The sequence below is a fragment of the Diadema antillarum genome, unplaced genomic scaffold (assembly GCF_040938485.1).
Source record: "Diadema antillarum isolate AM-2024a unplaced genomic scaffold, OU_Dant_1.0 scf00000023, whole genome shotgun sequence".
Lineage (NCBI taxonomy): Eukaryota > Metazoa > Echinodermata > Echinoidea > Diadematoida > Diadematidae > Diadema > Diadema antillarum.
In genome coordinates, this window is record NW_027270912.1 from 1818149 (window position 1) to 1883455 (window position 65307).

At 38.9% G+C, this 65307-nt stretch overlaps 4 protein-coding genes across 4 annotated transcripts; 3 read left to right on the forward strand and 1 right to left on the reverse strand.

The window, feature by feature from the left end:
- The first annotated feature begins 16410 nt into the window (after window positions 1–16410).
- Window positions 16411–28092, forward strand: LOC139732204 (rRNA-processing protein FCF1 homolog). The gene is made up of 5 exons (XM_071643083.1): window positions 16411–16487; window positions 23363–23592; window positions 24399–24559; window positions 25689–25783; window positions 27010–28092. The coding sequence occupies exons 1-5, from the start codon at window positions 16411–16413 to the stop codon at window positions 27056–27058; spliced, it is 612 nt and encodes a 203-aa protein (XP_071499184.1). The 3' UTR covers window positions 27059–28092.
- Window positions 28093–28899: 807 nt separating this feature from the next.
- On the reverse strand, window positions 28900–32349 carry LOC139732213 (bifunctional protein GlmU-like). Its single transcript, XM_071643095.1, has 3 exons — window positions 32185–32349; window positions 30864–30962; window positions 28900–29052 (listed from the first exon to the last, which is right to left on the reverse strand). Exons 1-3 carry the CDS (start codon window positions 32347–32349, stop codon window positions 28900–28902), a joined length of 417 nt encoding a protein of 138 aa, XP_071499196.1.
- A 1965-nt stretch (window positions 32350–34314) lies between these two features.
- Window positions 34315–39992, forward strand: LOC139731914 (protein FAM161B-like). Its single transcript, XM_071642793.1, has 5 exons — window positions 34315–35877; window positions 36232–36455; window positions 36908–37147; window positions 38257–38356; window positions 39419–39992. The coding sequence occupies exons 1-5, from the start codon at window positions 34315–34317 to the stop codon at window positions 39665–39667; spliced, it is 2376 nt and encodes a 791-aa protein (XP_071498894.1). The 3' UTR covers window positions 39668–39992.
- Window positions 39993–43934: 3942 nt separating this feature from the next.
- LOC139731924 (serine palmitoyltransferase 2-like) lies at window positions 43935–58154 on the forward strand. The gene is made up of 12 exons (XM_071642804.1): window positions 43935–44120; window positions 47133–47300; window positions 48184–48338; window positions 49121–49266; window positions 49832–49956; window positions 51128–51221; window positions 52242–52347; window positions 52777–52996; window positions 53781–53907; window positions 54631–54766; window positions 55306–55435; window positions 57590–58154. Exons 1-12 carry the CDS (start codon window positions 43980–43982, stop codon window positions 57689–57691), a joined length of 1650 nt encoding a protein of 549 aa, XP_071498905.1. The 5' UTR covers window positions 43935–43979; the 3' UTR covers window positions 57692–58154.
- The last annotated feature ends 7153 nt before the right edge of the window (window positions 58155–65307 follow it).

Below are 65307 nucleotides of genomic sequence, written 5' to 3' on the forward strand. Positions count from 1 at the left end.
CAGACTATTTCCTTTTCGTTGGGATGAGGAAGGTAAACACTGAAGAGTACTAGAACATGTAGTGTAATCATCATCGACCTTTTCTGCTAATTTGTTTTCGTGTTTTGGTTGGTTTTCTTTATTGTGCTCGTCGGAACATTCCCATCAATTTGTTTGGTTTGGATTGTTTTGATTTTGTTTTGTTTCAGTATTATTTTTTCCATGCACATAAACAAAATACACAGCGTGAGCAAAGTATACGTATATTGTAGGAATGATCGATTTCATAATAGATTGACCATCGCCACTCCATGTAAACATGCCATAATCCTCTACCGAAGAAGCAACCTTGCCTGCTATAATCATAAGTGAGATGGGAAAGCCATACCCGAGATAGCCTTCATTGCACAAACTATGCGTCTCACACCAGAAATGGTAAACTGGTGGATTAAACCGCGAGGTGAAACTTTCAGCAGCTTTCACTCAGCGGCTTTTGTCTGCTGTATTTCAGCATAGCCTCCTTTCAAATTTCACAAATGAATTTCAAGAGGATTTCTTCTCTCATGAGACGAATGTTGTGTTCAGTGCAAAATACAGAGGTAACACCGGTGCACGTTTCATTCATGGATGAGTGTGACCAGCGTAAAAAGTGGGATTGTGCTTGAAGCGGCCTAAAATTATGCTAAATTGTTGTCACTAAATTTTGTCACATACAATCGGCTGACAAGCAAAAAAAAACGTACAAAATAAAATAGATTGTGGTGCATTGTAGTGCCCAATTGTCCTTGCATTTTTTTGCTACAAATTGTGGTGCCCAATCAGCTGACAAGCAAAAAGAAAAAAACAAAGGTCCTCACATTCTATGCTCCAAACTGATCTGAGGCGCTCAATCGGCAAAACAAAACAAAAACAAGAAAAACAGGTCTTCACAACTTTTTATTGTCAATTTCGTCGATAAATCAGCTGACAAACTAACAAACCAACCCCCTCAAAAAAGAGGTACCACAGTACACAAAGCGCCTGCGATTTCCTTTCTGTAGTAATTATGATAGAATTATGCTAAGAATAAACAAATAATGCCAAGCATTATGGGCAGATGCTGGAGCATCTAAAGTTATGCCAGAAAGGAGAGTTTTATGCCAACTCTGGCAACATAGATGTGACGGGGTCCATAATAGAGCAAAGAAGTAAACACGATAAAGAACATGTTCAAATTCACGGTTCTAATCTTATTTCAACATAGCGTCATTCATGAAGCCATCTAGACCCATCGCATGACCGCCAATGGAGTTTCTCAGGCTCCAACTTCCAACTTTCGTGAGCGGTGGCAAAATCCTCGTGTAATAACTTCTTTTCCTTTCGCATATCCTTCGGGTATAAACTTCTTAATAAATATTCATATCTTCATGTGGCCTTCTTATGAGTGTTCAGGTGCCATCGTGTAATCTTCTGTACTTGCGTCGGCTGTTTGATTGGTTTTTGACCATGTTCGGGGCCAACTTTCCACGAAATTGAAAAATCCATATTTGTATTGGCATCTCATGTCAATTTTGGGACAGTGTGAAGCCAACAGGATGCATCCAAAGTGGCGCCATCCACAGAAGTCATACATGCCATGCGTCACATGGGAAAATAAGAGTTTGCTTAAAGGGGAATAAAACCCAAGTAAACAAGTGAATCAAGTTAATGTATAACAATAGTAGTAGAACACATCAGTGAAGTTAAACTATAGAGGAAAATCGGACAATCCGTTCAAAGGTTATGAATTGTAAAAGTTTCTGTACGGTAACCGCTGGATGAGAAGACTACAACATTTTTTGACGTCACCACAGGACAATGACATAAAGAAAGTATAAAGAGTTTTCCACAAAGTTTCATTTTTTATGAAAGTGACATTATGTTAAGTGTTATGATCTTCCCTTTCTTTACTTTCGTGCTTGAAAAGTGAAAGCATGTTGAATTCTCTTCATATTTTCTTCTTAATTTGTTCCTTTGGTGACGTCACTAACACTTGTAGTCGTCTCATCCAGTGATGGCAGCACCGAAACCTTAAAACTTAGCAACTTTTGAACGGATTATCCTATTTTCCTAAAACGTACATTGATGTGTTTGAAGTTTGAAGTTTTATTAGCAACAACATTTTGAACATGTACATATAAGAATCATAACACAATTGTATCTACATACATGTGTGAAAAAAAACTTATCTGTTACTCCTTTACAATAACATGATTAGATGATGATATTTGAGAGTTATGATACATGTAGCATAATTCTACAAAGTTGTTGTTGTTAACAAGGAAACCAAAAATTAGCACAAGTGCTAGTCGAGATTGGTCACCTTGATCTTCATACTAAAAGCTAAATACAAAAGAAAAATTATCACATGGTTAGTTGAAATGACTGTAATTATTTATACAATGTACATCACTCATTTTCTAACATAGAAACCTAATAATACTTGATATAGTATATCTATAAGAGTAGGAAATCTGCAAGGCATTTACGAAATGTAGATTTTTTGCTTTGTTCACGCATTTCTCGTGGCAATGTGTTCTACCGCATTCACCCGAATCCACATACTATTTGAGTTTCATTCTCTTGAATTGAATCAAAATAAATGATGCATGCACAGTCACGCCTCAGATAATCAAAGGTTAACGACAGGTTAGAAGCTTGCCTTTAAGCTTCAGACTTTCAGTGGGAATTGCCCGACGAGTAATATACTATTGCATGACATTTCTTGCCAAATTGGGTTAAAAACGCATCAAAGTCGACATCATCAAGATTCATGTATGGACACAACATGAGGGACAAAGTATAGAAATAAGGGAAAAATATAACAAACCGAATAATCCTATAATGCAACGTATTGCTTACAATCCAGATTTGATTGCCAACATTATAATTATACAGTCCCTGGCAATCACGCGGGTGTCTGCAGTCCCGACATCCCGGAAACCGTCCCCGCCTGCCCGATTTCCTTGAAGTTTTGTTTGCTCGATCGCTCTGTGAGACGGTTTTATCGCACCATGGGCGGCACGAATGACACAAACAAGCAAATCGTTCAGTCAACCAACAATCACTTTGGGTGATGAGAAACAACAACTCAATATCGCCGAGGACATTATCCACTTATCGGTCTCTTAATTAAACCGGTTATTTCCGTGATTATGCTTGTTTGGATTCCAAGATAATTGGCTCTGATGAGAAGACATTATAAACAGGTTCAAGCGACCCTCTTGAAGGGTTGTCTGTTATAAAAACCGGTGATACACCTCTTGCTCATAACAGACATCAACCCTGAGGTATAGATCAAAGCTTGATAATAGTTATGACATGGCTCGACACTAACTTGTTTGTTTGGTGGCCCGACGGGGCCACCAGAATCCTAAATTTCAAATTTTTGGTGGCCCGAGAGAAAAATTCGGTGTCCCGAAAAAAACCCCAATAAAAAACATCAAAAGTCCTTTTTTTTAAATGAGTCAAATATTTCAGATTTATGATAGTAAGAATTAGAAGTTGGACATATCTACTCATAAATAAACGTCAACAAACTTGCAACACTCACTCTCAGGCACTCATTCAGTCCTTTTCATCCATCCTTTGAACAAATTTAACTGCTAATTTCCGGCGCAAAAAGTTACGAATTTATTGACATACTTTTCAAAAAATTTTGGTGGCCCGAGGCGGGCCACCAAATTTGCCCTTTTTTGACATTTGGTGGCCCGACTTTCATTTTTGGTGGCCCCGGGCCACCGGGCCACCGTTAGTGTCGATTTCCAAAATAGAATGATCTCCAATACAGTTTATCATTTTCACATATAAGCCTACATGTATACATCGTCAGACATGCAAATTCAACCTTTACGTTCTGTGTGCATCGCATGCTAAAGAATGATGTTATGTGTGAAAAAAAAAAACAAACACCTAATTTTTGTTGATCGCTAATAGCTATAATTGCTTGCCATGGGCTCGGATGTAGAGATGATGTTATATGGCGGCCGTGATATCGGTTAAGTTATAATAGAATGGTGATATACAGATCCTTATCAAATGTTGGCTTGAGTTCTATTGCGCCTGACATATTGTCGCTCATTTTTGCGTACAATTAATAAAGCCCGAATTTACTTTTCACCCGCTCTTTATGACCGGTACCACCAACAACCGCTTGTCTGCACCGAGCTCCACTGGCTGTGCATAAATGCATTGTGATTGTTTGTGTGTGCGGTTCAGTTAGCTTCAAGCTGGTGCTAATCTGGGAATCAGTGCGATATTGGTGACACGACATTTGCTCCTGCGACAATTGCCCCGGTCTTATTTTCTCCGAGGACTTAGGGTAAGGGTTAGGGTTGTGATCGGGTTTTAGGTTTGGTTTGATGTGAGGATTAGGATGAGGGTTATGGTTATGTTTGTGGTTAGAAGATTTATGTTTGGCTTAGCGTGCAGATATTATTTTCATGGGAACGATTGTCTCAGGAGCAAATGTCGTGGAACCGCGAATACATTGTAATATGTATGACTGCCGAGGAATTCTAAGGGTATATATAATTCCAATCTCGTTAAAAAGTCAGTCTGAAAAGTAAAGCTTGATAAGCACAATAGTGAAAATTTGAGTAAGATTGCCCCTTTAAGTCGTTAGACTTCCAATTGATTTCGGAAAATATCATAATGCAAGAAGACAGATAGCTAGTACTGATTGTGCAAGCTCAAAGAGTAATTCATCAAGCTTGTATTCGCTAGGTTTGAGGCGTTTCTTCGCCTGAAACAACCGGAGCTCCTCAGACTACAGCAGACTGGCCTGGACTGGTTTATTGCGTAAGCATTATATCACATAACACAATAACAGAAGAAAGGTTACTTTTGGAGTAGTCTTTCTTGTGTGCACATGGGCAGCAGGTATTCCACTTATTTAGATTGAATTTGACTTTGACAAGAGAAAATATTTTGTATTATCTATCATAAATGGTCCTTCCGGATCACACACTGATGTATCATTTTTCGAAGACAGAATTCTAAAGATTCATGACTTATATCTGGATATTTCAACCCGGGTTGATTTAAATATAAATGAATTAATAATGTCTATCACATGTTTTTGATACCAGCTATGTTAAACACACACACACACACACACACACACACACACACACACACACACAAACAAACAAACAAACAAACAGCACACCAAATTCAGCCATAGATACACAACATGTTAATCAAATGAATTTATATAAACCATTCACCTTTGACACACACAATTTGTACAAAATCAGTTTTTGTCTCCGGCGGCCATAATTTCTTAATTTCCCTGATGATAATGTTAAATACGCACTTAGTTTCAATACCTTCAAACTGAAATTGAAGGAATCCGTCTTAAACCATTACCAAATCTCATTTGAGGTTCATCATTGTTGATACCAGTTGACATAATATACATACATTTTCCCTTTTCAGACACAAATTGTCTCTTTCTGACTAGCCCCAAGCATTTTCTGCGCTGGGAACACCGTGTACCACTTGTTTCTGCTTTGTCAAGTTCTGTAATGCACTGCATTTCCTTTGTTCTCACTGTTTTTAAGGTTTCTGTCCCACCCCCCCCCCCCACATTTACTTCTGAATGCGGCATATTCAGATGACCCTCTTTGTTCTCTTTTTTGTTTTCTTTTTGAGCAGCAATTCGGGTTGGTCACATTTTGATTTTGTTTTCATTTCTCTGAGGGGACTGCAATATACAAGCTAAGCTTTTTAGCAGTCTCCTCCATTTCCAACATCCTACTTAATTACCTACTATACCACGTTAATTAATTTTATGACTTTGCTTAAAGTTTGTTACCTTATCACATGAAAATTCACGTGCCGATGTAAATATCTGAAGAAAAAAAAACTATACAGACGATTACGTTGTGTTTATGACTGCGTATAACCTTTTGTTTGAAATGGAAAGTTGATGAAAGGAAAAGAAAATAAGTAACTATTACTTGAGCTTATACGTCATGAGGTTATGCTGCTAAAGCTAATGAACATCATGTACACGATAAATGCAGCGCAGTAAACAATGCCCCTTTCATGCCATAGGCCTATAGGACCTGCGGTTTTCAAAATCAAATGCGAAAACAATTATGCACACGAATTCATTTTCTTCATCAACGTTATCATTCTTTGTGATTCTACCCTTTTAGATAAGACATGTCCTCTTTGATATTTTATCATGATTGACATACTCTTGTGGTACTCCTTATTACGATGAATGTTTCCGCCCACGATTTATCGTAAACACGAGCTCCATCTCTGAGCTTGATACCCTGGAAATTGGAAGACGGAAGATGAGCCCAACATGGGCTCCAGTTAAGCACTCGTAGGACTATAAACAAAGGTATCTTATAGGCATTTCATCCACCCTCCAGCTGATGGGTGAGGCAGAGTCCACACCAAGCCTGACCAGAGACTACCCACTTTATAACGCACTGATCGTGTCTTAAAATACCATGAAGCAATCCGTCTAATTTCTATAACGGCACGCTTTCCAATCACAGAGCCTTTAGAGCGAGAACGGAATGTGTCTGCTCAGGTTTAGTGTTAGCAGAAGAGCATAGCGAGTTCACGCGCCATCAAACCGAACTTCGCTATATAGGCCCTACTGTTCCACTTTACTTCCCCACTATGAAAACTAAAGAGACTCCAACCCAAAGCACCATCTGATCTGGAGATTCTCCCGCCTGAAACCCCTAGCAAACGGGAGACTCAAAGTTGATGTGTGCGAAGCACGAAGTTCCTAGGGTTCTAGATGCTCTCTGGTGCTATCTAAGGCTTATTTTTTCAACATACGATAGAAATAAGTAAGAAATCCTTTAAACGGGAGACAAAGAGCCAGGGCGGGAGAAATTAAATCTCAAGCGGGAGAACGGGAGATTTTGCAAAAATGGGTTCGGCGGGAGATCTCCCGTCGAAAACGGGAGAGTTGGAGTCTCTGAAACTAATAGCGAGCTTTAGATCTACGACGCGAACGCTAGGACGACGCTAATTGGGGAGGGGAGAATGGTGTTCTGCACATGCGCGAAACAGCTGTTACCATTGTCTAACCAGGGAGATTGCGTCTAAAGCTCGCTATTGCCAAAAGCAAGACACAGAACCAAACTAAACAAATTAATGATCCATCAAAATGTCATTTTACAGATATTAACCGGTCGCGGATATCTGAATAATTCATGAAAATCATTCGTTTGCGATGCGCAAGGATCCTCAACTGAAAACGATTTGATGTCGCTGCATCATTCGCGAAATAGGTTCACATCTTACGAAGATGCATTCGTTCACGTTCAGTTGTTTTGTGTGAATTGCAATGTATGTAACATGATGAGTTTGGATATAATCACATATTACTCGCAAGTGGAGATGCAGCGGGAGGTCTACTTGTGGTTTTAAGTCTTTAGAGTGTCGAACTCCTCCACTTAATCTTTGCATTTCATTGCATGGATCTTTGTTTAAAAAAAAAAAGATGCTACTATATGGTTTTACAGTAAAGTTATTTTGACGTGTGACATTAACCATCTTGCATTTTTAACTGTTATAAGTTTACGCACATACAAAAAAAGAATGTTGTACACTACAACAAATGCGATAATGACGTATGCTTGCCTTGCTCATATATATTATGATTTAAGATGTTGCTGTAATGGCCTAGTGGGGATGCTTGTTTTTCCACAATTTTCTTTCTGCATTTCAATTTTGCATGTCAAAACTCATTGAATAATCCCTCAGGAGTTTTACTCAATCATTATCATCTTAGATGACAATAGAATTTCCAAAATTTGTAAATTATAAATGAGACTCTTAAATTATCGTGTTATAAGTAAAGATACAGCCCTCGTTTTCGCAGTAACAATGGAACCTCAGGCCGTGGTATCAAATGCATCTATATAAGATGTAATACGTTTTCCATTCGCTTTGTCCTTACCAGTCACTCAGTTTCTGCCTGTATCTATGTAATTTTCCCCTCTCGTCTCTCTCTATATGTTACTTCGTCTTCTCTTCCTTGTGTTTCATTTGATATTGGCATATCTCTCATTTACATTTTTCTTATCAATCTTTTCCCTTCTCAATTTCGTTTCCCCTCTCCTCTTTTCCTCCTATCCTCCTCCTCCTCCTTCTTCTTCCTTTTCTTTCTTAGTTTAAAGTCTTCTCTCCCCTCCCTCTCCATTTCCAATTGATCTCCCTCTCTCACCCTGTCTCCCATGCGTATAGGCCTACTCTTTTCTCTCCTTCTCAAAGCTTTATCTACCACTTTCACTGATTTCCTTCTCCTGAGCCATTCATTTTCGTTCTCAAGTATTTACTCCCTTCTTCCTCTTCTGCTCTATCCCTTCTTTTTTTAAATGAGCCTCACAATGATCACTAGATAAAATCATTGGTTGAGAATCGATAGATATTGTCAGAGGTTGTTATTAATGTTTGGTTATTCATTGTTTGCCTTCTCAGCGGCTTTATGCGTATAATGACCAGATAAGACTCTTAATTTAAATCACACGTCACGAGTTCGAATCCCGTCAAAAGCCTATTTACGCCCTTAATATTTGACAATGTGTTTTTACTTACCATATCCCCTGTTCGCTCCGGTGTAAAACATGGTATATGTGTCAAAGCTATATGTGATGTAATGATGATAATGGCAGGGCCATCCGGTAAACAACAGTGGCAACACTGGAGAGACTGCCCTGGCTTAGGAAGACCATGATTGTGATGATGATGATGATGATGATGATGATGATGATGATGATGATGATGGTGGTGGTGGTGGTGGTGGTGGTGGTTACGGTGGTGATGATGATAATGATGATGATTGTGGTGGTGGTGGTGATGATGATGATAATGAAGATGACGATGACGATGACGATGATGATGATGATGATGATAACCGACTATTTACTGTGTATAATTATGAAAAGTTTGATTTTTTACGGTCACATATAAAGAATATTTTAATGGTGCATAAGATTACAAGTAACTCAATTCCCCACTCACAAGTCAAGGTGAGGCAATGTCTTTTGTTTATAAGCCAAACAGATTTGTTAAACAAACGAAATTCAACTAACGCCGTTTACTTTGCAATTCCATGTTCATAGAATTTTGATTGGCATAATGCGCATTACACTTCTCGCTACTCAAGGAGAGTATTATAAAGTAGACGATTTAATTCCATCAGTGTTGAGGGAAGGATGCTAGGTGACACCTGACGACTAAGTTTAACCTGAAGAAGGGAAAAATGTAGTATAATATAATCAATAATTATTAGTGCATCCTGCACCGGAGGACAAGGGCAGGCAAAGTATTAGCTCGCTGGCGGCATTCCTCCGAAGCGTGAAATCATCGATATAGAATCTGAAATCGAACCGACGGTCTTTTTTTTTTTCAAGGGGGGGGGGGGGGGCGTTTTATTGGACTGAGATCATAGTGCCATCATTATTACTTCTTTTGCTTGTTTGTTTGTTTTTTACTGATTTATGGATATTCCTTCTTTGTTTCTTTAGATGGCAATGGGGTTAGTTGGCAGGAGGTATTGATATATTCCAAGAAAGCGATTCTAGGCTACGACGTGTACCGGGAACATCCATCAAGGGCGAGTTGGTGCATATTCATCCTGCAGCAATTTGTATTCGGTAGAGACATGGCTGCGCCTTGAGAGGGGAGTTCGATATCCCGAGGACGGCTAGTATTTCATAAACACATCCCGGGCTGCGTGCTTCTCAGACGACATAATCATCGGTTCTTTGCATAGTGAAATCACAAACCTATGGGGCACGTACACACTGCTTTGTAGAGTGAATTATGCGTCCTCAAAGAAAAGAAGAAACAAAGGAATCAAAGGTAGAGCAAAAGAAAACCGTCCGCAAGGCAAGAAAAAGTTCCACAGGTATAAAGGCTTAGCCACCTAAAGATCCTAAAGAAATCTGTGGATTTCAACTGTCATTCGGATCAATTAAACGTGATTGATATTCAAACGAGTAGAATGCAAGCATAATGAGCCTAGGGTGAGTGAAGGAGCAAGGCAAAGACCGGAAGTGAAATCCTTCAACCTCCGACATCCCCCTTGAGGACATTTCGGTATGATAGTCTTCCAAGGAATAAAATCGTTTCTTCTTAGCTACTTCAATAATCTCAATGTACTATTGATGGAGATCCATAGGAAACAGGCAACACGTTATTATAGTGTATGCTTCACTCTGTTTTTGCCTTTTAATCACCTTTGAGATCTACTACGAGTGAGAAACTTCAGCGAATGATTTACAGCACTTGATCGTCCCTATGCGAATCCTGCTTACAGGTATCATCCTAGTTGTGGTATATAATGGTCGAGAATTTTAGGAGCCAGCAAAGAAGCCATTTAGCCTCTCTTGAGCGCGTCTGCGAACGCAATTTATACTCGAAATATCCCGTTCCGAAGTGAATTGCTTGTTGCAAATGCCAATGGCTACTTTATACTCCAGCAAAGGGATGCACGTAGCGTCCAAATTTACGTGCTGTGTTGGCGAGGGAACATTTTTGCGATCATCGCTCTTTGGCCCGTCAAGAAGTAGAGTAACTCCCTGAATACCGACAGCTCAGACGTTTCTTTCCTCTTTTTCTCCTTCTTCTTGCACGCATATTGTTTTTTGGATAGTGATGAGCTCTGGTGGGCAAAAAGAGAAAACCAAAATACCGATCTATATAATTATGATGCAACTATCCCCACATGGTTTGTGAGTGCAGCTACTATTTATGTCATGTGAATTAAATTTTGTTTGAGATAAATTATGGTTCAAAAGTAAAGAATTAATGAAATAGAAGAACTGAAAAAGAGAAATCATGTCACATTTAAGAAAACAACTTCTTCATGAATAGGAAATTATTTTTTCTCCCCCCACTTTTTTTTTAAAGCTGTACCCTTTTAGTCTCTGTTTTGGTCATATCTTTCCTTCATTGTCAATGATGAAAATAACCACCATTAGAGGTCGGTGTTTGATGGATGTAGCCTCAGAGCCCGGAATTCCCCGATGACTTAATGACGTTTTGCCACGTCTAACTTTGGCCTCTGTTTGACACTCTGTTCGAAATTCACATGCAAATTTTCGAGAGCTTTTTATCATACAACGCCAGCTTACGCCACACGAGAGATTCGAGTGTCATTAGCTTCCTCGTCCGCTTACTGCAGATCCAGATGCCCCGTGTCCATTTGTGGGATGGTGAGACACCTAAAAAATAAAAAGTCTGGTCGGTGCATTTTAAAGCAAAAGTTATTTTAAGGATAAACCATATCGCCAAAATTTATGGCGTGTCCTGAGCTACGGTATACTGCTCGCATGATGAGTAGTAAGAAAACAGAAAGCAGAAGAGATCTTCGTATGGCTGTTGAGAAAGTTGGGTTATTCAGGGGTTTTGTTCACGAGAGGAAACGATATGGAGAGAACCTAAATACCTATGGACAGAACACAAAGAAATCATTGCTGCAGGACGGAAGAGAGCTGGTTTTTCCGCATTTTCATGATCCAATAGCTTATAGGAAATCATAACAGAGCTAAGACAATAGAACAGCAACGCTCTTTGCACTCTCATGGACTATTGCTATACACCCCCCCCCCACACACACACACACACGCATGCATAATGTATTAATTGAGATTATCTCAGATCAAAACAGCGTACCCAGTAAAAAAAAAACGAAAAAAAAAAGATGGCTGATTCTATTGAGTTACGTAATAACTATATAGACACGATATTTGACAAAGACTAATAATTGATTATTGACGCATTATCTTAGGTCCCTGCCTAACCACATATCTTTATCAAATGTACGTAAATATATCTTTTTACATTTATGAAAACCGGAAGGCCTGCTTATAAGAAAAACAACAACAACAACAACAACAACAACAACAACTTCTTGGCCACCCACTGTGTTGTAGTTGTTCTTATATTGTAGGAACCGTTCTACCATGGAGCTACTATAGCTCCATGGTTCTACGAACCTTTGTATTTTGATTTTTTTATTGAGGCCAATCTAGGCCATTTATTCTGCAAAATAAAACACCAAAACATAATATCATAATGGCGTTTAAAATAAGAGCCAGGCAGCAGTGAAAACTTCACGTGCTTGTATAAGAAAGTTAACACCTTTTAATGTACAGTTCTCAGGTGCTCTCTCCAAAGTGATATCAGGGGACCACAAGGACTATCGTTCAATAATCTCTCATTTTATTTTCCGGCTATAAAGGTAATGACTGAAGAATCGCCGTCAATAAGCTTTAAATTACTAACATATCAGTGGTTCACGCTATGGGGTTGTGGGGGCGTTTGAATGAGAATCGATCATATTCATTAAAATAGGACTTACGATGAAAAGAACGTCAAAATCCATACACAACTCACACTTCGCTGAAAACAAAACAAAAAAAAATGGCATGCGTAAGCGCATTGACGTATCATAGAGTGATACACGTTTTAGGGGGTCTGTCTTTTTCTTGGTGGCTTGTTGTTGTTCTTGTTCTTGTTCTTCTCAAGTCATGTGACACCACATCTAAACATAGGATTATTTCATATACCGTCATTTACAGACTGCATCACATCGCATGCGACTGGGAACTATGTTTGCTTGTAAGGATAACAGTAATGACAGTTCGAACATTATTGGTTATCATTAGCTTTTATTAATAATGGCATGTTCATGTTATAGCAGTGAGCGATTTTGTCGCTGTTGATGTCATTTCTTTTCCCAAAGATACCATATATCCTCGTCCCAGCAAGAAGGAGAAAATTTATTGAATTTCAGAGGACATGAATTCAATCAAAATACGTACGCTGACAAAGCCAATTTATTTGTTCGGTTTTCGTGTTTTTGTTTTGTTTTGTTTTGTTTTGTTTATCTAGTTTACACTATGCATATCATGTTCCGCGTCGTCACATACACCGATATTGATGTGCTTATCGTGTGTTGTATATCATGAGTCCTACACAGTGCATGTTTGTGCATAACATGTTCTGCCTATAGGGAAACTGGAAGGCAACAAAGGGCTGGGGCCGTGATCCCAGCCTTCATCCATATTTTGGCTTTGAAAAATAACGAATATTTCTTGACTAGAAAAAGAGAAAACACATGTAAACGGGGGGGGGGGGAGAGGAACACTTACAAACCCACTAAGACCGCAGATACATGTATTCGCTGGTTCCCACCCCTTTTCATCCCCCCTCCCCCCCCCCCCCCCCCGGCGTTGTCCCTGGATCCTACAGGGAGTAGGAAAGACGGGTCCCCAGACACTCCCCCTCATCTCCTACTTTAATTGAAAAGAGAATAAGAGTGGCATCTTTTAAAGGGATGGTATACAGTTTCGGTTGAGATGGGGCTTCAGGTTTCCAACGTATTTTAAGATATTTTTTTTTTTCGAGATAATGAGAAACCTCTTATAAGGTACGAAACAGCATATAATTCTAAGTGGAATTCGAAGTTTACTTGATGAAAATTAGTTTTCAAATGGCTGAGATTTCCAAAACAAAGCGATTCTAGTGAAAGGTGGGGTCTACCTTTTATTGGAATCGCTTTGTTTGGCTTTATTTTTGGATATCGCAGCCATTTCACAACCGATTTTTTTTTTCAATAAACTTGAATTCCTCTCAGAATTGTATGTAGAAATCACATTTCAAAACGTGATTTCTAAGTACTGAAGTATCTGGCAAAAAGTTAAAAGTTGAATCCTCATCTCAACCAATACTATACCTTCCTTTTAACGTTCCGTATCCCTCACTGTGTGCATGTCGTCCTTTAATCTTGAGTCGCGATGTGTTAGGCGGTAAGAGGAGATGGCAAACTAAAAAGATGATAAGGAGAGTGGAGAACATAGCGCTGGGAAATAGGGATTCTGTAGAATCCAACACCCCTTTGCTCGCATTTTGCAGACTGTATTTAAGAACATCACTTTCTACGCTAAAATCAGTAACTTGCCCCCCCCCCACACACACACACAAATAACACATACAGACACACACACACACACACACACACACACACACAAACACAGACACACACATACACACACACAGACACACAGACACAGACACACACTTACTTCATTTCATCTACCGATATGTGGAAAGCGATGTTCATATCATTTCTGTCTGTATTATTCATCAGCTGGAGTAAATGGAAACAATACTCCCCGAGTCATCACCATCAATGCTCGTTATCGTTGACAGTGAACCTAAAAAGGAAACTAAGATTAATATTATACATAGATTATATATATATATATATATATATATATATATATATATATATATATATATATATAATATACGGGTGTGAGTGTGTGGGGGAGAGGACAGCCGGGAGACAGACACACACACAGAGAGAGAGAGAGAGAGAGAGAGAGAGAGAGAGAGAGAGAGAGAGAGGAGAGAGGGAGAGGAAATGGAAAAGGGACACACAGTAAGTGAGAACAAAATAATTAATGTCCGTTGTTTTGTCAGAACGTTGAGTTTGGTCAACCTTCTATTTTTTACGGCCTCTTCTTGTCAATATTTTGCGTTGTGAAGGTACTGAACAGGATAAACAAGGCCGAATTCACGTGTTTCGTACCATCTGTGCATGCAGCTAATACTGAGAGATCAGACAATATTAAAGACATTCGTATCTATTCACTTTGTCTAGCGCTAGTGCGAGTGATAAGCTATTAATTCACAGCAAAGCCTTCCCCTTTCAATTCTCTGAAGCCACTCAAGGATTTTTTTCCCGCCAACATCATTTTGTGGCCATGAAATATGACGGTAGCCCGGGGTTACCTTTTGAGTTTTAATGAATATCATAACTTACCCAATGATGCATGCGTACAATTTGAATAGATGTCAGTGGACGTACTGTATTATATAAGTAGATTAGTCTGTCGTTTTTGAGAATGATATGGAATGAGAAATCCTTCTTTTTACTGAGAAAAACAACAAGAAGAGGACAAGGAGCCATTTTGTGTTGCGGGGATGATCGGGATATAATGCGCTATAATGTCAGCACCCTGTCCATTTAACGGCCAAAAGCTTCTTTATGCCCTCATTTCCACAAAGCAAGAGAAAGTGCATTGGCACCACAGCAGGGTCAAGGTGACTTTCACTGAAAAACGGTTAAAGTGGAATGGAACCCCAAATATAATCACGTGGATTGAGCAAAGTACAGAAATATCAGTCATAAGAATTGCATAAATTATTATTAGAAATTTTCTAGTTGAAGACATTGGTGAAGTTTGAGTAAAATTGGACAATCTGTTAAAAACAAAATGAATTGATAGTCTCGGTACCGCCATAAGATGGATAACAAGACTACATTAATTCGTGACGTCAGAGTAGGAAAACGATGTAAAGAAAGGTATTAAGATGATTTAACATGTGATGATTATTATCGTTTTTCTTGCATGAAGGAAGAGGGTCTGACTTACCTCTAAATGTATGTCATTAACAAATGGAAGAATGTGTATCTTTTTAAAAATTAAATTTAAGGAAATTTGTGCTACAATGTGTTGCCTTTATACTTCCTTTCCATCGTTGTCGTACTGTGGCCATGGTAACATCACGAATTTTCGTAGACCTCTTAGATATCCAAAGATGGCGGTATTACCGAAACGTTAAAAGTTCGTAAGTTTTGAACAGATTGTCCAAATTTCCTCAAACTTCCCAAGTATAGTGTGTTCTATACTGATATTTCTGCACTCACTAAATTTGCATCTATATTTGGGTGTCATTTCCTTTAAAAAGTACCATGCATTGTCCCATAAGTCTCACATTCACCTGTGCAGAATTCTTCCCTAAATTTCCCCTTATTTACAACGAAAAAGAAATGAAAGGGATGTTGTATTCTTCAAATCATTGTATTACCGGGATAACCCAGCACCGATATCTTGGGGGTAGAGTAGAAGTTATTTTCCAAGAATTACGATACTAATTTCATCTTATTTCACCAGTAGTTTAAAAAAACACAAGAATTGAGTTGTAAGCTGATGGCATCACCTCCCAATATCCACATTGCTTACGTGACTGTGAGAAGTATCAATTTTCGTGAAAAACATGACATTTGAAAATCCCGTAACATTCGTATTTCATGACCGATTTTGATGAAACTTTCAGCATTCTGTTCGTTTGAGCTTCCTGAACGTTAGCATGCGGTGTATAGGCCTATACTTGCACTTTAAAAGCAAACAGGCCAAAAACTCTGCGCCTTGTCTGAGTGTTCCGCCTCAATGATTCTCCCTATATAATGCCCTCATCATTAAATGCACGACATGGCTCCACGATGTGGAATCTAATGATCCATTATACAGCCTTCGTGATTAATGCAACGGCTGAGCCCCGCTTCGATCGGCTGTCGCTCTTGGTATGATTTGACAGTATATTGACACCCGTTTATACCTGGAGATAATAATCATGGCGGAGAGTGCAACGCAAGCTGGGACATTATTGGCAGTGGCTCTCACGGGGACCACCTCGCAGGATCAGAGTCAGTAATGTTAAATGCTTTTGAAGAGAAACACTACTTTCTGACATGACATTAATGCTGCATATAATTACTGAGCGATCGTTATGGAGTCAAGTTGGAACCTTGCGTGTCACACATATCACAATTCGTATAAATTCTTCAAATAATAAAATAAACCACAATCTATACCTGATAATAAGAATTGGGTCTTTGGGATTGATCGTTTTGTTTCTCTTGTTTCTTATATTTCTCAGAGGTAGATGTGAGTCTCTGTTCAAGGTTATAGAAAACGTCGCCATCTCAACATACTTCGCCATCATGATCCCATACCGATAATGTTTGTTCTCTAAAACTGTCATTTTAAAAGGAGCGTATAGTTTTGGTTAAGACCTAGCTTCAAGTTTCTAACATTTTTTTTGTGAGATAATGAGAAACCTCTTATGTAACACTAGTATGAAAGAGCATATAATTCCAAGAGGGATTCGGATTCAATGTTTATTTGATGAAAATTGTTTTTTTTTTTTAATGGCTGAGATACAGTATCCAAAACAGAGCAAATCAATTAAAAGGTGTGATCCACCTTTAATGAGGATCGCCTTGTTTTACTTTGTTTTTTGATATCTCAGCCCTTCCAGAACCGAATTTCATAATCTAAGATTTAAATTCCTCTTAGAATTGTATGCTATGTATCATTTCATAAGTGGCTTCTTTGTATTTTGCAGAAAGTTAAAAGCCCAATCCTCAACTCCACTAATACTATACCATCCCTGTAATAGGATATGTTGATGATGTTGCTTTGTTACGGCTGCTCTTGTTCAATCTTGTACAGAAACTGTAACTATTTTCGTTGCGTTACTGTCAAAGACGAATTACTGCTGGCTGCGCATTGATGACTGTCTGTCTGCAATCCACGTAGACCCACTGCTTTAATTCACTTCAATTCACTTCACTTTACTTCAATTTACTTCAATTCAATTCAATTCAATTCAATTCAATTCAATTCAATTCAATTCAATTCAATTCAATTCAATTCAATTCAATTCAATTCAATTCAATTTAACTCAACTCAACTCAACTCAATTCACCACAGGTGTGTGAATGAGGAATGAGGCCGGGGTACAGTGAAATCAATTTTTTGCGATTACTATTCTTTTAAAACCAGCTAGAACAACAGAAAATCAGTTCAAGACAATGTTCCCCCCAAAAATGGATGGACCCAATAAAAATCAGGGGTGTAATGTACGAGTCCCATTAAAAATAACAAATCCACATGAATGGATGAGGACTAAATTTCTAAATAGATTCGTTTCGTTAAAATTCAATTAAATTCATTTCCATCAACAAATAGTAATACATAATACAATGTATGCATTTGTCAATTCATGTTATTGTGAAATCAAAAAAAGAATACAAATCATGAAATAAAATACAAACAATATACGGAAAGCAGTAGATGACAGGTTCGAGTACCACTGGTTCCTTTTTTCCGACATGTTTGTTAATTTACAGATCAGCAGTTGCGATCTTAACAAATTTAATTTGCAGAGGGAGACAAACTGAAGAAACTCACACCTGAACCTTCACCCCTCTGAATGATATCTTTCTTTCATTTATCCTATGCCTTGTCCGCCTTGGACTACTTAACATAACAATGTCGGAATTTCGGAGCTTGGGTATTTGTTCCATGTTCATCGTGTCACTGCCGGCAACCAGGGACAGCCTGGTGGTAGTGTCGCTGCCCGGAAGGCAGTAGATGACAGGTTCGAGTCCCACTGGTTCCTTTTTTCCTACATGTTTGTTAATTTACAGATCAGCAGTTGCGATCTTAACAAATTTAATTTGTAGAGGGAGACAAACTGAAGAAACTCACACCTGAATATACGGATGATTATATATCGAGAAAACAATGCACACTTTTCAATACAAACCGAGAATAAAGAGAACGATGGAAGAGCGTGATCTATATAGAGCAAAGCTTGTAAAACGTAGATCACTCGAAGAAACGGCAATATAAAAATTACATATATTATATCAAAAATCAATCTGAACATGTTCCGTTAAAGCATTTGAATTTGATACACAGTATATAACACTAATGATGCATATCATAATATGTATTGATGTATTATTATGTTACAAGAATCTACTATGATTTTGACGTTTGTATTACCTATGTATATTGCTAGGAAATGAAAATAAAACATGAATGAATGAATGAATGAATGAATGAATGAATGAATGAATGAATGAATGAATGAATGAATGAATGAATGAATGAATGAATTTCGTGTTGTATTCGTGTGTTCGTGTTGTGAAATGAAATGAAATATGCGCTACATGCACTTGTTTTAGATGTATAAGCCCGCAACTCCAGAACACACCTTCAGGTCAGGATATATGAGACAATAGTTATGATCGCATGTGACGTATAAACGGTAACAGGTTGATACAAATCCACGGCAGAGAGAGAGAGAGAGAGAGAGAGAGGGGGGGGGGGAGGGAGCAACACTAACCCTCTGTGCGCCACGTTCAATTTCCTGTCCGTCGGTTTGTGTGTAAAATTTATGCACATTTTGACTCATTGGCGCAGAAAGGGTTAAAGGAAATGCCGACATCGAGAGAAGTAAGAAATGATCTTCTTGCTGGTTCCTCGTCTAACTTTCCATGCAGCCGGGTTACAAACATTGATTGAGCAACACTCATTGATGCACATGCAGTGTTTGAAGCATTTCTACAGAGAATGCCAACACGTGACATGATACACATTGACAACAAAGAGAGATGTGATATTGAAACAAAATTGAACGAAACACTCCATACCAATACTTTTGACCGAAGTTATCGACAGCTACAGCCACTAAATCAATATGTATTGGCTCCCTCCCCCCCCCCTTCCGAGTTACGGAATCAGTATGATAGGAGATAATGCTATGTATACCCCTAGATCCCTCGGCTATGTGATGCTGTCTGTTCCGGCTTATCGTATGACACGGAGTAGCCTCAATCTCTGAAATTAGGTTCCTGACGGAGCCTCGAAGCAGGCACGTTGATTTCGCGCTAAAACGTGCACGGTGTATTCATGCAGGCATGAGATGCGAGACACTGCATGTCAGAGGCAGTATTGCATATCAAGGGGACGAGCTTCCGTCTTAACGAATTCCGAGGATTTTCATTAAATTTAGTGAGATGTGGGTTTTATCACATCATCAGAGGCTCGGAAACAATGTCTTCTGGTCCCCCTCCACAAAGAGAAACGAGAAAAAGAGAAGAACGTTTTCAGGTTGTAAATGTAAAAGGGGAAACTCTGACTGTTAGGGGAGTGTCTCTGTGTAATCTGATTAAGGGTTGGCTATATACCGAGAACAGGGGGAATGGATTCTCAATGTTATGTTTCGCAGTTCTGCTAGACTTCATGTGCGTCATAACATTGTGATAATTTCCTTCCCTCCGCAGAGAGTGCAATATCGACTTCTATACATAGAAACTAGTTCGTGTTGGTTACACAAAGTCCCTGTCACCTCATCTGCGTGATATACGATTAATGGAGATTTTCTATTTCAGATGAAAAAAAAAACAGAGGAATTTAACAAGGCAAGATAGTTGAAATCCAAAGGCAACATGAGCTGGAGCCAAAAAGAAGCAAAAGAAGAGAAAGAAGAAGAAGAGGAGGAGGAAGGAAGAAAAAGAAGAAGAAGAAGAAGAAGAAGAGAAAAATGAAGAAGAAGAAAAAGAAGAAGTGGAAGAGGAGGCGGAGGAGGAGGAAGAAGAAGAATTAGAAACAGATTGACAACATCAAACACCTACCGGGTCAAAACGAGATTGAACGCGTACGTGTCTATACACATTTATAATCTTCGTAATCACATTCCGCAGCGTCTTCACACCAATGGAGATGAAAGGATCGGATAGAGCTTTGCAGACAAAACATGACCCTGCGACCAAGACCGCACCCATCCGCCATGAGTTCTTTCTAATCCTCAAACATCCTTCCTGTCGCTATATCCTCCCCTACCTCCGGGAAGCTACAAAATACGAAGAAAAACAACAGAAAGGATTACACGACAAAGTGCATCTTCCTAACGAACTGTTGAGGAGAAAGAATGATTACGTAACAAATAAATAAAACACAAAAACTGTAAAAGTTTACAACCTATCATGCCCGAGAGGGAGAGGGACCGGAAGGTAGCAAAGTCATCATCTTCGAAAACTGATGCTGCTTTTATTGCGTGTATTCGCTATAATACATCACAAGAAGATATTATCTTCTTGTGACCAAAACGAATGATAGGCCCTATATTATGTCTCCTTCTGGCACAACGTCTGGGAAGGCAATTTTCCAGCATGATGTAGCCACACTATCCTCCGTTAGGTCAGTAGATGAGTGGATTGAATGCGTGCTTGTAACCGTTTCACGTCCAATCTCAATGTCTCACCAGCTTTGTAAGAACTAATGTTGCCATGACTGCAGATGAGGAGATGTAAATGTATGCAAACAAGTCTTGTGAAGGCCAACTAGCTCCTCATCAGCCGGGTGATGACATTTATTGCATGTGTTTTTCATAGAAATCTTCTTTATTTTTTTGCTATGTTAACCCTTGTCTGCATGCATGCGATGGCGTTTTTTACCAGGAATGCGAGGGCGCGCTGCATTTCACGTGTCAACATATTGTGATATTAATAATACGGACTGCAGGGGGCGCTGTTTTTTTACAGCGTTAACGAACTCTATCAGTGGTTGGCTCTCACCAAGGAGGTATCACACACTTCCCTTGGTCTCATGAAACCACACATGTATACCGCCGCTTATAATGCGTTAAAACCTGTACAATAATTCGCACGTGACCTTCGCCTCATACACAGACTCGTAAAGACAATGTGCCAGCTATATAGATAAGTCGTCTACACACTCATACACACTTACCAGCCTGTACGTCTACCTCAGACGACAACCATTGTTATATACTCCCTTCGCGAAGATAATGATGATAATAGCCATAGAATTTATGATGCGACATGTTGCGTCAACTGCAAGCTGCTTAAGACATAGCGGGAGAGTATATCTACACGCAGCTGACGAAAGCTTTTAAAAAAGAGACAGAGCAGAGAGAATTAATGACTCGACGCAAACACCTTGTTGGCAAATGAGAGATTGGGGAGATATATCATCTCTCTCGCAATATATATCACTTGGACGTTCGCAGAAATCACACGTGAATCTATCACTTCACTATCATATCATAATATGATCCATCTTACATCTCCCTTGAGACATTCTTGAGGGATAAACTGTCTGCATTGATATCGCGCCGACTGCATGAATCATCGCAGACACTGACAATCAATATTCTCAGTGTCATTGTTGGTGGTATCAAAATCGTCATTGTCAACATTGTTTTCGTGAGAAAAATTATGAGGATGAAGCAAAACGATATCTCATCATGCTAATATCATATCCTAATTATTTTCATGCTATAAACTGATTGCAGATGACTGTTGAGCAATCGGGTAGTGAAAGTAGGAAAAATAAATATCTAGTACACATATTTATACAGGGCCGGCATTTATTTGACCGAAAGATCAGTCTGTATTTGGTCGTTGGGGATATGTTCCGCGGAGATTGTGTCTAGTGTCACGGACGGAGGAGAGCGATAACATAAAAAAATAAAAGACTCCTCCATACAGACGGATCTTTCTGTCCAGGCTTTTATGTGACATCAGTTTACTTAATTTCGAGATCTGCCTGGTTTTTAGTTGGCCTTTTGAGGTACTAGGTGTAAATGGTGTATTTGTTTGCATGGCTACTTTTACAAATCACAGCAGTAGACACAAGGATATTAAACTTCTGTACACCTGTGATTGTTGAAAATGAAGGTGAAAGTATGCTGCTAAGTTGTCTGAATGACGATGTGAAACATGCACAGGGCACTCTCTATTTTGACCTCTAATTCTAAATGAGATATAGTTGACTATGGTACAGACTTCTAGTTTTACAATTTGTGATTGTAGGATGTCGGTACTCTGCTCTGCTCAAGCATCATTTTTTTTTTTTGGGGGGGGGGGTTGCAATAGTTTGACAGATACCTCCATGAAGTCATTCTGATGTTACAATTGCTATTCATTTTGTACCCAAAATTACACCAATTCCACTTTATAAAGAGATGATATAGTTTTGGTTGAGATGGGACTTCAGGTTTTAATTTTTTGTGTGTTTGAGATTTGAAATCTCTTTTGAAAGAGCATGCAATCTTATGAGGAAATCAAACTTTGGATGAAAATTCGTTTTGAAATGGCTGAGATATCAAAAAAAACAGAGATGTCCTTATAAAGGGTGGGACCTACCTTTTATTCGGACCATTTTGTTTTACTATTGTTTTTTTTTTATATCTAAGCCGTTTCAAAACCGATTTTCATCAAATCATCTTTGAATTCCCTTTTTAAGTTGTATGTTCTTTAATATTGTACAAGTGGTGTGTAATTGTCTCACAAAAAGTTAAATCTAAATCCCCATCTCAACCAATATTATACCATCCTTTTGAATGACAGGCATTTAAACTTTTCTTGACTATCTTGACCATGCTTACTTACAGCATGTCTATCGAATATAATCTTGTAATCATTCTTTAGATAGCAGATCCGGATGCCAGTTTCTTAACACAAATTGATTGATGAATGATTACACATTCATATTCTTTAACAAAAGTTGAGGAGTTTCATACAATATACATATTATGATTTGATAACCAAAACCTCTGCCTTCAATGTCTTTAGATGTGGAATGACTTTGAAATAGATTTCAAGTTGTTTTAGTTTTTTTTCACATACATGTGGACTTTTATTTGCATGTTTTCCCTTGTAAACACTTTCTCTGATCAATTTTTATCGACTGTATTGTCATTACAGCAAGGACAAAGATAGAGCAAAGCCAAAGGATCAATGGAAGAAGAAGAAAGAGAATGCATCTAAAGTGACAGAGCGGGAAGTGCCCCAGTACTCTTCGGCTCTCTTCTTCAAGTATAACACTCAGCTTGGACCTCCATACTATGTCATTGTGGACACAAACTTTGTCAACTTCTCCATCAAGAATAAGATCGATTTAGTGCAAGGCATGATGGATTGCCTCTATGCAAAGTGTAAGGATCTAATCCAGTTTTGTTTCCAAGAAACCGACAATTTGTTGTGCGAGCCTGTACTGCATGCTTGCAGTTATGATGGCTTGTACCATTTCTTTTTTCATAAGGAGCCACAAATGGCAACTGACTCTTCCCTCAATTGGGTAAATGATTATTGTCATTTTTTTTTCTGCTAGGGCAAGTGCAACTTTCAGATGAATAATAACTTTGCTGTAGCAGTGATAGGGACATCTTTCTATTGAGTATTCTAAAAAATTCTGTATTTCATCTACTTTCGTTTCCTGCAGTCCAATTCTATAGGGGGTCAGTATTATTATCGTCAAGTGCATGTATGCTATATTCACATTGGCTGATATAAATCCCAGTATGATCTGTTGATTTTGTGACGAGGATGAAGAAGATTTTTGTAATTTCAAGTATGTTTTCAAAAATTTAAGAGAAAGATGAAAGTAGTAAACTTACTAACATTGATTTATGCTGAAGACCAATATTTGCACCAATATTAGATTCTCCCACACTTCCGTGGTGCTAGAAGCTCTCAGATATACATGTATACTGTAAATTTACAAACATGGGCTTGCGTTAAATTGTAATGATTATGTTGGATTTCAGGACTTCTTTCAACTTTTAAAGTTATTGTTGCTATGTGATCTTTTCATGATCAGATTTTTCTTCATGATCAATTCAGTAACAGTTTTATACAATGGGGCCTATGTTTGCTCATCAGGCATGTGCAGTGTCTGTCATCAAATGTCACAGTAATATTCACGATCATCCCATTTTTACTCTTGGTAAATGTTGCTCAGGCATACCCTGCATCACTGACTGCGTGATGGGGGAGATTGAAAAGCTGGGCAAGAAATACAACATCGCCCTCAGGACGGTAAAGGATCCCAGGATAGAGCGGCTCCCTTGCATGCACGCCGGAACGTACGCTGATGACTGCATCGTACAGAGAGTGACACAGGTGAGTGTACACTCGAGGCCGTCCAATTTTCGACATCTGGTATGGGCACGATCACATGCGCATTTGATTGCCACAAGATTTTTCACCGCCTAAAAGTGCAATTCCACCCCCCCCCCCCAAAAAAAAGTCTCTGTAGTGGACAAAATATGTTATTTTGGGTTACCGACTCCAGTTTTTTTAATCGTTCATCCTCATTTCTCCCTTTTCTATGAAACTGTGCCTCCCAACTTTGTCTTAATTTAATCACTTTTTGAATGGGTCATCAGCAGGATGGTCCAATTTTACAAATTAAGATATGATTTTAAAACTTAGAGTTTACTCTTTTGTTATGGAGAAAAGTGGAAAATAATTCTGGCCTACTTTTTGTGAGTTTTGAGCTAAGTGTTTACTTATTTTTTTCTTTGACTATGTCCATTTAAGAAGAAACTTCTTCTTTCCTACTGAGGGATTTAACTCTATTAAAGTTAACTTGCACATGGAGTTGTACTTTAAACCTCAACACATCAAGCAGAATACATCTGGACATCTGGGATAATGTATCTGTGAGTAAAGGGGCATTGTGGCAAAAGAGCAGTAGACTTGCATATTAAATTGCCATGCTGGCTCTAGGTCCATGAATGTAGTGGTTTAAGTAAATTTGTGCCAGTGAAGCTTTTAAAATTCTCATTTTGTATTTGTACATCATTGTAGAAGATGTCTCAACCCCTGTACTTGCCTAATGTCAGTTTTGCTGATGCTCTTTAACTTAGTTTGTTTATTTGTTTGTTTGTTTGTATGTTTGATTTAATTTTGTCTCCCATCATGTGATTTTGACCATGAAAAGAATGAAACAATGATGAAAAGTGCTCAGAAATATCTAAATGGAATAAATGGCTACCAGAATATGCTTGTTGTCCATTTAGTGATGCACCATAGGTAATGTTTTTTAGTACTTGCATGTGATGTTTGCTCATAATCCCTTTTCTGTGTGTGCATGTGTGTATGTGTGTGTAGCTCGTTTTGTGAAGAAAGGGCTATGGTAGGCTTGGTTAGTGCCAGCCAGTGCATGTTCTCTCAAACACTGAGATAAGTATTTGCACCCGAGACTGACACAACTGATTTTGTGTCTTCTTTTCTGTATTTGCTACAGCACAAATGCTACATCGTGGCAACCTGCGACAGGGATCTGAAGCGAAGGATACGAAAGATTCCTGGTGTACCCATCATGTACCTCTCCCAACACAGGTAAGTCCGTGGTGCAGTTTTCAGGAGAAAAGCGTGATACAGTGCACTCCCGTTATAACGAAATGCTCGGGACCAGCAGTTTTCTTTCGTTATAACGAAATTTCGTTATAACCGAACAAATACAATATATAACGAAAACAAGGAACCACGTATATATATCATATTATGTTTGCTGAATACTCATCATACACTGGAAAGCTATGTGAAATGTGATGGGATAACTGTATACAATAATTAAAGCAAGTTCCCCTCAGAAACTGTGTGTGACACAAGGAGCGAACTCACAGTGGTGTCACTCATGCAGAGACGCTATAAATGCTTGTTCCGCTACGTATTTTCGAAAGCAATTCGCATTTCGTTATAATGGAGCACATTTCTTTTGTTTTTCTTTGTCTGTGGCGCTCGGAAAAGACTTCGTTATAACAGAAATTTCGCTATAACCGTGTTCGTTATAAGCGAATATTGTACCATAGACTTTAATGGTGATAATTTTGGGACCAGAAGATTTACTTCGTTACAACGAAATTTCGTTATAACTGTGTTCGTTGTAACGGGAGTGCACTGTATCTTGGATAATACATTGTACTTATTTTTTATTCTTCGTGCTGAGCTCAGTATTATTTGTCCTAAATTTTGTATTAAAAAAAAAAAAAGATAACAGATGTCCCATGTTCATTTCAAAGAAATATGCCAGCTTTATAGCAACCTCTGACTTTTGCATACCTGTGCAGGGTGCCTGTAATTAAAGTGTTCATTCAGCGCATGACAGTGTATATGTTCAGACTCATAGAATAAAACTTGAATGGAATTGAAACATAATTTTTCTGTCTTCATCTTTATATTCGCACCAGTGCCATACTCTGCAAGTTGTAGAAAAATGGTCACACCACAAACTATTGCATGTATACACTTATAAATTCTGTGCTGTCAGCTTGAGCCTGGAACAATACTCATATTGACACAGTGCCATGACTGAAAGCAACCTGCTCTCACACTCATGGAAAGAAATTACCAATGGCTCTACATCAACAGATGAATGTTTGAAATTCATTTTATGATCAATATCATTTAATATCGCTTTTATGATTGACATAATCATGCAGTGTAGGGAAGCAAAAAGAGGAATTCGAGCATCAGATGAAAGAGAGTATGGTGTTGGGTTCGGGAAAGGGACACAGATACAATGATGAATTACCTGCTTCCTTCCTGGCTTTGTTTCATTTCAGATATACGATAGAAAGGATGCCTGATGCATTCGGTGCTCCACGTGTATGATGTCAGTCTTTTGGAGTGAATGAACTATGCATGGAAGTCGAGGACTTGAACATTTGTCATGCAGTCTGGAAGCGGTTGATGGCTTGTCTGCAGGGCAATGGATCTACGAGGATTTGCAGCCATTTCATTGTGACACATTCATCACGAAGTTTGATGTACACCATCTAAATTAGTCTTGCTATCCAAATTGTTGGATGCTCATCACGCTGCATTCACGAAAAAAAAAAAGTACCATTCCATGCTTTTACTGTTGAGTTTGGTTAGCGAATGATGATGTCACCAATCGTGTACGATCCTTATAGGGACAAGGGACGTTGTGACGGTAATGTGACTGACAGTCTGGAGTTGTATACACTGAGCCACAACGGCTCCTGATCTTGCAGTTTCATAGATTCAGTGTTATCATTCTTAGGCCTTTGGCATGGACCATGCCTATGAAAATCCAAGGTGCATTCACAAAAAGTAAAATGATTGGTCACCATTTGCACAATGGACCAAAGTTTGGGAGATGTTTCCAAAGCCATTGCATTTGTGTGTGTATACTGTACAGTGGATGGAAGCCAGCCAGTGCATTCACCAGCCTGCACAGACTGGTAATGTTGATGATAACAGAAAATGGATATGTAAAAGTGACTTTCATTCTGAGGGTGGTTTTCAGTCTGCCAACCATTGACACTTGATGCAAGAATGTAGAAACATGAAAAAGTTTGGGCCATTCTAGTAGTTTATTAATGAAAAACAAACAAACAGCTGAAGGTTATACATTCTGGAATAGATGATCATTGGTGTGCACAGAGACCCTGAGATAGTAGAAGTAAACTAGAAAGGCACTCAGAGAGCACAGACTTCTGCCAAGCAACTCATTTCCACCCATACACACATGCTGATAATCACCTTTATTTTCCTATGATAAGGAAGCCTTTCTGTTGTGTCTCGGCAGACTCTACCTCACAAGCAGCTAGCTGCACACTGTGCTCCCTGTACCTCAAGCGAGCACTCAGTGCACGTATATGCACACCTCAAATTCATGCCGCTCGAACTCATTTGTCGGCCCTATTTGCCAATAAATCATTAAAAAAACTTGAAAAAGGTATCCTGGATCCAGACAGTCGCCTGGATCACTAACAAACTTTAATCATCTTTTCCTTTTGTCATTATCAACTTTTTGTGTAAGTTTCATCTAAATCAGTTCGCAACTTTTTAAGTAATTTTACAAACAGACAGACAGACAAACCAACGCCGACAAAAACATAACTTCCTTGGCAGAGGTAATAAGTAGGTTTTTTTTTTGCATTTTTGTGCGTTGTTTAATGACAGTAGCTGCACTAGTAAATTCTTACCACCTGCTGAGTCCATGTAATTCCACCATACTTGCACAAACTGTATGTGTAACCTGTGCTGTGCTTGTACATTCTTCTTTGCCTTTATCATATACAATTCTTTTGTGCACTTCATGAGATTAATGGTACACTGGATAACCACATTGCCAAATACATGTACAATTATCATGAAAAACAGCATCGACACTAACAGCTGTTGGTACAATGTTGATTTTTGTGATTTTGATAAGGTTGTAAGAAGGGTGATGTGAGCTATCATAGGATATTGTAAAACTTCAAGGAAAATCATGAGCTCTGTTTGCAAACCCAGATGGTTGCTTTATGGAAGGTGATAAACACATGACTTTTCTGGAGAGGAGGTTGTTGTGGCCATCATACAGCAGGTGGTTGCTATACACAGATGTGACTTTACATGAAATGAATGACTGCTGTCCAAGCCAGAGCATCTTACACTATAATAAATACAAAAACAGTATCCCCTGGCTGCCAAACATCCATGCCTTAGGTCTTTTCAGTTCTTTCATGTATTGTGAGTTCCTTGTAGCCTGTTTCTTGGTCCAGACTGCGGTCAAACTCCAGCTGGGGTAGTTCACCAATGACTATTTCTGCTGTGGTGAAGACTACAGCATCACTCACCAGGTGGCCTCCAACCGTCTGAAAAGACACAATGTTTCAGCAAGCACTTATTTTACTATATATTGTTTTCGGCACATGACTGTGTTAAAGGAGAATAAAACCCCAAAATAATGGTATGTAAATTGAGGGAATACAGCAATATCCATAGGAGACATTGGTGAATGTTTGAGGAAAATTGGACAAGCCGTTGAAGTTTTGGAGCTGCCAGCACTGGATGAGAAGACTCCAACACTTTGTGACTTTATGAATCGAAAATGATGTAAATGAAATGTTATTACAAAAAATCAACACCCCCCATCACTTTTATAGCAGAATGAAAGAGAACTTCACTTACCTCTTTCTGAAAACAGGAGGAACTAGAAAAGCACTCTGAGAGGGCAGACCTCCGCCAAACATGCAGCTCATTTCCACCCATACGTACTTATATAGCATTGTGTGCTGAAAGTCGCCCGATTTCCCAATATAGGAGCCTTTGATACGTCATACACCCTCAGCTGCACGGCGCACCTCGCCCTAGCAGAAACTAGAGCACGCACTTCAGTGCGTGCATGCAAACCTCAAATACGCGCAGCCTGAACTCGCAAGTTCATTGATCCTACCTGCCAAAATATAAAAAATCCTTCATAAATTCCCCCAAAATTCTCGGATCACTACCAAAAGTTAATCGTTTGATACTTGTGTCTTTTTCAACCTTTCCTGCAAGTTTCATCCCAATCCGTTAACTATTTGAGTTATTTTGCACACGGACAAACTAACAAACAAACCAACGGTAACGAAAACATAACCTCCTCCCTTGGTGGAGGTAATAATATTCCCACTAACATGTTCATATGTCAGTGACAAGAGGAGGGAATGTGTCATTTTATTTTCATTTTTAAATGACATTTTTGGAATTCTTACTGTATACTTTTTACAATATGCGACATCACAAAATGATCTACCAGTAGTCTTCATATCCAGTGATGGCTGCACCAAAAATTTAAAAATTTGTAACCTTTCAACAATGGATAATCCAACTTTCCTCAAACTTTTAGTGAAATATATGAAGTTGATGCTACATATCGGGGAATATTTTGGTGAAAGAGGATGAGTGAAAAAAAAAGTTGGAATAGTTGGATGTGAACATACACACCTTGTGAAGTATAAATGGACTTGAGAAGCTTTTCCCCAACAAAGAGTAAAACCTGCAGTCATTCCTGCAGAAGTCAAGCCATTGCTGACTTTCTAAAAGGGGGGGGGGGGGGGGGAGGGTTTGACTTGAGCATAATGTGCCTACAAGATGCATACTTACTTAGAGCTTAATCAAGATATACACAAAGCCTGGGCTTATTTCAATGTCTTCTACTCGCATAAGCCGTGTAAGCTTGACTTTGTTCAGATGGAGAACAAAAAATTTGGATGACTATTTTTAAACTATAAGTAACAGAAAAGACAGATCTCCTAGGACCACTTGGTTTGAAGTTTTTGCTTTGTAACTGTTAAAGACCTGTTGAAATGTATCAGTATGTGATGATATTAAATAAAGACTCATATTATAAAGAGTTTTCCCAAATATGATTCCTATTCATCAGTTCTTTGTTTGTTTTCAAAGTTTTCCCTTATTTTGCCTAACTAAGTCTGTGTATCAATAACACCTTTTTTTGTTAACATAGCACTGTGAGTACAGCTCAACACGGACTTAGAGAGGAAAATATGCAAGGTAACATGATTATATTTCTCCTTGAAAAGAGAAACTGTGTCAAAAAGTATGGGACTCAAACTCATACATTGCAGATTCATCGACAGTGCCTGAAGATAAATAATTCGCTTTCAGTTTCTGAAGACCTCACCTTTCCTTTATCATCCGACAAGCAAACATGGAGATGGCCTCCAGCAGAGAGGCTTCCCACAAGAGAGACGATCTCGTGGTTGGTTTCTACATGGATAATCTGGAAAGAGATAGTTCCAATACATAAGGCTGGTTGTTTTGTTTTGTTTTCCAACAGGGAACAGATTTTCCCATGTGTCTTGATGTAATTTCACTACCATTTCTCAACAAAATATCTGTAGTGCTTGCTCTTTATATAAATGCACAGCATACAGTGTATACTTAACTATATTCTGATTCTCACATATCTACAAAATGAATAGAGGAATTCTAAATTCTAGTCACTTCTATAGCTATTATAGCTTTTTGTTTTTTTTTCAGACCTCTATCACATGTACACGGCAAAGCCCCCTCAAACAGCATAAGAACCGAAAAATTAATACATGTATTAGGAAAAGAAAAGAGAAATAAAATCGCATTAGAACAGACTTGTGGACTATGTGGTACGTGTCTATTTGTGATTACAGGTATGTATGTTTTTGTGTCTCCATGATATTCATTTGGTGTGGCTGTAGCATAACTAGTTTGGGCCCAAGGATTACTTTGACATATGATTAAGAAAAAAAAAAATGCTGAAAATTGTTGTCACATTCAAATATACTAAAGCACACTTATATCTAGCTCTTGTCAGATTGATGTAGTTCTTAATGATACATTTGGTTGTGTGTGTGTGTGTGTGTGTGAATATATTCATGTTTTTCATATTATCAGAGACTCCAACCTCAAGCACCTTCTGATCTGGAGATTCTCCCGCCCGAAACCCCTAGCAAACGGGAGACTCCAAGATGATGTGTGCAAAGCGCGAAGTTCCTAGGATTCTAGATGTTCTCTAGTGCTATCTAAGGCTTATTTTTTCAACATACAATAGAAATAAGTAAGAAATCCTTTCCACCGGGAGACACAGAGCCAGGGCGGGAGAAATGAAATCTCAAACGGGAGAACGGGAGATTGTGCAAAAATGGGCTTTCGGCGGGAGATCTCCCGTCGAAAACGGGAGAGTTGGAGTCTCTGTATTATATACTGTAGTCACTAGAGAAGAAATGCTATCACAAAACGTACTTTGTTGATTGCTATCTTGATCTCAAAGTACTGATACATTTTTTATAATATATAGTATATAAACAGTTGTATGTATATATAAATAAATAAATAAATAAATAAATAAATATATATATATATATATATATATATATATATATATTGACACATATCAATATTGCATATTATGACTATTTGGGGAATGCATCTCGGGGATTCTAACAGCATGGCTGCATGTTGCTCACCGTTACAGAATCAGCTAGTCTAAGAGTAGCTCTCTTCAGACTCCCTACGCAGGATAAGATGAATGCGGCCTTCAAACCATGAGCCGTCACATACTGGAGAAGTCTGCTTTTTAGTTCCTCCCCAGGTCTCAGTCGAAGGCAGTGACATCGGAGACTGCTTTCCATACTCAAAGTGTCATCCTTGAAACAGACAAAGAGGTCGCAAAAAGAATGAAGTCACTTACATTGTATATTTCCTCCTGAGATACATTTGTTTTTTTGATCAATGCACATTACCGAATCATCCACACAAACAAATTTGTGGTCTTTCAGGAGAAATATGTTACACATGATGGTATGATAATGCCAGTAGATACAATTCTTTGGTTAGGCTAACCCACTTCAAACATATTCCAGGTCCCCAGGTACTATTTCTGATATCACTTAGTTGTTTTTGGCAAGTTAACAAAGTTGTGATACAGACTATCCTCGCAAGCTTTTTTCCTCTATATGATTCAAACCAATTTGTCATATACCTACCATCAAATGCATTTGTTATGAAAGAATACTTCCTCTGAATTTGAGGAATAACATCAGTGGATTCTCGTCTGTTTATAGACTTGTTTTTGTTGTCTTTTTTCGGGGAGAGGTTAGGCACAGTATGCTATGATTCTAATGGTAACTGCATTATCATATGCATTTTGAACTCTTATGCTGTTTTCCACAAGGTGTCATGACTTTCTGAACACACACACAATTTAGATATTCACATACAGACATATCTGAACATTGCTTCCATTACATTGGTCAATGAATGAGATGGTCAATTATAAAACTAATTGCCCTACATGGATGTACAACAGTTGCAATAAAGAAATAACTTGACAGAAGACTTTCATGACTTTGGTTTAATCTCATTCACTGCACTGTAACAAGAAACTAAGACAATTTCAAATTATTTAAAGATGGTGTTCAATCTGGTGCATACTTCGAGCCATGATTTCAACACAAACACATAGGCCTATAGTAGGTGAACCAGCTGGAAAAAAAAATCTTGAAACTTTTCGCTTAGTGGGCATATCAAAAACAAATTTAAATATCTGTAATACAGGATTTGGAGACTTTTTTAATATTCTTTTTTTGGGTACGTGGTGGGGGGGGGGGGGATTCAGTATGAGAATTTGTTTATCAGAGTGAAAGAGAATTTGGTGAAGTGCATGAGAGGTGGCAGCCCTGCTTCTAAGTTCAAACAACAGTAACAATTAACATGTATTCATCACTGTTCATAGTGGCTCAATCCGAAAGGGTTAAAGGGGTGTATAGTTTTGGTTTAGATGTTGAGATGGGGATTGAGGTTTTTAACTTGTTATGGGGAAATTAGAAACCACTTATATGAAATACTAGAGAACATACAATTCTAGTAGGAGGTATTCAAAGTTTATTTGACAAAAATTGGTTTTGAAATGGCCAAGATACAAAAACAAAGGTCCTAATAATGAAAGGTGGGACCTACCTTATTCGGGGTCAGTTTGTTTCTAATACTTTGTGTTTGGATATCTCCGCCATTCTAAAACTGATTTTCGTCAAATGAACTTTAAATTCCTCTTAGAATTGTGTGTTCGTTAATATGTCATATAAGTGGTTTATAATCATCTTGCTAACAGTTAAAAGTTGGATCCCCATCTCACTCAAAACTAGAGGCTATATACCCACCCACCCCATACAATTATTTAACCACATATACACCACGTTTTAACAAAGTTTTTAAAAAAATGCAAACACCCACACCACAATAAAAAATGTGGTAAAGCTTCTTGTTCTTCTGTCTGCCTCCTTCAATAAGACTAGAGAAGCCTTCCTGAGAACAGTGAAACACAGGCTAAATGATTGTACCTGTACCTCCTGCCTGGCATGAAAGGAGGGGTACAAGCTGGATCTCGAGAGGGGGATACTGGCAACCCCGATTACCACTGCACTGGCCGGTGTGATGTGGTAGGCGATTGATGCCGTCCGCGCTGGCGCTGCCGCATACGCTCGATCCCGTATGTGTACAGAGTTCGACCACACACACTCGGACGTGACTCGGATCGGACTCACATATCACACACTTGAATATGATTATCTGTGCAGTGACCGTTGTCAATTATCAACATGGCAACGGGACATACATTGTCCGTAGTTACCAATTCCTGTGTAAAAAGACCAAGAAAACCGAAAACCAACTTACCGGAGAGTCTCCTTGAGAGCCAGAAATTTTCCGAAGGGTCCAATTTCAACGGAGATGTATTTTCCTCTTCAGTTGGTGTAAACGGCCATAGAAGTGCCTACCACCAAGATGACGACTCGCACCTCGCTCAGTCCCACGTACGCGGAAATGTTGCTGGTTCTGCGATCTGGGCCGAGGACGCACTCATTGACCAACTTACTCATGATGTGGAAAACATCAGCAGTGAAGAGTTCTACGAACGATTACAAGAGCTGAAGAAAAAACATCGAGCAACCCTAGAATCTCTGGAATCCAGGTACAATGAGAAGTTATCTCACAAACGTCGACAATCAGCCGACTACGAGTACGATGATGACAGTGATAGAGAAGAATTATTGCATGAGACAGCTCGGTACTCAAGTCCAGCGAACGGCATTCACAGGGTTAAAGGGATGACGAGGAGCGGTCCAGTTTATGTTGCAGAACATAAACATAAGCATCTTGATGATGACTTGGAAAGGTTTAATCAAAGCTTACCTGCATGGTCAGCTTTGCCGAGAGACAATGTCAAAGATATGTCAGCTAAACCGCCAAGCGGAAGACCACATTCTGCATGGAATGACCGTTCATCCAGGTCCCGCAATCACACTCCTGACCCTCACCAGAAGAAAGATTGGTCAGATATTACGTGGACAAGTGGTAGTGAATGTTCAGCAACGACTGAAGAAATCTTATCGAGTGTCAACACATCCCTAAATTTGACGTTGAGCAAGCAGCCAGGTTCGCCAGCAAATGTGGTTGAAAACATGTGGGATGATTTCAACGTTGATTCATATGCCCCACGCTCCCGTAGTCTGTCAAGGTCATCAGCACGTAGTTCCACAAGTCAGCAGAGCAAATCAAAGGAGTGGTCACCCAAAATAACAATACCCAAGCCTTTTTCCATGACTATGAGAGAATCAAGTATCGAACAAAAGAAGACCACTAGAGCATCAATGGAAGTAGAACAGAAGCGTCTTGACAGAGAGAAGCAAGAAGAGATTGAATGTCAAAAGAAGTTTAAAGCAACTCCAGTGCCAGCGCACACTTTCTTACCCCTCTATGATGAGCTCATGTCTCAGCAAGCAGAGAAGTCAAAGACCAATAGAGATAAAAGTAAGCAGAAGATCCTTGAAACCCAGAAACCATTTAAATTGACCGACACAAAGAAACATCACCGATCGCATAGTGCTCCGTTGTCGATGAAGACAAAAACTCCCAAATTTAAGGCAAAGCCTGTGCCAATGTCTGTCTTTGACCCCAGGGTTGATGAGCGCATCCTTGAGGAAGAGGAGTACCGCAAGATACGTATCCAGATGAGAGCAGAGGAGATGCTCAGACAGTCAACCCTTCCTCCAAACATGCAAATACGCGGCAAGGAGTACACTGATGGGAAACTGCGAATGAGCAAGATGAGGGAACGGGAGAAATTGGCATTCCTGACAAGTGACCACAAATTTCAACCACAGGTAAGTTTAATCCAGATATTCTTTATACATGTATGCTTCCAATTGGGCAGTTAACTTTAATTGTGTATAAGCAGTGTAAATGCTATTATAGTTATGAATTAAGATGTCTTTTGCATTACAAATTAAATAATGTGATCTTACAGAAAGCAGCCAAAAAAAAAAACAAAAAAAAAACTTATAATTGCTTACTTTCTTAAGAACTAATCCTCTTTCTATGATGAAGTATTTTTATTCTTATGATGTCCTTTGAAAAAAGACTTTGCTAATAAATATTAGAAGTGTTGCAGAATGTAACACTGTGTGCAATTCCATCTTTACAAACAATTTTGTTCAATCTTTGTCTGCATTCAACAGGTAAATGGGGAGATTCCTGATTATGACGAGTTGTACCACAGGTTCCAGGCGGAGGTTCAACGGAAGAAGAGAGAGAAAGAGCCGACAGTGGTCGAGCCCTTCAATCTTCGAACAGCGAGGATCCCATCTCGCAAAGCAAAGATCATTGCAGAAATGGAAGATGAGGAGAGGATGAGGAAAGAGGCTCTGCGAGGAACACTATCAAAATCAGCCTCATTAAGAAGGTATGCTTGCAGTCACACATGTGCAAACAACTGCGAAGTGAATTTCTAATTACATTTTAGATAATTGGAATGTAATTGACAATGTACATATTGAGATGCATTGAAGAGAAGTATCAGCAAATGTTATCTAACAGGGAAGATGGACCTCTGTGTGTGTCTGACATGTCATCCCCTTCAAACGGCTTTCTCACAAACTTCTATTCAAAATGAAAATCCTGAATGACCACTGGGCTAAAAGGTGCCAGAAAGTGCCAACCTGCCTAATATGATTGCGTTGACTTCTTATGTACATTTTGCATATGAAATGAACGGACAGTTGCAAGGCATTTTTTTGTTTATATTGTATAAAGAGATCCAGATTTGCAGTGCACAAATTTACTTACTAAGTTTGCAATATGTAATATTGTCCTTTTCTTTCATTTACTTGTATTACAAACACACAATCTGAACAGGTCCATCGATAGTGGGGATACCATACCATCAAAGACCACAGCATCCACCGAGCTGAGGAAGAGTGTCACAGCAAGGGCTCTGATGGACAAAGCTGAGAAGGAGAAGGCTGAACTGGAGAAGCAACGGCAGCAGCGCTACAAGCAGAAGCGCCTCCAGAGATTCATCGCAAGCAAAGCTCAGGCCAACGACACGTCCAGGAGCTTGGAGGCTACCAACCATGAAAAGCTGAGGCAGTACAAGTCAGTGCATTGCAGCCATAAGAGAACATTCCTAGAATCAGGGCTCAACATTAGCAGTGGCCTGGGGCAACTAAAGAGTGATGTCAGGCCACCAATTTTCCAAATTGGCTATCTTTTGGTGGCCCGAATGGGTCACCAGAGAAATACAAACATAAGTTAGTGTCGCGCCCTGCTATGATGATGATAACATTGATAATGATAGATAGTCTTATTCTTCGATTATTATGTTTGCCTTCAGTCCAGTGAAGCCACATTTATCGCATTTCAACTTGTTATAGTGAATATTGATTTGGGGATTCTTCGGAGGGTTTTCTGAAAATATGTGAAAGCTGACTTTGAGATGAAAAGAATACTGCATGAATGTACACCCTCCATGCTCTCTGTAACATTCTTCTTTCTCACTTAATTCTGTGTGTCTGTATTTGTTAATGTACTGTATACGCCGTTATTTTCGCGTACAGATATTTTCACGAATGACGAGGTCATAGACATTTTCACGAGGTGTTGTTTTCGCGAGTTGACGCCGACGCTTACGTTAATGCTCTATCAGCAAAGCGCAAGGAGACAATTTCGCGTGTTGTTAAATTCGCGAACCAACTGCAATTCGCGAAATTCGCGAAAATTAAACCCTCGCGAAAATAACGGCGTATACAGTAAATGAAATTATCAGGTATATCTGAATAATTGAAAAATGTAACAAATGCAAACAGAAGAAAACTGACCAGAAATGAATATAATTTATTAGTGGAAAATTAAGCATAGAAAATGGGATTCCATCAAATGTGTACACAAAAAGATAAAGCATAGGGTAGACACTTAATGTCTTCTCATCAAGCAACCACTCTTTGTAGTTTGATATTATTTGACTGAAATCAAAAAGTAATAGTGTAGGCAAATTCTCACATGACATCCAAAACAGAAGCATACCTATGGCAATTTTGGTGTCAAACATTCATCTACCCTAGATTTTTGTGTGGATGTGACATGAGAAAGTGTAAGTTAATATTTCAACCATCCTGATCAAAGTATTCTGAGTGAAATGATGTTCAAATATCCCTGTTCATGTAACATATATTATGTTTGTCATGTTGTCTTTCTTATATTTGTAGGCAAGCAGACAAGGAGAGGGAGGAGGAATATGAGAGAGAGCTGCAAGAAATGATGGCCAGGATTGAATCACGCCCTCTCTTGTTTGAAAGAGAGACAGAGGTAAGTCTTGTTGCTGATTTTTTTTTCTATAACAATTTTCTACACTAAGTAAAACAATGATATGAACTAAATTGAAATGATCGTTCCTTCTGTTAGATACCTCTCGAAACTGGTGTATGTGTCTGCTTTTTATCGCAATGGTGGCATTGCTTTTAACTGGTTAAGATTATATTCTCATTCAGTTTGGTTTGTGTATTGCACTGGGACAAAGCTCTTGCATGTTTTTAGTACAGAAGTATTCGTATGTTTTGCATTGCTTTGTTTTGAGTGAAAAAAAAAGAGAAACTAAACTAGAAATCATGATGCCTAATTATTCATACAGTAGATACAAGCTGTGCATGATATATTTGGTAGGCCAGTCACAAGAGAGCAACAATGAAAGACAAATTAAAGCATATTGAAGGCATTGTGCTGTTAAAGATGATAGAATGAATGTGATTATGTACAATGTAGAACCTTATGTTGTGTTCAGAATTATTTTCCCTATCTTTAAACAGCTCATTTTAGTTATTTGATGTCTTGACACTTTCCACGGCAATTTGGGTATGTGTCGTAGATGGTACTGACTCATCTCTCGCCTGAATCTAAATTGCAGTGGCTGCAATGAGTTCATTACTGGCATATTAACTTTCTCATAGAGTGGCTGTCACATTATTATCTACCTACAATGTATGACCAATCCACAGGTCATGGCAGGGAACATTTTTACATTGTACTTCATATGTGCATTAATTGTACATGTTATGAGCCATTTTACATCCTCTACTTGAATGATTTAATGAAGGAACTCGCACCATGAAATTAGATCTATGGATACTGTCAGCAGATAAAGACAATACGTATGTGTTGTGTGATAAATAAAGAGAAAATACTTGTACCAGTGACCAGCAGCATCTGTTTCTGTCATGCCATGCTTCTTTCAGTTTTGATTTGGTATGTAGGGAAATAATTACAGGTATAACATTTTGTACTCCATTCTGTCCTTGATGATGATGATGAATAATCACAATGATGAATCACTCACATCTTTGTGTTCTATGTCTTTCCCTTCACCACTCACAGCTGAACGCCAAGAAACGGGCGGAGCGAAAGTACGAGGAAGCGCTGAGGAGCGCCGGCATCAGCGAAGACTTCCTGGTGAAGAAGGGTCGCCGAGGCGTGACCGCATCCTCCAGCAGCTTTTCCAGGGGAGCAGGGGAGGAGGAGAGCGAGAGCGAGGCCAGCTATAATTACGGAGACGACGATGACTTCGGGCAGGACAGCGATGGTGAGAGGGATGAGGAAGATGAGGTATCTTCCACTGGAGATTAGAGTTTTTTTGAGAGGACAGAATTCCAAATGGGATCATTAGCTTTTGTTTTTGTTTGTTTTTTTCTTTAGAGCAGGTATTGGCTTTAAAGTAAAACTTGATATGTGAGAGTAGATATACTCTAGATAATTTCCTCTTTTCATGCTTGATCCCATCGATATTCTTGAAAGATCTCAAGTTGGAGCAGTCAAAGCCTTTGTCCAACATGGAGATTCTTGTTACAATAATTGATCTTCATAAGGCATTGTTATGGTTAGGTCTTATCAGAGCGTGGCTCAAATTAGAAATTGATCATTTTAATGTAAGCTCATGTTTGTAAGATAGTTTGTATGTACATAAATGTATTATAATGCCCTGTCACAGTCCCTATCAAGTTGTCGTGTGAATTGAACAGGATTACGTAGCTCAACTGAAACAAGAAAACAGAATATCAGCAAATCACATGTTGTTATTGTCTGCACTGACAGCTATTTTGGCCATTGACCTTCACCTCATATTTATGACATTTGACATTCTTATCCAATGGTAGTAAGTTTTTGTTGGTATGAGTGTATCCACACTTCGAGTCCATATCAAATTAGATATTTTGTCAACAGGAAATGCAAGAATGGACAAACCTTCAAACAATCCATCAGCACTACTGTGAAAATTGATTACTGCAAGATTCAGAGTCAGGGTCAAAGTTAGAAAGGTTGAAATTCATGTGACAATCTTTGGGTTCAGTACAAGGGAATCTGAATGAACAAAAAAAAGATAAGAATAAAGAAGATGTTCAACCTATGTACAAATTGATCGCTGACATGAAAGGAAGTCAAACAATTTATGATAGTGTAGGCAGAAACATATATACACACCCAGTGATAAAAGTATCACTTCTGTGGTGTTAAATTTTATGGCTCATGAAGTTCATCTAGAGTTACATATCAGTACTGGGTAGACCATTTCTGTTCTCTAGGATATGTTAATGTTTATTTCACAGTGCACAACCTACTATTCAAGACTGTGTTCAAACATTTCTCTCATCTTTTCATCATCATAGGCATTGATACTGAATATTCATAATGATTAAACTCAGTAGAATTTATACAGTATATTATATGTATGTCGATAACCCAGTTCAACAGTACTGAAGTTTGTGAGAGGACATGTGGTATAATATTTGGATGAAAGATACTGTTGTATGTGTACATTGATTCCAGTGGCAATCATTTGCTTTAATTCTGGTCTTGTACTAAAATCTGAATCCCTCTCAGGTTCAGCACCATGATTTTCTTCAAATTTCCTCACTCTTGAGAAATATATTTTGATTTCAAAGTCATTGTCATGGTTGTGTCTGACATAGATAGACTGTCAGGACTTGGTTCAAATTGGAGGTTGATCCTTATCTTCTCTATCAAATAGTAGTGAATTGTGTCTTTCAAAAAGCTGCAGTCTGTACCATTACATCTTGTACAAGCCAACACATTACTTTCTGTTTTTGTGAGTTGGTGATTTTTCTTGTCTTTTAATTCATCTGTGCCTTGTAAGTTGTACATTCACAGTTCTGTGATGTAGAATAGAAATATTTCTGTGCAGGCCTGTGTTGTTTATTTTTGTATCCATTTATCATTATCATCTTTAACATCCATGTCACAGTGCACGGATGCTATAAAGTACTTGTACATATTCACAATTGCATAGATTTCCAGTGCAGACACTCGACCTGGGGACCGTTTCATGAAACTTTTTGTCGGTGATTTACACCGACACCTGTTAAAAGCTACTGAAATCCTTGCGTCTGATTGGCTGATAGCAAATTCGTCGGTGAAAACCTCCGACGAACTCGTTGATGAAACGCCCCCTGATGTCCTAGTATTATTAAAACTTGTCGGTTGCAAGTCGGCAGCATTTAATTCTGATTGGTCCATGTTAAATTGCAAGTGACTGGTGGCTTGAGCAGTCATTTCCTAAGTTTAATGTGAAGAGACAAAGTCCAGTGATGAAATATTTGAATCCTTGAGTAGGCAGACCCCATATTTGCATTTCACAGAATATTGCTTGTAGTCAGTACTACATCATGTCACCTCAAGAGATGTCATCGATATTCCTACTGTTATACTGTTGTATTGATTTTCAGTGGAAAGCTTTGTAATGTATAATACAGTTACAAGTTATTCGAGTCTATGTAGTAATACCTAGTGTATGATAAATACTTTATGGTTTGGATGTGAATTCAATTTGCAAACTACTGATATCACCTTGACTTTCTGTGAGTGTCAATATGTGTGAATAATTGAAATAAAATGTTAGCTGATGACAACTAGATGTGATATGTTTACTGAATACACTGTTCTTGAAGACTTCCTATATTTATGACGTATACATATGAATGCTCTACACTGTGTGAGTTTTTGAGAGATGTGTGTGTGTTTCATTTTTTTTTTTTAACCACTGCACAGGTGTACAGACAAACACAATTTTTTTCTTTCTTTTTTTTTTTGGGGGGGGGGGGGGAAGGAGAAGGGAGGGGGAGGGTTGGCATGGGGTCATTCAACTGCCAGTTTATATTGTGTTTCTCAGACTATTTGCATCAATTGATTATGGGGGGGGGGGGGGTTAAGTAGCTATCAATGAATGGTGGCAATACATATATCTAACAAGTATACCTACATGTTTTAGATGTGCATGATTAATGTATCATGTTGAGATTTCATGTATTGGCTCTACGAAGAAAGGAAGAGACAAACTGGTAATGCATTTTTGGGCAATAAAGTCGAATAAACTCAGACTCCTGAAGAAGGCATAGGGTATAAATTCATGCTTTATTGGCAAAAAAAAATGCATTACCAGTTTTGTTTCTTCATTTATATGTGTGTGTGTGTGTATATATATATATATATATATATATATATATATATATTGTATTTGCTCCGCGTATTGGCAGTACTAGAAATAGTAATAATAATGTCACAATAGAGTAATGCATTAAATTCATATTGCCTTGATTTTAATTCAAAATCAGAATTTTCTGGGGCCTCCCCCTTCGTCAGGGATGAAAGTGCCTATGAATTTTTGAATTTTTTTAACGTGAAAATTCATACATATATATATATATATATACAGATATATAAACTGTATCACAAACAGAATACATTGTACCTTCATTCAAATCAGAAGCAAATTGATGTCGGAGAGACATAAAAGATATATGAATGGAAATATACAGTTCTTATACATGTTTTTACCCCAATTGCAAAAGCTGTCACCATGCATCTTCACACAGAATTTCTGGGATGTTTAGGAATATGAAACCGCATAAGTGCCCACGAATCCATAATTTTTGTACATTCCCATGCATACAGATATCATGCTACTGTGCAGACTTTCTTTATGAATTGAAATAACTTAAATATATAAAGGCCCCTAATATAAGATGAATCAGTAATGTGCCCCCCAAAAATATGTGCACATTATATATATATATATATATATATATATATATATATATATATATATATATATATATATGACTCTCAGGTTACTAAAAAAAAAAGATCTGTTCTGCAGATGTTACAGAAAAAGCAAGTAAAAGGGAAAAAACATGTATATGAGTAATTTAATTAATTTATCTTCTTTGGGTAATGTATGGATGTTTATCAGGCCCTAGCTATTAAATTAGTTCAATGATCAAAGAGTGTGCAGCTGCTTGGTTCAAATCCCATTTGGAGTGTCATTCACGTTAGTCTCTTTCACTCTCTTTGTATTCATAAAATATGTGTAAGGTATAGTTACAGGCCACCTTTAGGTTGTATGCTGGGTTTGGGGTTTTGTTTTGTTTATCTATTTTTTTTGGGGGGGGGGTCCCAGGGTTTTTCTCTCTTATCATACACTCTTTTTCTTTTCCTTTTTTTTTTTTCTTTCGGAAAGTACTGTTTCTGGAGGATACAAAAACTGACTGTCAACTTCGTACACATCCCACTCCTACTCTTGTACTAGGATTTTGTTCGGGATTTTCAATACTTTTTACCCATGCGCTCTGGTTGTTGCACCTGTCAGTAGTACACTGTACTGTTTTTGTACAGTACTACTACTACGAGTAGTCATCCGACTTCACGTCGGTGAGCATTTTTGTGCACGCGAGAAACTCCGTGTTTAGCTAGCTGTGGTTAGGTGCGTTGTATGGCCTCATTTAGCAAAATATGCATATTCATGATGTACTCCTATCGCTCGACGCTCGGGATCGGATCGAGCGAGTTATGATGTAAGGTTTATTCCCTGTTGATAGCGTAAGCCGTAGTAAACCGGTGTGAGAGAGTCGCAAAACACTCCCAGAAGATGGCCTTACACAGGAGAAATGGAGCTCCTTATGGGAAGAATTTCTCAGATTTCGGCAAGAATGGCAGCGTTGCTTATTCCAACGGGCATCACAAGTCAAATGGAGTTCATTCGACTGCTTCTGCACCATGCGAACCCAAGGTTTGAATCATTGTGTGTTCGGCTTCTCTTGCCTGGCGACGTAGTGTTATGTGTAGGCCTTACCATGGCACGCCCAGCCTGCCTGTAATAAACCTGCACGCAGGCTAAATGCAGGGCGATGGTGTTGGGCAAGTTGCGGCGGCGGTGACAGCCTAAGTAGTAGTGGTAGGCCTACACTGCACTGAGCTGAGAGGCGTAGGCTTAATTGAAAAACGGAGCAAAACCCTTTTTCCTACGGTTGTTCGATTTCAATACACTACATCCATCTCCACTGTGAAGATTATATTTAGGTCCCTACAAACTAGAATATTTTATTAAGATTTACTCCTCTAATTAAACATACGTCTAGCTTGTTCCCACACTTGTGTAGAATCTTTTTAACCATTTTGCTAACCTGTTGTGTTGTCATGAGACTGGCATTTCATGAGTTACCAATGGTACTGTAAACATAAATTGTCTTATTCTCATTGACTAAGCCATTCAGTTGTATAAAAAACAGTGATAGCCTTTTATGTTAATGAAAGTGAATACAAAATAGTATGTCTTTTTGTTGGACCAGTCAATAGGTATCATACTCGTACTGTTAAACTACGGGTTAAAACTGCTGAATTAATAACATTTGCAGGTTGAATTGACTGCGTGTTTTGTCTGTCACTGCTGGTATCCATCTGTCAGCATCGATGCATCTAAACCTACCGCGCATCCATGTCCAGGGATGACATGCTCCGGCTGCCTGCTGGCAACTCAGAGATGAATTACATTGTTACTCACAATCCCTTTTCAACCAAAAAATCATGAAGTCTCCAGGGTTAGTAGTGATATGATGGGCTCTAATCAATGAATGCTGTCCCAGGTTATCTGTTTCATTCATTGTTAATGTTGCAGTTTGTTTCATTTTATCTTTTCTTTTGTTTTTTGTTAGTCTTTTTTTTTTTTTTTTGACGGAGGAAAAACATAAGGGCTGTGAGCTAGGAATATGAACCATCATCATGGACAAGCGTGCCGGAACACTTCTGGTTTTGGGGGGCAAAATCTCGATGGGGGCACATTTATATGATGGTGTGAGATCCTCAGCGAGGGAGCGAAGCAACCGAGCAGGGGGGAGGGGGGATACCCCCCTCCCACGGTAGGAACTTTTTGTTAATACAGAGTACAAAAGTTGCGTTTATAGAGCATTTAAAAACAACCAAATACATGTATCTAGGGAATTAGACATGGTTAAAAAAAAAAATCGCTGCGAAGGACTATGATTATAAAATGCGGGGGTACATTTATGTGACGCTGTGAGATCCTCACCGAGGGAGCGAAGCGACCGAGCGTGGGAGGGGGAACTCCCCTCCCCACTGTAGGGACTTTTTGTAAAAACAGAGCACAAAAGTCACGATTAAAGAGCATTTAAAAGCAAATTTCTAGGGAATTAAACAGAGTGAAAAAAATCACTGCTAAGGACTATGATTACCACGGTAACATATGGGGGTACATTCATGTGATGATGTGAGATCCTCGACGAGGGAGCAAAGCGACCGAGCGGGGAGGGTGTGGGAGGGGAATACCCCTCTCCCACGGTAGGGACTTTTTGTAAAAGCAGAGTATAAAAGCTGCATTTATAGAGCATTTTAAATGAAATTTCTAGGGAATTAAACGTAGTAAAAAAATCACTGCGAAGGACTATGATTATAACACACTGGGATACATTTACTGTATGTGACGGTGTGAGATCTTTGGCGAGGGTGTGGGAGGGGTTACCCCCCTCCCACAGTAGGGACTTTTTGTAAAAACAGAGTATAAAAGTCGCGTTTATAGCGCATATAACCAAATCAAATTTCTGGGGAATCAAACATAGTAAAAACAAATTACTGCGAAGGAAGTAAAAACAAATTACTGCGAAGGACTATGATCATAACTTATGAAAACTATTAATTTTACTATAAGTACGAGCAGAGCGAGCGAGGCACTTTCACTTTGCCATTCGTCTGAAATGTATTCATTAAAAGCTTCAATGTGATCGCATTGTTCGAGCAATAAAAATTATTTTCATATTGCTAGAAAGCATAGAAGAAGAGGAAAAATGTAATCTTTACTAAAGGTATGTTTCAGGGGGGCACACTCGAGGAAGTGAGGCTACCATCTATACACTAAATTTACTCATAAGTAAATATTAGTGTATAGATATGATAATAATGTATATTGTTAGTGTATTATAAAATTGCCCCGTTAAGGGCTAAAATCTCGCATTTTCAGTTATGAAATTGACAACTTTTAGACAAGAAAAGTGCCTTTATTGTTCATTTTGGTCTTTAAATAATTGATTAATTATTTGTTACAGGGGGTACTTGGGGGGGCCAAAAAAATTTATTTGCCCCCTCTGTTTCCCCCCCGCTTCTGAAAAATGGATTCATGAAAGTTGACCATGTTCATCTATTTGTATACAATGTCACACATGTGCTAATTTGGGGTCCCACCTCATGGTCCATGTAGGTTAATGATTAAACTGATGTTGAGTTATAAATGAATGACTGTTGCAGGACAAGTTGAAGGGAGGTTTTGGGGGGAGATTGTGTAATCATTTCATTAAAGCTGCTGTTTGATGTTTTTGATACTTTTTTTTGTCTCAGTGCTAGTGATTTAAATATCAATTTGATATATATATCAAAAGGAGTAAGATATTCATACAATCACAATACCCAAATATGCGAACTATTATCATATTTGACTGGAAGCTGTTCCAGGTTGTCAATACTTCTTTCATACCTGCAGAGTATATTGCAATGGAACTACTGTAGACTGATTTTTGTGTGAATGACATGAACCTTGTGGCATTAATAAGGAAAGGATTTATTGAATTTAGTCAATGTTATGCAGAATATGAATATGTGTCAGATTGCTTGGTGGAAAGTTTGAATTTGGCAGCTGACTTGACCCATACAATTTCTCACAATTCAAAAATGAAGAGTTGCTTTGCCGTCATACTGGCTAATTGGCCATTTGTTTCCATGTTTGGTTTCTCTGCAGGCGTACCAAGCTAACTTCCGTGAGTCCTTTGAGGAGGCTACTCTGCTCACTGCCTTCCTGACCTATTTTGGCTACATCGTCCTAGCGCTGGTCGGCTACGTCAGGGACTTCTTTCGAAATCTGGGGCTGTCCAAGAACCTAGCTGCCCAAGAGTCTCCCCAACTGGCGGTAGGTTTTGATCTCATCAATGTCTATGAGAAGTCTTGCATAAAATTCAAGTCATCATTTCTTGATGTTTCTATACGAGATTTTAATGTGGCCCAATATGGAATGTGTATTTTTGCCCATCCAAACTTTGGGTAGCATGCATTTAATATTTGTATATTATGTGAAAGTGTTACACTTTTGTCAATTGTATTCCTGACCCCTAGGTACCCAGGGATGTCAAGGACTTGCATCCATTCCAAGTTGGACAGGGATGTTAGCTTTTTTATTTTTTTTTCCCCCTGGGTGGGTCAGGAATGTCGTGGGGTTTGACAGAGGAAATTCACTTATTTTGGCCGGATGGGTCGGGAATATATCGCGTTTTGAGGACAAAAATTTACATTGAGGAGTATTTTTGAGTGCCTCAAATACTGTCCGACCGACCTGTCGGGGATTTCCGCTCAACTACTGAACTGCCTGTTAAGGACTTAGCCAGAGATTCCTACACAAACTTTGCCCCACCTGTCAGGGACTTGACCGCTACATGGCTGGGTAGTGTTTACATCCTAAAAATGCAACTCGATGCAAGTCCCATCCATCCTCAGGTACCCAGGGGTTAGGACAACAATTGACAAGTGCATATAAAACACAAAAGGAATCTTTATCAAATGGCTGTTTTCAACTTTTTCAAGATATATAAAGTACAAGTTTGTTGACTGATATTGAGCTTATGCAGAATTTACTCTCTTCAGCAGCTCCCATTTTTGTTATACCAATAATCATTTTTGAGAGATGTTACTAGTGTTGGATTGCACATGCATTTTGTGCTGATATGTGTCGAATATCTAATTTGAGTTTTCTTCAGTAATATGAGTGCTGTGGATGTAACTCCTGTCTCTCCATGCAGTCGTTCGTCCCGCTATACCAGGACTTTGACAGCTTCTTCACTCGTCACATGTACCGCAAGCTGAGAGATAACTGGAACGTGCCGATAGCCAGCCTGCCCGGGGCCAAGTTTGATCTGTGGGAGCGGTACAGCGACGACCACTTTTGGTCATTCAAGTATGTGCCACCTGCTTTTTTTCTCTCCTGAGCAGGAGAAGAAAAAAATAACAACAGTTATTACTTTTCATCTTATTTTTTCGTACAAGAAATTTCAGTTGTGATACGTCAGGAGGGGTTCATTTGTGTTGAGGCTTTCATCTCTAATAGTAGATGGATCTATCTTCTTTTATTAGAGTGATGTGAAGGGGGGGGGGGGTGCAATAAGATTCACAAGTTTTGCTGTTATTAGATCTCAGTTTGCTTCAAATTCCCCCTGTTTCTTAAACTGAGATGTTAAGATAAACTAAAATGTAATTACAGAGTCTCACCACGAAGCATATTCACCGTAAAACACAGAATGTGGTGTACACATTGAAGTCCATGGTGCAAAATATTGTATGAACACCTAGTGGCTTGATTTGTGATTGACTGTCAGAGATATGCTAGGTATTTTCAGAACTTGTTCGATGAGTGATTTTTCCTTTTTTTTTCATTGAAGTTATTCACCATACTTCTAACTTAGACTCTCTTCATTTTACATTGAAATCATGCGAAAGGTCAGGATTTTTTTTCTATCATTTTACGCAAGCCTGAACCACAATTAGTGGCCCTGGCTATTATTTGATTGACTAGCTGACCATTAAGAGATGGAAATGAATCAATGATTTCAGACAATGTAGACTGATTCTGATGGTAATATCTCCTTGAACCTTGTCAGTTGAAAGAGATTAGAGAGGAAGAGAAACTGAAATAGATGCTTATCTGCAATCTGACTTAGTATTCTTCTTCCAACAACACAGGCACTCTGGGACCACCAAGCCAGCAATAAACATTGGATCCTACAATTATCTGGGATTTGCAGAAAACCACGGCCCAAGAACAGATGCCGTGGAAAATACCACTCGTTACTATGGTAATGGGGTATGCAGCTCAAGACAAGAATTAGGTATGTTCGGATGTGCTCCATTAGTGGTCATGCTAAGCATTGTAGGGTTTTTAGTCATTAAAAACTGTCAACTGTAGTTTGTAGGTTTTGAATGCTGTTGCATGGGGGGGGGGGGGGAGACGTAACAATTTTCTTATAAAGTATCATCTTGAAGAAAATGTTGAATTAAATTTTGGAAAGAAAATATTGCAAACCACACTTTCCCAAACTTGGCAGTTTATGTTGTGCAATATTTATAGTCATATGTTAGTAACACATAATAGGCAGTTTCTCTCAACAAATGTAGTGCTGCTGAGACATTCCAGATGGCAGTACATAAAGATCACAAAATTTTTATATAGTTGCTTGTTTTAACGTGATTTGAAGGGAGTACTGGTATGAAATGAACACCTCCATCACAATCAGTGTGAGAGAAGACAACTATCAGCATTGACAAAGCTCAATCCTTTGTGCATATTCAGAAAAGGAAAAAGAGGGAGAAAATTTGACAGATCAGGGTCTTTGCCATCAGTTTCATCATCGTTTCTTCTTATTATTTATAATTTTTTCATGATTTGGTTTCCAGGTAACCTGGCCATACATGAAGACCTAGAGAGGCACATAGCAGAGTTCTGTGGACAGGAAGACGCCATCACGTTCGGCATGGGCTTTGCCACCAACGCCCTCAACATTCCCAGCCTCATGGGGAAGGTATGTGTCTTCTTTAATATGCAAGGCTGCACACTGGCACTGGTCTCATGGTCCAGGACCAGTAGAAATCACTGTCGGACCAGAAACTTTTTCAGAAATGGACCAGTAAAAAGATAAAATAGAAAAACTGGGTATCTGCTGGTCCGAAAAACATGTTGGACCAGTAGAAAAAATGTGTTAGCGTGCAGCCCTGTCTTATGTGTCTGCCATACTGTTTGGATGGTTTCAGGCACAGATAGATCCGTATAATTATGGGTGCTTAAACTCTTAAAGAATCCAGTTAGATCAATTCACAATTTGGATGTGTGATGGTACAAGTATAATGCAAGAGGCCGTATTTTGTAGCACATTATTATAGAAAGAATTGGTCACCCAATAAAACCTAGTGATATGACTTACGTTTCAGTTAATCGAATGTGTGGCTTTGTCAATGCTATGAAGAATAACTGGCCATACTGGTGAGAGATTTATGTAATAGCAGGGTGTAACTGAACAGTATATATTTTCTATATTATTATTTTTTTTTAATTCTTGCAAATAAAGCCAAAACCAGTCTGCACACAGCTGTACACAAACCGAACTCCTCCCGCAGAGCACATCTCATACACAACCATAGCTATCTCTTATCGGCAATGAAAGAATAAATCCTGTCTTTTCTTCTCAAGTTTAGAAAAAAAAAAAAATGCTAGCCCTTATGAGGGAATAAAAAGATGATATATTTTAATGTGTTACAGGTATGTGTAAGCGAAAGAACTGCAGAGCTCAACAGAAAATGTGGCATGACCTTATAATTTTGATTGCGTCAAAGCCACAAAGATGAACAATAATGGGTACCTACTTATAAGCAATAAAAAAAAGATAGGCATCTTTAACATGAAGTGAAACTGCAAGGATATATGTCTATTTCTTGTCTACAGATGGATGGCACAACTAACTCAGTTGAAAAGAAGAGTTCTCATTAACCTCATGTTTATATCACTTGATAGGTAGCTAGATCGGAGAGATAGAGAGAGAAAGGGAGAGATTCATGTGCTGTTGCAATGAGACACTTGTTTTTGACAAAATGTTTTTGCAGACTTTTGAACATTAAGACCACAGAACTAGGGATAAAAGGCTCTTTTTAACCTCATGCCACTCACTCCAACTCTTTTTATCCTTCGATCTGCCCCAGGGGTGCCTCATAGTCAGCGACAGACTGAACCATTCATCGCTGGTTCTCGGCATTCGGCTGTCTGGGGCCTCTGTCAGAGTCTTTGAGCACAATAGTGAGTTCAACCTTTTAACATACTTTCCCCCCACCCCCACCACCCCTCCATTTCACAGCTTTGTTCCAGAGTTTGAATGGTTGCTGTGAGCTGGGTCTTCCCCCCCCCCCCCCATATGTGAGTCAAAAGAGAGCAGCTGTGCTCTATGCCAGATGACTTGCAGTCATTACAATCGACTTGGATGAAGGGAACTGCAATGAAAGCAGTGTCGAGGAGATAGCCTTTAAAGGGACAGAAAATATTTTTTTCTTCTTACCTGCCTGCAGTGAGTACCCCCCTTATTTCTCCCCACCCCCATTCCCGGGCGGATCCAGGAATTTCATAAAAGGGGGGGGGGGCGCAAACAATATTTCTGGTGCTACTTCCGGGTTTCATCTAATTTTTTCCCCTTTTTATTTCTTTTGTTTAAACAACAAAGGGGTGTGTGCGCCCAGTGTGCCCCTATCCCCCCCCCCCCTTGATCCACCACTGATTCCAGTGTTTGTGTGTGTATGGATGATACTCTTGTTTATTGATGCAAACAGATATGATTTTGGGGCTGTCAGATTATCTTCGGTTCATTAGCAGTCAGCTGACCTGAAATCTCATGCTTGTCTATATTAAAACACATTTTGCACAGTATCAGATTATAAAACTTTGTATGTAATATCAAGAGTTGTTGTTGATTTTTTTTCCAGATACCAGCAAGTATTGTCCAGGTAATGGAAGCAGAGGAGTGCAATATGGTATTGATATGATTTAATATGATTAGACTCAACAAGTCTCCTCCATGTTCCTAAATAAACCAGTGACGTGGAAATAACAGCAATCTGGGGAAAAAAAAAGTTGTGCATGAATCTTTTTCATTACAATGGTGATGGTTATACAAAAATTTTTAAAGAGCAAAAACCATTGTGCTGCAAGAGCTCCTGATGTATTTTACAATACAATCTATGTTATCAGGATTTTTTTTTTTTTTTTTTTTTTGCTCTTTTGGAAGTGGTTTGTCACATGAATGTGTTCATTTCTTGATGATTACAGATATGGAGAGCCTGGAGAAGCTGCTAAGGAAAGCGATCGTTGATGGTCAGCCCAGGACCCATCGTCCCTGGAAGAAGATTCTTATAATTGTGGAAGGAATCTACAGGTACTTGGATACCAGAGTGATGATGATGGTGATGATAATGATGCCAGGTGATGCCAGATGATGATGATGATGGTGGTGGTGATGTTAGTAGTGGTGATGATGATGATGATGGTGATGATGATGATGATGATGATGATGATAATGATGATGATGATGATGATGTTGGTGATAATGGTGGTGGTGGTGGTGGTGGTGATGATGGTGAAGATTATGGTGTTGGTGATGGTGGTGGTGGTGGTGGTGATGATGATGGTGGTGATGGTGATGAAGGTGACGATGGTGAGGATGATAATGATGATAAGATGGTGCAGTAGTAATAGTAGGAGAAGCAGGAGCAGAAAATGCCACCCAAACCCTTGAGTTGAGAGGACTTGTGATGGGATAAAACGTTTGGTTATTCCCCTCCTTTTCTTCTCCTCCTCCCTACAGCATGGAGGGGTCAGTGGTCAGGTTACCTGAGGTCATTGCCTTGAAGAAAAAGTACAAGTGCTACTTGTACCTGGACGAGGCCCACAGCATTGGAGCCATCGGAGAAACGGGGCGGGGTGTCATAGAGTACTTTGGTCTGAACCCGAAGGACGTGGACATTATGATGGGCACGTTCACCAAGAGTTTTGGTGGAGCAGGAGGATACATTGCCGGATCCAAGGTAAGCTGAGCCCATGGACATTTCCTGTTGATTCTTTTGAAGAGGAAGGTGTAGCATTGACTGCAGTAAGACATGACGAGAATTGTGTGCAGTAAGACAAATCTGAGGAAAAGAAGCTTTCATTTTGAAATGACCGTATTTACAAGGCCCAAACACGGCATTATGACTCGTCGATTGCTGACACTTCCAAGCTAGTATGAAATGCATTCATGTATGCCCTATTCCATGTTCTATGTTTAGAATTGAAGGGAGCTTGAAAAGCTGATGTGCATTCGGGGGATACCTGATATTATGAGCCAGAAAGGTGTGGCATTATGCTCTACTTGGAGGAGTGACGTGATTAGAAATTTTTGTTGAAAGGAAGGCATCATTGATACAAAATCAATTCCTGTATTCACAGTCAAAATGTTTGTTTCATGATGGGTGATTAGACATTTTTGTTGAAAGGAAAGCATCAATGACACAAAATCAGCTAGTAAATTACTGTTTTCATAGTCAAAATGTTTGTTTGTTGATGGATAATTAGACGTTTTTGTTGAAAGGAAAGCATCATTGATACAAAATCAGCTGGCAAATTACCGTATTCACAGTCAAAATGTTTGTTGGTGATGGGTCCGAGTGTCCCACTGGAGATGTAGTGTTTTATGTGCAGAACAAAGTCAGTGTGTCCTTCGGCGCCAAATCGTGAATATTTGGAAAGAGCATGCACATCATGTTCATCATGAAATGGAGGAATCAGACTTGATTGTTCCTTCTATTTCCACCGGTGTCTGCGTCATGGCAGAACATGGTGGATCACATCAGGATCCATTCCCACAGCTCCACCTACGCCAGCTCCACCCCGGCACCAGTGGTGGAACAGGTCCTGAGTACCCTGAAGACCATCATGGGCAAAGATGGAACCACAGTGGGTGAGTAAGACCTGGACCAACTTACTCCTCCGTATTCCTCACACAACGATCTATGGTAGTCCCATGGTTGTATTTTTCACTCTAAGTATATTGATGTAAATTGTGTTCATTATATCTGCAAATATCAGCCAATCTAGCATTAATAAGATTAAGTGAAATACCATGGTTTCAAAGATAACAAGAATGTCAGAAATTGCAAGAATCATGTCATCTTAGGAAAAAGAATTCCTATCTGATACTCCTAAGGTAGCAGTGTAAAAGTAAGTTCAAAATCATAGAGCTTGGCTCATCTTTACAACACTCATGGACTTCGCCAATCAACTGCTAAGAGAGATCCCAACTTGTAATACTGATGCTTGCATGTCATGTTTTTCTCAGTCCGATATTCATACTGATGCACACTGTTTGAGTTTAAGAAAAGAAAATGCTTGCCAAGTGATTGAATGGCTACAAGGGGATGTTTCATAAAGCTGTTCTTAAAGTTACAAACGACTGAAGAACGAGTGGTGATCAGTTCTTGTGCTGAATTACTGAAATTCTGATAAGTATAGCACATCAGAAATGATCACCAGTCATTAAGTTGTTCATAACTTTAAGAACAGCATTATGAAACACCCCCTGTTTTCCTACTCGTGGGATTTATGAAGCATTGTATCTGTATAAGTGGCTCTTCAGTGAGTGAAATGTAATAACTGGCTGTTTCTACGTTCCATATTCCCGCAGGCCAAGAACGAATCCAGGCCCTGAAGAGGAACACACAGTATTTCAGGAAGCGCATGAGGGATATGGGCTTCATTGTCTATGGGAATGATGACTCACCGGTTGTGCCTATCCTGCTCTACATGCCTGCGAAAATTGGGTGAGAAAAAAGGGATTCCTTCCTCCCTTCCCTCCTCCCCCTTCACCTTTCAAAATGCCATATTTGCCAGAGATGAAGAAATGTTATTTACTCTGTGGAGAGTCTGTGTTTATGTGTGGTGTTTGTGTATGCATGTGATAGTTTTGAATCACATGACTTTAAACAATGGCGAACATGTCTTGCTTACACTTGTGTTTTCGAACAGTAACACTAAGTTCATCCATGGTTCAAGTGATATCTGCTTTGGACGACTCGATTTTCTGGTTATGACTTATTAATCTTAATAGTGTCTCGTTAATGTATATGATTCTCAAACATATAACGCGTACTCACTCACTGTAATCAGTGTGTTGTGCACCTGTGTGTAGCGAAAGAATCGTCCCTGGAGAGAAAAGTATCTTGTGTCATCACTTCATGACTGTCAGCAGTATTTAAATGGTACTTTGATGGTGCTTTGACAAGTCAGTTGAAAAATTTAACAAAGCATCTCCTCAAGTGATCTGCAAATAAATCTTGCCGTACCCCCCTCGTGCACACAGGTGCTTTGCTCGGGAGTGTCGCAAGAGAGGCCTGGCCGTTGTCGTGGTTGGCTTCCCGGCCACGCCTATCATTGAGGGGAGGGCGCGGATATGCCTGTCGGCCGCCCACTCCATGGAAATGCTGGAAGAGGTGAGTTAAGAGGAGGCAGAAGCCATTTTCTCACACACCCATAATTAACGGTGTTTGAAAATGGATTTTTGCAGTGTGATGCAATAACTGTTAATTCTTGTGTGTGGACACACACACACACACACTCACAAATGAACTCTTGTGATACTTATTACTGTGTGAAATCAGTCATGCTTGATATTTTTTCAAACTCGCGCGATAATTTGCTCTGTGCCATGTGTGTTAAGGGCACACGAAGACACCATTAAGTTTTTATCCCACAATGCAATTCACCACAACAGGGTCCACGGGTCCACAGGCTAAGATGCCTAGGGTCACATTCCATTTATTTGTTTAGGCGTGGAGCCATCTGGAAATTCAATGCGCTTCAATTGCAGCCAAGTGATTTTTTTTTTTTTGGGGGGGGGTTGTTCCAGCTTTATTTTTTGAAACTGTCCCTATAATTTGTCCTGCTTGACGTGCAGCATATAAAATCTTTTTTTTATGCCTCCGCAACGAAGTGGCCGGAGGCATTATGTTTTCGGGTCGTCCGTCCGTCCGTCCGTCCGTACGTCCGTACGTCCGTACGTCCGTACGTCCGTACGTCCGTACGTCCGTCCGTACGTCCGTCCGTACGTCCGTCCGTCCCGTTTTGTTTTTGTCGATATCTCAAGAACCGTGTGGTGGTTTTACATCAAACTTGGTATGAGGGTATATCCTTGGGGGATAATACTTTGTGTGGATTTTAGGGTCACAGGGTCAAAGGTCAAAGGTCACAGGTTTTTTGTGAAAAAAAAATTGAAATTTCATGTTTTTCTCCATATCTCGCAAATGGTTCAAGGTATCTTCATGGAACTTAGTATATATGCTTGTACCGATGGGCAGTGATTATCTAGGGAAGTTGGGGGTCATGGGTCAAAGGTCAGGGGTCAAAGGTCAAGGTCAACTCTTCAAAATATCACTACTTTCCTTAAAATGCAATATGCCTGAAGGTTTTTTTTTTTTTTAACTTGATGTATGGCATGTATTACCCAATATATATTTTTGGGGAAGTTTCTTGCCAAAAGGTCAAAGGTCAAAAGGTAAAAGGTCAAGTGAAAGTGCTAAATTGCACTTTTTCCTCCATATCTCTAAAGTAACTCAAGGTATCATCTTGAAACTTACATATTTATGCATGTTCAACCTAACAGTGATTCTCTTTGGAACTGTGAGGTTTAGATAATGCTATTTTCCCATTTGATACTGAAATTATACTTTTTCTCAATACCTTGAAAATTACTCAATGCATAAACTTATAAAAGGGTCAAAAGTCAAGTTAAAATCATCAGTTCCCCAAATACCTGCACTCTGACATTTTAATCATTCATCCAATTGAACCTAGTTCTAGGAAAGTGAACATTCAGCACATTTGTGTCAAACCTGTCATTTTGATATTTTGCCAATTGTGTGAAACTGTCATCACACATTGTCAAGACATTGTACTATAGACCTATTAGGAGAACCATGCATTATGGCGGAGGCATATCAGTAGCCATAGCGATATATCTAGTTTCATCATGATGCAAAAACTGAACTGTTTGTCAATGCAGCAAGTTTCTGATCATCAACTGTTTGTGCTTTGATTCACAAAAGACAATGCAGCAGCTTTTATCCACCAAAATTGATACAGTCTGAGGCTCTGCACGGAAAAGATTCACCTTCACTCAAGTGAATGACATCAAATTTTCGTTTCATTGTAACCTCTTTTGATTAGTTCATCCATTGAGTTACAAGACATATGGCAAAAGATTCAGCGAGTCCCTCATGTCTTCGCTGTTGCTCTCATGCTCTTATGTGATTATTTCTAACTGTTTCCCATGCATAATGTTACTTGGGCTGGGGGGATAATTGATAAGGCCAATGTCTGTGACACAATTCTCTTGCATCATGTGGTGCCAATTTCATTTACCTTATCAAGATTTACCAAACTGTTAGTAAGTGCAATTTTTATGGGTGTATTTTTCATTTTCTCATTATAATGGTGTTCCCATTGTTTCATATATTTTAAAAGTTGCCAATGATGGTCTGTTAGTTTTTGTGTGCATTCTTTATTTACATATTTTTGGAATATGTTTTCAATTCTTTCAGAAGAGTCAATGTTGATATGGGGACTCTATTATGTGTGTTTGATTCCAGGCCTTACGGATCTTAGATGAGGTTGGTGATTTACTGGGTGTCAAGTACTCAACTCGTCATCAGGTAGAAGACAAGACAGATACCAAAACCAAAGCTGACTGAACACCACCCTACCATGTACCTCATCCTTCCCCTCAACATCTCTGATACCCGCACATCGATTGCTTGAAATCTTCTTGATCGCTTCGCAGATGAATCTTTATTTGAATCAAATTCACTTTTGTTGATGATTTTTTTTTTCTTCAAATTGTGTTTCAAGATTGATTTGAGTTCTGGGAGAATTCTGTCTATGACATGTGTGAGGAATATGCAGTAGCATCACTGCAAAAATTGAGCATCGTCCTTTGATGTTCCCAGACACATTTGACTAGAACATACTGAATTGGGGAGAACTTTATTGTAAGAGGTCTGCGCTGGGAGTAAAAACCACCGACTAACAAACATGGGCATGTCACCAGTGAAGGTGCTAGACTGAAGAGAGCCGTGAAAGTAGATCTTTTTGAAGAAATCTGATCCGTATTCATTGATGAGAAACAAACAGGATGTGAATGGGCGGAGACAGTACTTTGGATTAATTGTCAATATTTTTTTAATCATATCTGACAATTATATTTACACCAAGTGTGTGAAATCTAAGGTGTCGGCAACATTCATCAATATGCCGAGAAAGCCGCAAATATTGCTAATGGCTCGAGAAGAATATATGATAGATGTTATGTTTATCACTTTTGCTGGGTGCATTGTTTCTCACTAGCTGGCATATGATATTCATGTATGGTGGATTGTTTCCTTCCAAATGGATAGACAACTAACATTGTGGCAACTGCTGTATACGCCATATGTTTCGCGAGTCTAAATTTTCGCGAATCGGGACTTCCCGGCAATTTTGTGTGGTTAAATTCGCGATCGTGGAGTCCTGTGCTGAACGGAGAAATGTATACGCGTACGTCACATTCATATCGGCATCAGAGTCGATATTTTTGCATGTTTTTAATTGCGCGAATAGCAGCTGACTCGTGAATTTCGCGAAAATATAAGCCTCGTCAAATATTCGGCGTATACAGTAAGTTTGACCCAACTTATTATGAAAACAGAATTATGTGAGACAAAAAAATAATAATGCTGCAAATTGCTCATTTTCCCTTATAAGTACTTGATTGCATTCTTGATTGCACTGGACCTGTGCAAGCTTTTCTGTTGACAAAGTGTGTATTGATGTTATTGCTTGTCTTTCCCATGGTCATTCATTTTTTATTTGGGATTAGTTTGTCACATCAAAGGTCTTTGACGTTTAGCCTTATGCAAGCACCACTGGCCAGCAAACTAGTTTTAAAACATATTGTCTTTTTATTTCTTGGGGAAATTAAAGGATTCTCGCATACCATATGTTGTTTTGAGGCTCTCAGAAACTGTGCAATTCCTGCACAAAGCCCTTGTCAGATTTTTTTTTTCTGCCATTGCAGTGTAAAAGCTTTTAAATATAAATGTTATTATTTCCGCCAAGATACTTTCATGGCACACGTCAGATGTTGTGCTATACAAGAAACGAAAAAGTACTGGTAACGTTTGTAACTCTCTCTGTATCATAATCCATTTTGTTAGAATTCAAGCCCGTGATAGTGGTTGGTTTATTTATTCAGATCTCTTCCCTGAAAGACTTTGAAGAGAAGAGGCATTATATAGCAGGATGCATTATTTGGTTCATTTTTTTCAGCTGATGGTAGCTAGACAAGCTGCTGTATGAAGCTATGGAAAGATGTTGCAAAAATAGAACTTCATGTACCATCGGTATCCCTCCATTTTCAGAAAAATTGAAAGTTTTGTTGTTTTGTTCAGACTTACATTCTTGCATTCACATGTGCATGAAGTCAGATAGAGGCTAGGTCACCGTGGGCATGGTCAGCAAAATCTCTGGAAAGCCCAGATAAATTGGCATGTCGTGTGCATTGATGCCAGTTGTCAGGCAAAAGCCTAAGTTCAGGCCGTGGTAGTATCAAAGTTCAGGCTCTTTCGTCATACAACGAGGCTTCATTTCGATGTATTTTAGGCCCTCCCTTTCATTCTAACTGGCATCCCTGCGCGTGGAATTTTAACCAATCACATCGTCTCATCATTCACCACCGAATTTGTGGGCAAAGACGTAGAGTGGAGTATTCTGAGGTGGAGTGTTTGAAAGAAATGCTCACATATATGTCGGCGCAGTTGCCATGACATTGCCAAGCCCATCTTTCACGCTGCCCAAGGCCAACAAAAAGCAGTTTACTGAGGAGCACTCAGTATACATGCTAACTACATGGTTTGTTATTTATATAATTTTAAGGCAGCCCTATAATTTATTGGTTAGGGGTTATACCACAGCATTTGTTATGAGGTACTGGGATATTTTCTCACAAATGTACTCATTTTTTTTGGGGGGGGGGGGGGGGATTGTGTCTATTTGTCTAATCCTTGCAACAAGAGTAGATTGTACGTATCATCAGTACTGAAAAATGTTTGTTTTTACGGTAGAATCTTAATGAGTGTTTTGTGAGTTCCGGTAGACCTTGAAGTGTATTAGATTGACAATTTATTAGCAAATGCCCCAATCACGACAGAGGTCTTAGTATCAGCGGCGGCTTTGGATGTTGCTCCATAAGTAAAGACTTTCATGCTACAGTAGTGCTTCAACAGATTATCACCCATAATAGCATCTCCAAAAAAAAGAAAAAAAAAAAAAAACGGGGACAAATTTTAGGAGTAGAGAGTCATTCCGTTGGCCAGCTTTTAGTTCAGTTCTGCCCTTTTGAGATGAAAACTCCAGTCGAATGACATCTTGGTGAATATGTTTCAACATGAATTGTTAACATAGCCAGGATTGAGACCACAGAGTTTACCTTGTGCACAGAATCTGATAGCAATGGTGAGTGCATATTTTTGTGTGAACAGTGAATGTGTTTGTGTTTGTGTGTGTGTGTGTGTGTGTGTGTGTGTGTGTGTGCATGCGCATCTGAGTGATTTTATGCAAAGTTCACATTTATTGGTATGCTTTTTCAAATTCAGTAGGAGATGATATATATTGCAGCCCTTGTAATATTTTAATTGGCAATGTACAAAGACCTATGACGTCAACTTGTCGGCGATAGATGCATTTTGCTATAATGAAATTTGATTACTTTTTCCTTTCCTGAATATGAATGATATTTGTATGATTTGATTCGCTGATACTGTACATAATAATCAGTGATCGATGAAATTTGCTTACTGTGTATATTGTTTGCTAATTTACATATACGGAAAGGGGCCTTTTATAATGATTCTTATATTGGTTTGTTATGGAAGGTGTACTAAAAAAAATAAATAACCACCAGGTACACAGTTTTCTTGAGTGAATCTAACCATGAGGACTTGGTATCCTTGTTTCTTGACGTGTGTAGTGATGTTTGCCCTAATTATTGTGCAATTCCTTGATGTCCATAAATGTCATCTGCAGAAGAGTGGTCCGTAAACCCGATTAATGGTATTTACAGGCACACGTCCTAATCTCCATTGGTTAAACTCATCCATTTTGGCCCTGAGCATGTCTACTCTCTGTAACCCCCTCCCCACCCACACACCCACACAAACACCAACCTCCTGCCCTACATGTACGTTTGTATTCTGAAAACAGCAAGTAATAAATCCATTGGCTCCAAAGCTAATTATCATTTAAGTTGTAGCTGGTGTGAGAGTATGTGACCACATTTTTTGTCTACCTTTTTGTTTGTAGTTCTTGAGAAGTATCTGTGGAAAGCTGTCATAATCAACATGTCACATTGAAGGGATGGTATAGTATAGGTGGAGTGGGCTATCAACTTTTTGCGAGATACCAAGAAACCACTTCTGAAATAATACAGCGCATACCATTCTAAGAGGAATTCAAAGTTTATTAGATGAAAATTCGGTTTTGGAATAATGGCTGAGACATCCAAAAACACAAGTAAAATAAAGCGATCCTAATAAAAAGGTGTATCCCACCTTTTTTTTAGGATTATTCTGTTTGTTGATATTTAAGCCATTTCAAAATGGCTCATCAAATAAGCATTGAATTCCTCTTAGAATTACATGATCATTCATAAGAGGTTTCTCACTTTCTCACAAAAAAAAAAAATGTTGAAAACCTCAAGTTATTTCTCGACCAAAATTATACGATCCCTTTAAAGTGACGGTTTGTTGGTGCCATTCTTGGGAGAAAGTAGACAGGCAACCTGAAATCCACAACTCTGACTTCAACGTCAGATTGCAACAGAGTCTCTGACAGCAAATTAATCTGTCTCCTCAAAATTGTTTGTTTGAAGAATATAATGAATTTTGTCCAGATTTTGAAGTTTTTGAAATTTTGAATTTTTACACAAACAAATGAGTTCAGCTGAGAGCTTCTTGAAGGTGTAGGTAATGCACATGTGTACACACGAGGGCAAATTATTTCTGTTCATATCTTTATGTCCTGGGTAATGATTTGAATCCAGATTGCTCCGGAAGACGCCTCAGTATCCAGTATCTCCTCATCATCCTCCCGTTCTCTACTCGCAATAACTAGATACCTTTTTATTCACTGTTTATGATAGTCATCTTATTCCGACGGTATTCAGAATTATGTATTTTACATTGTCATAATGTCAACTCTTATGTTTGCCTATACAAGTGTACATGTACTAACCAGGGAGGTCTTGCATTCAAAATGTGTACCAAAAGTTCGTGTTTGTTCCTTCTTTTACCCACTGAAACAGCTGATCTGTGCACATAAATTCACAAAGTTTGTAAAACTTAGGGGTAATAATAGTCTGTGAAGCACACTGAGATACTTAAAAAGTATGGAATGGGCTGTATTATAAACACTAACTGTTATTATATGTAACCATTTTATACTGTGGTTCTTTATAGATACATGTGTCTGTCAAAAATAGTTAACCTGAACGGAATGTGTACATTTTTGTATCAGCGTGGATGTACTATTTTGCAAATGTAGTGGGTTTTTTTTTTCCATTCAAATGCATAGATACTGTGAACTCTCCAGAGCTGATGAAAGTTTTCTTTTTTTTTCCACTAGTTTCATTCATGGAGATGTATTTTGAGAGGAGAATGGTCATTCTGCCAGACTTTCTGTCAGTTTTATACTTGTGTGGCAGAAACCTGACTGCAGTCGTATAATACAGTGCTCTTTTTTGGGGAAAAAAAAGAATATTCTTGTCATTTGATTTGAGTCTTTATTTCTCGTTGGTTTTGGGTTTCTCAGATTAAAGAGTGTGTGTGTGTGTGTTTGTGTGTGTGTGTGTGTGTTTGTGTAGAAAGGGACTGGGAAATGATGGTGCAATCTCAATGTCAAGGATGGGGATGGGGCAGCCACAGGGAAATTGCAGTGATGATAATGTTATCTAAGAGTATGTAGGTATATGCAAAGCTGGTAGGAGCTTTGGTATATGGGGATGTGACTAAAATTATCTTTCTTCTTCTTTAGGAGTGATAAGTGTGATGTGTGAACATTTGATGCTAGCATAACTTTCTTCTTTTTTTCTTTCTAAAAATATGATGTTTGGTAATGATTATTATGCATCTCTGATGATATAATATATAAAAAGATACATACATACATACATACATACATACATAGTTTCATTCCATTATGGTTTATAACCCAGGTGTATTAAATTATATTTGGTAATGTTTAGGTAATGATAATTGTATGATGTCTGTAATCAAAAATAATGTTTATATGAAAAGCATTATTCTGGGATAATGAATTATACATTACTTAGTATATATATATTTTTTTTTTCCACAGCATTTGTTTACATTCATGCAACTCCTTATCTTTTTCATGATGTGAAATGAAGAAAGCTAGAAAATATGCAAGGTATACACCTATGTATGTAATATGTATTGTATTGTATTTTGGACATTTAGATTTCTTGAGATCCCTATATTATATTTCTGAGTGAATTGTAATGGCAAAAATGAAGTTGTTTATGATTTTGTCTGTCTCCGCAATACTTAACAATATGGCCTTGTTGTATCGTACAAGTAAGTTTACTGTAACTGTATTATGTTATTTCTTTCTTTATTTCTTTTCTTTATTTATTTCTTTCTTCTTCTTTTCCATGAGTCTAAATTTAACATATTGTGATGTATGTATGTGTAGGGCCTCTGAGAATAACAGTGTTTGTAGCCACTGACGGAGCTACCCGTAGTGAAAAAACAGGGGCGTCACCAGCTTTTTTTCAAGGGGGGTGTGTTTTGACACTAAATGTTTACGAGATTTTTTTGACAGACATTTGGAATATAGGAAGCTCTCAATCCCCAGACTTTTACTGTTTTTTTAGGGAAACCAAGCGGGGAAAGGGCATCGGCGTAGCTAGGATTTCATCTTGGGGGGGGGGGGGGTTAGTATGCGAAGGAGCGAGCAAGGGTGGGGGGAGGGTGTGGAAGTGCCGGAGGGGGTTGTATACCCCTATAAATGGATTATGGAATGACGGTGTGAAACGACAAATTACTGGCAGCGATATCAGGAGAATGGCATAACGACTACATGCGAGCGAGGGGAGCGAGCGAGCTTGAAAATTTTGACATTTTACAGTCCAAAAACTGCCGTTTGTAGCCATATTCTTTTGCTTTGTAAATTAAGGGGGGCGCACCGGGCGCAACTGCTGGCAATTACTGGCAGCAACATCAGGTGAACTGCATAGTAATTAAATGCGAGCGAGCAAAGAGAGCGAGTTCGGAAATTTTGACATTTTACAGTCCCAAAACTGCCATTTGGAGCCATATCTTTTCGCTTTGGAAATAAAGGAGGCGTGGGGGCGCAACGGGCGCAACTGCCGGTAATTACTGGTAGCAACATCAGGAGAATTGCATAACAATTAAATGCGATCGAGCGAGCGAGCGAGCTTGAAAATTTTGACATTTTACAGTCCAAAAACTGCCGTTTGTAGCCATATCTATTTGCTTTGGAAATTAAGGGGGGGGGGCGCACCGGGCGCAACTGCTGGCAATTACTGGCAGCAACATCAGGTGAATGGCATAGCAATTAAATGCGAGCGAGCGAAGAGAGCGAGCTTGAATATTTTTGACATTATTTTTACAGTCCAAAAACTGCCATTTGGAGCCATATTTCTTCGCTTTGGAAATAAAGGAGGGGTGGGGCGTAACGGGGCGCAACTGTCGGTAATTACTGGCAGCAACATCAGGAGAATTACATAACAATTAAATGCGAGCGAGCGAGCGAGCGAGCTTGAAAATTTTGACATTTTACAGTCCAAAAACTGCCATTTGTAGCCACATTTTTTTTTTTTTTTTGCTTTGGAAATTAAGGGGGGGGGGGGCGCACCGGGCGCAACTGCTGGCAATTTTACTGGCAGCAACATCAGGTGAATGGCATAACAATTAAATGCGAGCGAGCGAAGAGAGCGAGCTTGAAAATTTTGACATTTTACAGTCCAAAAACTGCCATTTGGAGCCATATTTTTTCGGGGGGGGGGGGTGGCGCACCGGGCGCAACTGCCGGCAATTACTGGCAGCAACATCAGGAGAATTGCGTAACAATTAAAATAATGCGAGCGAGCGAGCGAGCGAGCTTGAAAATGTTGACATTTTACAGTAAAAAACAAACAAACTGCCGTTTGTAGCTATATTTCTTCGCTTTAGAATTTAAGGGGGCGCATCGGGCGCAATTGCTGGCAAATACTGGCAGCAATATCAAGAGAGCA

Excerpts from the sequence above, each read along its gene's own strand:
- LOC139731924 (XM_071642804.1), top strand. The coding sequence starts at position 43,980 with ATGGCCTTACACAGGAGAAATGGAGCTCCTTATGGGAAGAATTTCTCA. Across the intron at positions 53,908-54,630 it reads CAAAGATGGAACCACAGTGG|GCCAAGAACGAATCCAGGCC; the intron begins GTGAGTAAGACC and ends ATATTCCCGCAG. Across the intron at positions 54,767-55,305 it reads TACATGCCTGCGAAAATTGG|GTGCTTTGCTCGGGAGTGTC; the intron begins GTGAGAAAAAAG and ends TCGTGCACACAG.
- LOC139732213 (XM_071643095.1), bottom strand. The coding sequence starts at position 32,349 with ATGGAAAGCAGTCTCCGATGTCACTGCCTTCGACTGAGACCTGGGGAG. Across the intron at positions 30,963-32,184 it reads GACTAGCTGATTCTGTAACG|ATTATCCATGTAGAAACCAA; the intron begins GTGAGCAACATG and ends ATCTCTTTCCAG. Across the intron at positions 29,053-30,863 it reads TGTCGGATGATAAAGGAAAG|ACGGTTGGAGGCCACCTGGT; the intron begins GTGAGGTCTTCA and ends GTGTCTTTTCAG.
- LOC139731914 (XM_071642793.1), top strand. The coding sequence starts at position 34,315 with ATGGCAACGGGACATACATTGTCCGTAGTTACCAATTCCTGTGTAAAA. Across the intron at positions 36,456-36,907 it reads AAATCAGCCTCATTAAGAAG|GTCCATCGATAGTGGGGATA; the intron begins GTATGCTTGCAG and ends CAATCTGAACAG. Across the intron at positions 38,357-39,418 it reads TGTTTGAAAGAGAGACAGAG|CTGAACGCCAAGAAACGGGC; the intron begins GTAAGTCTTGTT and ends CACCACTCACAG.
- LOC139732204 (XM_071643083.1), top strand. The coding sequence starts at position 16,411 with ATGGCGGAGAGTGCAACGCAAGCTGGGACATTATTGGCAGTGGCTCTC. Across the intron at positions 16,488-23,362 it reads ACCTCGCAGGATCAGAGTCA|CAAGGACAAAGATAGAGCAA; the intron begins GTAATGTTAAAT and ends TTGTCATTACAG. Across the intron at positions 25,784-27,009 it reads ATGTACCTCTCCCAACACAG|ATATACGATAGAAAGGATGC; the intron begins GTAAGTCCGTGG and ends GTTTCATTTCAG.